This window comes from Channa argus, chromosome 2, assembly GCF_033026475.1.
Source record: "Channa argus isolate prfri chromosome 2, Channa argus male v1.0, whole genome shotgun sequence".
NCBI lineage: Eukaryota > Metazoa > Chordata > Actinopteri > Anabantiformes > Channidae > Channa > Channa argus.
Genome location: NC_090198.1, coordinates 12,574,890 through 12,632,162, shown reverse-complemented (window position 1 = coordinate 12,632,162; position 57,273 = coordinate 12,574,890). Strand labels below are relative to the sequence as shown.

The window sequence follows — 57,273 nt, the reverse complement described above, 5'->3', positions numbered from 1 at the left end:
GATACTAGAAGAGATGATGCTGGTGTCTGACCATAATACAGCAGATACGAGGTGTTGGGATGTTACTGTGGGGAATAGTTTCTCTAAAACTTTTCCCAAAACTGTGGCTGCTGCACCCTTAGTTTTTTTAACAGCACTTCCAAATGTGTATTCACAGATATTTTAATCTAAAAACACAGCAATAACAAATCACCTCTAAAAAGCATTAAAATCACAAGAAAACTGGCTTCAAGTAATGGGGGCTTATATAAATGTTCTATTGTTTAAGTCATGTAATACTGTCACAGGCCAAAAATGTGTATCACAAAGCCATTAACTGATATGTACACACATCCATGTAACATAACTAGTGGCGTCCTAGGTAAAGTTTTTTTAGAGATACGCACCAAGTTAAAGCATCTCCTTGTTCAGTAGAGATTATGACTAACTATTTTGATGGGATCCTTTTCACATTTATCCCCAACTGAAACGGTTCACCACGGTGCATAATTTAGACAAACGTTTGTTGTTTCATTGATTGCTCAAGGCTGCTGTTGCCACTTCACTTTCAGCAAGCGTAGCTGCATCTTACTGCTAAACTTGAACTTGAACAGAAGTTTAAAACACAGCTCTGTGTTACACTGGAGCTCACTGAGCACAGGTCCAACTAAGCTACACGAAACCCATGTGAGGTACCAGCAACTGATTTTATCACATGGGAGAAGATGTGTCTGATGGTTTGACAACATGCTCTGGGACATGTATACTGTATAGTCAATATAAGTAATGCAATTAAATTGTGGGAAGTCCTCACCCTGGTAAGTGATGATAACTGATAATGTGATGCAGCAATTGTGGTGAATTTATTCTTTCAAATTCACAATCACATTAGGTGAGAAAAGACTTTTCCTAATTGAAAACACAGACAGGTTCACACTTAGTTTACCGTCACTACAACTGAGTCTTACTGAGTCATTATCCTAAATGTTAAATGTACATCACATTGTAAGACTTTTGTCTATTGTCAAATAATCAGAAACCGTGTCTTTGGCATCAGAAATGAATGAAGAGTTGAAATTGCAATTACTATTATAAAGTGGTGCCTTCAGAAGAATTTACACAGTGAAAGATTTGAAATTTTGCAATGATCTAAGCTGTACGAATCTGTCCTTACACTGAACTTTATTACCTCGAAAACTCACTTGAACCAGGTCTGTGGCTAAATTAAACCTGAGCTACAGTTGCCTTAACGGGAGACCACAGCAGCAATTTACGGCATAGATTGTGACACAAGTTTAATCAAAACATTTCTAAACTTTTAACAGCAACCAAGCTAACGACAGAACAACAGCTTCTTCATGTTGGCCCTTCCAACTCTGTAACTGCAACCGAGAGAAATAATGGCAAACTATGAAAACAAAACCTAAATTGTAATTTATCAGAAGTTCAACAAGCTTTTGTCTTAAAAAAAAAAAAAAAAAAAAAAAAGCTGTAAATCTCCAGTCACACATCTGTGTAAACCATCTGAAAATGTTACTCATCAGCATCTTCAGTGACCAGGTGCAGAAAAGTGGTTTTTTTTTTCCCAGAGCAGCTTCTGTGTATTTAGGAAAAACCATTAATTCAGTAACAAACTCTCTCCCAACCTTAAATTCATTTCCAAACTTAAGAAAAACCATAGAAGATTTAAGATGCGTTTCTCAACCAGCAGCTCTTCATTACAACAGTCAGTGTGTTTGGTACAGAGATTATGAACGGTAACACTGATATTTGTTATGTTAACATACAGCGACATATTCCACTAGTGGAAGTAAAACATTGGTGGTAATGAAGATTGTCGTAAGGTTTTGTAAACCTAACTAACAAAATATAGTGTTTTATAATACATTTTAGATTAAAATTAAATTTAAATGTACTGTAGAGCACTACTGTGACAACACAGACATTTACTACAGTATATTCAGATACTGGACTAACATTAAAAGCAGCCTAAAAGTGGACTTACATTTAAATTCTGACTGCTGCTGGTTAACCTGCTGACTACTGTGTCAATTAACTGATTTATCACTTGTTTATTTATGTCATTTTTGGACTGAGTCATTTGGATCCCCCGACTCATAAAGCACAGAGACCTGGTCATTATTTACAACAAACACTAAAGCCATACTGCAGCGTTATTTCCACTTTTTGGTGCAAATGAGCAGTGGGTGGATAAAACACCCAGCGACCACAGGACACAAACAAAAACACATTACGATAAATAAAGCAAGTTCTGTTTAAATAGACTTCAAGTTAAAATATTGCTAATATTAGTCTTTATATACTGTGACTATATAATATACATGTTAACATTTTAAAAAATCCTCTACTGATGTGTATTAACAGTATATTTTTATAACGTTCACAGGATTTCCAAAGAAAACAGGTGAGCCTCACTAAACTACACTGAATAAAGTGGTGTCTAATGTTGAATGGTGTGAGTGGTGCTTCCATTATTAGTAGATTGAGACATAAACTCTTTAAAACTCCTTTTGTGTTCTTGTCAAGAGCTACATGATGCTGACCACAGTCAACTGTACCTTTGTAATCACTTTCAGACGCGACCATTTTGCATAATCACAGTTTCCCAACAGGTTTCCTGAGCTCGTTTTAAAGCAATGATGTGTTGAGAGCTACAGTGCATCTGGAAAGTATTCACAGCACTTAACTTTTTCCACATTTTGTTTTGTTCCTGCCTTATTCCAAAATGGATCAAATTCATAATTTTCCTTAAAATTCTATCCCATAATGAGAACTTGAAGGAAGTTTGTTTGAAATCTTTACAAATTTATACAAAGAAAAAGAAAATCACATGTACGTAAATATTCACCGCCTTTGCTTAATACTTTGTTGAAGCATCTTTAGTATCAATTACAGTTTCTTTAAGTATGATGCTACAAGCTTGGCACAATTAGTTTTGGGGAGTTTCTCCCATTCTTCTTTGCAGTACCTCTCAAGCACAAAAGCCATGAGGTCAAAGGAACTGAGTCCAGTGCTCAGAAACCGAATTATTGGAAGTTGTGCCAAGCTTGTAGGATCATACTCAAAAAGACTTGAGGCTGTAATTGGTGCTAAGGGTGCTTCAACAAAGTATTAAGCGATTTCAAACAAACTTCTCTCATGTTGTCATTATGGGGTATTGTTTGTAGAATTTTGAGGAAAATAATTCATTAGATCCATTTTGGAATAAGGCTGTAACATAACAAAATGTGGAAAAATTAGCTAAGCACTGGGAATACTTTCTGGGTGCGAAAGTGTGAGTTTACAAGTAAGGCTCTCCAAATGTCCTGCGACACTCCATGACGCCCGTACTGGGAGGACGGTCACAATTATGCGTCAGCTTCACCAGGCTTGGCATGAGGCGGTCATATGCTAACTTGTACTCACGATCAAAGGCATCTGAATGAAGAAGAGCAGGACATCAACATCATTACAATCTCAAACACTAGATGGAGTTTTTTCTTTGCCCAATTTTTACAGTTTCTATTCTTTAAAGCTGCTTTTACCAATATTGTTCCACTGTCAACAAGCTTAATGACTGCATACGATCATGAAAACATGTCACAAAGTGGAGCGGTGTGTCTAGCTGATGTTTCTTTTGTCTATGTGTTTTAACTTGCACAGAACAATGAAGGTCTATGGCACAGAAAAACAAGCTAATCCAGGCTACAGGCTGACAGCGAGCAAATGTGAGCAGAGAAGATTCATGGGTGATTTGAAAGACTGAAATTAGTAATGAAGAATTCTTCTCTCACCCACATTTAGTTACCTCCACCATGTCCAAAATAAACAAGATGAAATAAAAATGACCAATGTTCTGCCTGTTTCTGCACTGTAAATCAAAACAATGCAACTGCTAAAATCAGCTAGGTGAGATCAAAGACAACCCAGAAAAAGGTAAATCATATGAGTTTACCAGGGATTTAAATTACTGTGTTACAGTAGAACACCCTTAGTTTTCTAATTCAATCTAATCTAATATGTCGAAATGATTGATGAACTAGAATTAGGAATTAGGCATGATCGTCAATACCAGAAAATATTTGGTTAATGCAACCTCTGATGTGACAACATGAGATGTAATGCATAACTCACCAATATCAATGTTATCTTTTCCCAGAGCTACCAGGGATAAGAAGAGAATGTCTCTGTACAAGCTCCTAAAAAGAAAAGCAAAGATCCACAAATGAGTTAATGTTTGCATGATCGATAATGTTTCCACTTTTGTCATTGTAATTAGTCATACTATTACAAAAATGGAAAAATATGAGGAGGAAATTAAAATATACATCTAATGAAAATATTCAATGATATTAACTGTTCCATTTTAAAACCCTTTTCCACTATGTCTCACTATTATAAAACATTTGTAATAAACATTAGCTTTGTGTCCCTGCTAACCTTTGCCTTTTAACTCCAAGTGTCTGGCCTAGCAGCTGCAGCAGCTGAATCAGCGGCCGGCTGACGTCGTTCTTCTGAATACTCTTCACCACACTCTGCAACAACTCCTCACTGAAGGGCTTCTCCTCCTCCGGTACCAGCCGAGACAGAGGGTATCCCACATCTAACCAAACACATACATGCATACAGAGAGTGGATATAGTTGGACATAGTGGACTTGTCATATTAAGAAATAACAATAACATGATGAAAATGGTTTTATCATCATCTTAATAACATGTTTTTACTTAACTAAAGTACTTAGGGCTGGGTATCTGTACCGTTATAAAGCAGTACTTAATTTCATTTATGTGTTTTATGTGTTATGTATGTATAAACGCTTGGCATGGATTATTACCATGATGAATTATATCACTCAGTATTTAATCAACAACAATTATTGTTGATCCGAAAAAGTGATTTTTGGAAGTTCAGTAATTGTTCCCTTGCTTGTCTACATAAAACTGAAATGGCTTCAGTAGAAGTTTTAAAAAAATGTAATTTGTAGTTATTGCAACAGATTAGTAAGTCACTTGTCTCTAAATATCTAGTAGTTCAGAAAGACCCTACACACAACTTTTTTGACTATTTTTGGATTGCTGGTGTAAATCAGTCCTGGTGACTGAAAAGAAACAGTTTAAGGTATTCAGTAGCACATGATGTGTTTGGGTGCTCAGTACCCAGCCCTGTAAGCACTACTGCAGCACTTATTTTTACTTGTTGCTGTAAAATAAAATGTAATGTCCATGTTAACAAGTACAGGAACACAGCTGGCATTCATCAGAGATGTAAACCCATATTCAAATACAGAACAGGACTGTATTTGAGACAATCATGTTCCACGTCAACAGTTTTCACAACACAAAAACTAATCCTTTGCCAAAATCATCATCAGATTTCACACTGCACAGACTTTCAATCCCAACACCATGAGGGCATGAAAAGCAGAAGCTGACTTCCTACAGAAAACAAAACACTGAAATACTTTAAGCATAGCACACACAACACAAAAAGATGTAGATGCAGGCCTCAGACAGGGTAGTCAGAGCAAAAATGACAGGACTCATCTGTGGGAGGCTGCAGCAGAGATGAACACTCACTCTCTAACAACAGAGTACAATTAAGCCCTGAAAGACAAAGAGCAGACAGAGGCTGTTAGCACAAGGATAAGCCAACTCCCAGGAGGAGCTGGCTGCCTCTGTGCATCCTTGTCCATTAAACAATCAATTATAGAGACTGAGCGAAGCAGCAGCAGAGATGTTAGCACAAGAGTCTGTTCATTCACAGCCATCAAAATCCAGCTGCTGCTTAGCAGTTGTTATCATTATCTGAAATCATAACATCTCACAGATAATGCTGCAATAGATTTAACTTTAACTACCTTTTAATTTTCTTTTTTACTATATCTAAATGGTTGTGTGTTTGAGCTATTATATTTCACTTGTGAAACCTGATAAATATTTCAAATTTTATCATTTTAAGCTAACAATAACAACTAAAATATGTAAATGTCACCAAAAAGATTCATGTTTCCTTTCAAATTGTTTTGCAAATTTCAACTGAATTTCTGGAAAATTTGCAAAAGAGAAATTGCTAACTTACATTATGAGTAGGCAAGTAAAGATAAAAGAGATCGTCACAGATGGTCACATTCTCAAGCACCATTAAACCCTTACAGAAGGTGTGGGTGCAAAAGCATGAAGTAAGTAGCAAGTCCAATCTGTGAGTATACCATGGTATACTCATGGTGTATCAGCTTGTGGTGAGCTGATGTTTTACCCTCTTCCATTAAGTTTTAAGCGACATGCTTCATGTACAAGTCATGTACAAAAGTCAGTAACCCCTTATTTTAAAATGGGAAAAAGAGTAAAAAAAAGATTTTCTTTCTCATCGACATAATATTAAATGAACAATTACCGATTACAAATGTTTCATCATTAGAAATTACAGTTCATTTTTAATTTATCAAACTTAAGCATTTTTTAATGATTATTTATTTTCTATACACTCCTGTATTATTACTTCTAATGATTTACAAATATTTGAACTAGCTAAATGTACATCGTTAATGTACTAGGTTTAGGGTTAGGTTTGCATCCACCTATATGCAGTTTCAGTGTAACGTTTGCACAACTGCATGCTGTGATTGTTTTTTGGCCACATCTGCTTTGTCATTTTTCTTTTCATCAGTACACCAACTTTTCAATCTCAGCCAAGGGGCAAAACTTACTTGAGAGATTTCAACTATTTTTGACAGCTTTTACTGTTTTGAGATAACGCTCTACATAAATCACACATGCATAAAAAAACAGATCTCTTGTATTAGACTCTACATCTAGATCACTGTTCCCCAAGGTCTAAACAACAGACCCCCTTTTTTAAGAAACTTGTTGGTATGTCATCCTCAAAATAATATTCAAATTGTTATTGTACATATGGAATAAAATAAGTTAAATGTGTTAGCTGGTTATTATTTAGCATTTTCTAAAGTGTCATGCCCAAACAAAACAAAGCAAAACTAAATAAAGATAATAGACCAATGAAAACTTGACTTTTATTTTAATGTATATAGTATATCAGGGGAGACTCTAGCTTCCTGAGGTCCTCAAAAAATTTAAATATACACAAAACACTCCTAATATTTACTTTGCTTTCATTTTCTAATGTAAGAAACAGTTTCTTATTGTTCTACATGTCTTTTATTGAAATTAAAGTTTAATTCCACAGTTAAAGAAAAATCTGGTGATTATTACTCATATCTAAATAAAATCCCTGATGAATTGTTAACTAGTCTGTTCTGCAGGCACAGACAGAGCTGTGCCACTTACTGTATGTGTTCCAGAGGATGTAAAGAGGTTGAATTGGGTCCTGCTGCAGCTTGAGGTTGTCCCACAGAATCTGAATCAGCACATGTTTACTGTCTTCAGACATCCAATAGCGAGGGACCTGACAAGGACGAGAGAGTGGCACTAAAAGTCTTTGAGTGCTTTACAGAATGCCATTTCCAGTAATATCTGTGTCCCCCTTTACACTTATGATTTAATACACTACATAATGTATATAATGTACAATTAATACCATCTCTGCAGGGTTTATCAAGATAAACCTTCCATTTTAAGAAATATTTAATACCGCAGTGATAGCCATGGAATACAGTTTACCTGATTTTTAATACAAAAAACAAACAAACTGGATTTCAAATGGCCTAGAGTTTTCTTTAAAGTGCTTGTTTTTTTTCAAAAACCATTAAACACACCCTGGACTCAAATAATCAGCAGAAAAAGTCAAAAGCATTACCCATTAAATAATTATATATTTAAGGTTCATATCGGAATTTTACATGAGGACAGGCATCTATGATACTTGAAATTCTCATGACAATTTTTTGTGAAATCACATACATTGTTTATTCCTATTTTGTAAATAAAATTACAGGATATGACAGGCCTTTGTAAATGGAATTTGAGAATTTGTAGCACATAGCTAGGGAAGCTGAGAACTTTCTTGGGAACTATCTTGTGATAATTATCTCGTTATTTCAGGACTTGTTGTTCTGTGATATTGATATCATTTTAGCATCCATAGATAAAAACTACTGCCTTTTCCTTCAAACTTTGCGTCATAAAAATGTGATTGTGCTAAGGTTCATAGTTAACCCAGGCAATTAGATTTTCCAAATGATTGTCTTTATGTTTTATTATAGTGATTAGATTGCTGAGATAAACAGCACTATCCTCGTCTCTTTGCCTTTCATATTACTGTGGTGCTGAACGAGCAGCAGGTGCCAACTTGGAACATTGTGAACTCTAGGAACATGTCCATCCAATGGATGATTTACATTCGACTTCCGTACAAATTTCTTAGATTTTTCATGGAAAACTGGTAGAAAACTGAACATATCATCACAATTACTTTGATGATTACGTCCTTTAGTTTAAACACAAAATTCCAATTCGATGTAATCCAGAAAACTTATTTTACGGTACTTAACCAGGTAATGCATTATATCAATGAATGTCCTCACAAATAGAAAAGGACAAATTTATGAGTGTGTCTCTGACCTGCGAGTTTCTGTTGCAGTGTTTAGAGGTGAGGATGAGACCGGGGAGGTTGCTGGGCAGGTCCAGCCTTCTGAAATACCAGAGCAGGTTCCAGTAGATTATGGGATGATGGTCCACCATGTCAGCCTCTGTGATCACCGGGTCACCTTCATTGTCCAGCAGACTCTCAAGCTCCTTCCACAGCACCAGAGGGCTCAAGTAAGGCACTGTCACTGGTTCTGGGTTGTGGAGCCGCCACTCCATATTCAATGGATCCTGGGTGGGACATAAAAAAAATCGGGATAAGATTTTTCATAAAGAAAGTGAGGGGAAGCATTGACGTTAAGTGAGTCAAATGATCTGCTGGTGAGCTCTTCCTGTCCAATGTAGGCCATGTTCAGTTGTGCTTATGTCATATAAACTTGTTGTTAGATTATTTTCAGAGATGGATCATTTCTTTAACCCCATGAATGAAACTACTGAAATCCACACAGGTTTCTAGCTTTATGTTCTATTAATTAGATTACACAGATATAGCTTGTCAAAACAGGCAGGGAAACTAGCTTTTTATTGTATCACAGATACTGTGGTAGAGCTAACTACCAACTTGTAGGTTTGTCTATAGAAGGTATATAACCTGTCTAGAAAATCTGGCAAGCAGCTTATACGCCTAACGTATTGAACTGTGCTACATGAATAAAATATTCTAACATCAGTGATTTATGTTCAAACACACCGTGGATTCGTTGAGACGGCTGGGCAGACTGCCTGACATTGGCACGCAGCGGTTGGGTTGGGACGGTTTCTCCAATTGACCAAAGGCGCTAACGCTGCGGGACATAGGCGCTCTGGGAGAATGTGTCCCCTGCTGGCATGCTAAGGGGATGCTGATGCCCTGAGCCCTGGTCGGACGAGTTCTGAGAAAACCCAACAAAGACTGTCAGCTTCTTACACTTAAACCCAACTCAGCACCCAACATTTATCAAATCACAAGAAGCTAAAACTGAAAAAGTAATTTTTCATTTGTAAAACTAAGAATCAAGTTACAGTATGATCCAAAGTTTTATATTACATAAATAAAATTTAATACAGCATAATATACAGTAAATAACAGTATAATTATTTACTTGGATTCGGCCTACTATTGGAATTTACTGCCTATCAGTTTTCGGCCATTACGTAATATTATCAGTTTTTTAGTATACAAAGTTAAAAAGAAAAAACAAAAACAACTTGTTAAAACATTGCTTTTGCTGTCACCGCATCAAAGATTGATTTAAAATCTAACATTCAATATTTATAGTCAATGCATGAGCTGTAAGTGCCCACTGTAAGTTTTGGTAGTTTAATTTTCCTGTTCTGTCACATTGTGCACAAGTAGTGATGTACAACATGATTCTTCCTGAGTTCAGAATGATGATTAGTGGTGGTATTTAAATGTGTTTTATCTGGCAAGAAATTGTTTTGGTGATGATGTTGCCACCAAATATCCCATTTTATACTTCCATTAAAATGGTTTTAAATTAGATTTTCTAATTAAACAAGGCCTAACTAACATTCTGTTGGGCATTAACACCATATAAACAATTGAAGAATGTAGTAAAATTGGTGGGTGAATGAGAGTACCTCCTGCGTCCTAAGCTCTCCTGGACAGCAATCAGTGGGGAAGGAGGAGAGACAGCTGTTGTGGGACAGGGTGTGGACAAGGTGGATGTTCCCGTTTCCAAACCTGTAGAGGCAGAATATGATGAACTAACTGCCTCGTCCACTGATGGGCTGCCCTTTAGGAAGAGCCTGTGAAGATGGGATAGAACAAAGCACACAGAGAGAAGAAAAGGCTCCATTCAGCAAACTCTTAACATAAGAGATTATGTGGTAAGTTGGCAATGTGGACTAGAATGGAGTTATTATCCTCTTCACACTTCCACAACAAAAATGCATAAACAGAGAAATATTAAAATAACCAAAAAATACCTCTTTAAAAAGGTCTTTCCAAACCCTATCACACAATTGTATTTTTCCCAAGGTCTACCTGCCAGGGCCGCGCATGTCTCTGATCTCCACATTGAGAAAGGGCAGGAACGGGTTTCCACAGAATGGGCAGGTAGTGTTCAGGTTGGAGTCATCTGCTGTCCAGCCAGCCATGATTTCCTCGTCATACACCAGGCAGTCACATGTTTTACACCGAGAACAGCTGGAGATCAGCAACTAAAACAGATAACACATGCACTCAGATGTTGGAACTGTTACTGGCCAAGGTATCTGTACACACAGTGCTCAACAGTTTAACGCAACAATTACTTAAGCATACATTTTCACTGCAACACAGACACTTTAATAATATTTTTTTCATTTCTTAGGGTCATTTCATCATTTAGACTTAAAAGAGTTTGAGGGAACAATGAAATTCTCCACTGAAATTTTCTACTTCCATCATCTTGTAGTTTTACCTCCATGGCATAGTTGCTGAAGATGCTGGTGTTGCTGGTATAGTGTGAAGAACCAAGGTCTGAATTCTCTGGGAGAGGAAAGCCAGGGGGAGAGAGAACACATCCTGCAGGAGGATGACATAACAAAAGCAATCAGTATGTTAACTTACAGTACTGTATATATTTATTGATACTCTTTTGGGGAAAACATCAACACTTAAGACACGAACAGGATTTGTTCATTCAGTTTTGCAGTCATATATAATGATTATATAGTATGGCATATGTATAATGCTTTGTGGTTTTTGTCTTTTCAATGATTTTAACAGACTGTGTTTTACATTTTCTATCTTTCTGCCACTTTCTTTTGTCAATTCAGAAACAACAACAAAGACAAAATTTACATAACAAAATGAATAGTTACCAAATAAATCTAAATGTAACTGTATGAAATTCGCACTCACTCTCACTGGGAGACATTCTTACCAGGCAGCACAGATGTTGGTCTACCAAGGCCACAACCTGCAGTGGGGCTGTCTAGTCTGCTATGAAGGGGGCTATTTTTTGGGCTCGTGTGGGGCCCATTTGGGCTGTTCTTCTGTGGGGACAGTACAGAGCTCCACTGATCTCCACAGTCCTCCTCACCCAGCAGAGAGTAACAGTCTGATTCACCAACACCAAGGGAGGACACACTCAGATGATCACTGTGACTGTCCTGGAGGAGAGTCGGGCAGGTTCATCTTAAAACTACAGTTTTATTACAGAACAGATCAAGTACAGCACTGGCTAACAATTTAGACCTTAGAAACAGCCTGACTGAAACGGTGCTATGCTGGATGGAAGCTTTTACACACTGTCCAAAGGAAAAATACTGTCACTCAAAGGCCACAAGATGGCAACAGTGGACTAGTGACTTGATAACTTCAATACATTGATTGAAAGTGCTAAATTAGAATCACAGTGTACCTATTTAGGTTTAGGTATATCTCAGCTTTTGTTCTCTACTTTCACCTGCATTACCACACACTCATAAGTTAACTCAACAAGACTCTACCTTAGTGGGCGTAGTGTATGTAGCAAGACGGGAATACCAGCGGCTTGCTTTCTCTGCCACACCTTTCCCAGCAGAGACCACACTGGTCTTGAATACATCTAGAGTTGGTGTTAGCAGAGTGTCAAGAGTGAAAGAGGAGGAGGGTGAAGGCGAAGCCAGGCTCATCCTGTCTGAACTGTCTCTGTAAGGGCTGGGTCGAGGGCTAGGACTTGGGGTGGTGCTAGAACTGTGAGAGGGGGGTGACGACCACCGATTTTGGCGTGAGATCGGTTGAGTGGGCGAGGGTGAATGGTATGTACGAGAGCGTGGTACTCCAGCAGTCCTGAGTGGGGAGCTGTGGGGCAGACTTGCTCTGCGAGGAGCAGAGATTGAAGAAGGGTGGAGGAGGGTAGGGCTGGCTGTGTCCTGTAGGTCCAAACTGGGTGTGCGGCTGCTCAGTGGGCTGCCCATGTGGTTCATATAGAGCTCGATCTCCCTAGCCAGGTGCCTTTGGGCAGTTGGTGTGCTGACCTCATCTGCCTTTGAGTAACGATTCTGCCTTTGCTGTTCTGACTGTGCTGCCAGCAGGGATAGAGGGTCATAGCCCTTCTCAATGCCTGTGCGCTTGACCGCCCCTCTGGATATCACAGTGCTCATGCCACTGTAGCTGGCACTGCGTTCGACAGGTTTCTTATGAGATTTGTTGTTTTTGTGAGTGCTAACACCAGCCTCTGTGGCTGGCTTGTCTAAATCTAGATCCTCAAAATCAAAAATGGCCTCCGTATTACTTCTGTCCTCATCGCTGGAGTCCTGTCTTTCCATCTCTTCTTCCTCTTCCCTGTGATCACAACATTTGGAAGGGCCTGTTTCAGCACCCACACCCTGTAACCCACCCAAAGTAAGTGAACAAGGCCTCTTACTTTTACTAAAGTTGGCAGCACATAGAATTTTGGCATCTGCACCCAGGTGTCCCACGATCTTCTCTGGATCAGTTTCACCTTGGCTCATACCCAGGCCAAGAACAGTGGTGCCACTGCCACTACTGCCCACTGTTTCACCACTTAGGCGGCGCCCCCTCACACCCTGCCACTCAAGAACAGAGCCACTGATTGTGCTGCCAACTGCCTCCTCCAGAGCACTTTTATGTCTCCTGCTCAAACTGTTGGTCTGGACTTCACCAATCTCATCCAGAGAGGAAGTGAAAAGGAGGCCTGCAACAAGGCCTGAAAGAGAATGGAAGGAAATGTGCAAAGGCTTGAACTGACCGAGTAAAACATACAAAAAAAGATTAAAAACAACAGGCTTTTTGGTTAAAAGTCATGCCTATGTAAAGCCAAGAAAAATTCTGTTGCATGAGCTGACAAATTATCTCACAATCTTGAGAAAACCCTGTTCAACAGCAGTTGAACTTATGGGTACTGAATTAATTCAACAGCTATAACAAAAACTAACATTATTACAAAATTATCTAGAAGAATATTTTTTTGTGATGAGGAATGTTGAGACAGAAAAATAACAATCTAACTAATAACTAATGTATCACTTCAAGATTACTGACTGTCTTTATATTTTCTTCTTTACCTGTGCTTGCAGAGCTCTTGGATTTACAGGATGAATCCTCATATGGGCAGCTGCTTCGCACAATAACACGGTGTTTGAAATAGGAATGGACCTCCTCAGGAATGCAGTCTTTACTTCCCTTTGTGCTCTCTGTCTCTGATACTACAAACACAGAAATTACAATTTAAAATCATTTTACTGTTTGTATATGCACAACGTGAAACACGGTACTGTTATTAAAAAAGCCATTCAAGGACAAACACATGCATGTTTGAAATGCTTTGATGTTCATGAGAAACCTAAAGAATGAAACATCTCTAGTGAAGATAGAAAGATCAAGAGGAAATCCTTTGTGGCTAAAAGGTTGCCAAGCACATTTTTTTGAGGTTACAATAGGAATAAATATCAGGTGGTATCAGATCAAACACAACACTGACAGGAACTACAGTCGCTCTCCTTCTTAGTATCTTTGTCAGGGGCAGTGTCCTGGGCACTGGGGTCACCTCGCCGAACCTCCTCTTTGGACAGTGAATTATAACCCAAATCTGACTGCTCTCCTAGAGAACAAAAGAAAAAGACAGATGCCAATAAGAAGGAAGAAAGAGGACACTGATATTAAATCACAAAAATACAGAAATGTAAAACACAGATTACATTCTATGCACAGAGAGGATCAATAACAAGGCACACAAATGTTATCTCTGAATTTTTGCACTTCAAAAACAATGTACGTAAAACCTCTCCTGTTTAGATTTGAGATACGAGTACTTAAGTGTCACAGCAGCAAATGAACATGGCCAAAGAAAAGCTTTTTGATGTAAAATTATGATCTACTGTACGTTTGCACTGGAAGGGTAATTAAATAATTCATAAGAGAAAACAACATTCCTTTTGTTTACTGAATATTAGACTGCTAAACAAAGGATAAAAGAACCATCCTCAGGGCATGCAATGATTTACAGTTCCTGTAAAGAAACAAACTGCAGTTTTACAGCTGACAATGAAATTGATGGTTACACTTAAAGCTACAGATAAAAACTGCCAAAACTCCAGCCTGATTCTTCCATCTGTCTGTATAACTTCCCTACTTTACATCTCCAGGCAACCAGCTGTCTGAATATTTGTTCTCCTAATTCATCTTTTCCATGAACTTTTCCGGCCATTTCTAAATAAAGCGTAAGACTGCATGGCTTGGATGTGATACAATGTGGAGCAACTTACAACTGATGGCAGGTGACAAAATGCATGGCAGAAATATAATTTTAATACAGTGCACATTCTGTCCCTCCTGCTGTGCTGTGAGCTGTGTTTGTCTCTCAAGCTCTCTACATGCAAGACAATGTCTCCTGCAGAGGTGCCATCACAATGATTGAAATTATTTCCATAATCAAAAAGAATGTGCCTCTGGTAATTACTTGCCATAATTGACAATGACAAATCACTTCGTTGTGAAGGAAAGAAGAAAGAATGCAAAAGAGGGGTGAGCACCAGACTGTGCTGTATTGGATAGAGAAATGTCACAGTGGAAAGAATAAGGAAGCAAGGTCACATGCAGAGAGAAATTCTCTGCGTGACACGGAGAGGGGCTAAAGATGTCACAGAATGATAACGTTGCAGAGCAGATGAGATGAGAGAGAAATGGAACCAAAGACACAGGTTGAGAAAGTCGTTTACCTGGGTGGTGGGTGGCTTCTCTAAGCTCAGAACCCCCACAGTGTGAGTGGGCCACCGTGGCCTTGGCACCCACTCTGCAGCCCCCACAGCTGACTGCATGCAAGGGCAACACAGGCAGGACCAGAGTGAAGGGCAGGGTTACAGACACAGTGGAGCAGAGCAAAAACCAAAGCCAAAAAACAGGGAGAGGCATGAATGGACAACAATGATGAAAGGAAGGTGTAAAAAATAGACATAGAGGAGGTAGGGAAAAATCAGCACGTGGGACAAATGAGGAGGAGGAGGAGGATAAAAATGTAATTGAAAAAAAGTAAAAGATGTATGACAAAATGGCTGCCTGTTAAAAATGGAGTCAAGCAGCAGCCATGTTGAGTGTACCTGTGCTAGATCTATCATCAGTGGGGTCTACTTTGATGGAGTCAGTGGCGTAGGGACACTGCTCGGCCAGGTTAGTGTCAGCAGAGCTATCCAAACTGCAATGACTCACAGCATCCAGGTCGCTGCCATCTGCCCAAAGACAACATGGATTTAAAGAAGGCCAAATGCCAATTCCGCTCTGCAAGGGGTTAAGTGTTGTGTTTATTCTAATATATATTTTAATCTTTAAGTACTAACAAGTAAGTATAAAATCTGTTTAAAAGCATTGAAATTCTACGGTGGTTTCAATGAAAAAAAAATACCATCTATTTGATGTCTTACTTCTGTAATTGTAATTTAAAAAGGCTGAGGCTTAGGAAAGTTCTTATGTGAACTGGTTGCAGCCTGATCTTTTGGTCAGCCCACAGCAGGACAGGTGACAATGCACATATCTAAACTTTGTCTAATCAAATAAACATAGATAGTACATATTTACTTGGGATAAAAAGGGTTTTTCTATCAATCAACAGGTGATTTTAAACCAAAGAAAACAACCTAAACTTTTAATGTGCATTATTTTAACATCAATGTTAAATCTAACTTGCTTTTCTGAGGGATGGAAAATTACAAAATCAGTAAAATAAAGAACTGATAATGTCTTTGGCGGTAAACACTGCAACACACAGATGTGACGGCATGATAATCTGTCATTTATAATTATGTGATCAAAGGCATGATCAAAATTAAGAGAAATTCAACTGTCATTTGGGTCTCTCAGCAGTCTGTTTAGATGAGCAAGTTTTAAAGGAACCTTTATTTTAAATCACTTTTTTCAGGTGATGAATGTTCAACAACATAATTTTATAACAAATATCAAGCACTTCCTGAAAAAAATCAGGGGTTAACAAGCGGGATTACATGCACTGGGTGTGCAGATGTTCACTGGCATATAGAAAAGTAAACACCACACAGGTATTTCAAGGTTTTACCTTTTAATTATTCTGCAAACAACAAATTAAGTTTGCAAAACGAGGTGGTTTAAAAATTTCAATAATAATTCAATAGTTTGATAGTTAGACATTTTCTCAACATAGATCTATTTGTTTGACACTGTAGCAGGATCACATGTTGTTTATAATATTATCCTTGAATTTGTCCTTTAAGTTCTCAAGCTGCATCTATTCATTCATTAGCTATACTGGTAATGCTATGTCATGGGGGACTGGAGGTACCACATGACATAGCATTGGGGGTACCCTTGGGGGTTGTCAGTCTATCACAGGGCTGAGACACAACAATCATTCACACTCTTATTAACACCTATGATCATCCATGTCTTTGAAATGTGGGAGGAAACTGAAAAACCCAGAAAAACCCACATACTGTAGCCATGGAGGGAGGGATCATGCAAACTCAACAAACTTTCCCAGCAAAATCTTTTGCTGCGAGGCAACAGTGTTACCATTGTGCCATCATCTATTTAATTTAATTATTAAATAAATAGGTTAGACTAGTAATATTTTTTTTTACCTTTGGTTGTATTAGTTGCTGTCATACCAAGTGCAATTATAGTTAACAATGTCCAGACGCAACATGTAACTACTAAAAACACTAATAAAAGCAATATGAATATTAACATTATCATTAACAGCCCTGAGGTTGTGATACTACTGTGTGGTGTTCATAGTTGCTCTAGATCTGAATAAATCTTTTGATGTTATTCTCACTGTAAGCATCTGCTCTGCCTGTAATGCTGACCTTACTGCTTTATGCAATATATGATGCAAAGAAGGTCTCCCATCATACAGTAGATGGATACCTAATAATATTTCATTAAATTAATGCAACTACTATAAATCTCTCCTTAATATTTTTTTCTGATCACAGGTCAAGCTTTAGCAGACAAAAACATGCAATATAATATCTGCTGAAATGAAAATGTGTCAAGTTTATGGGATCATCATGGGTGCATGCATTAGATATTTAACTTAACAGCCATAGTTTAGTGTGAAAACAACAGCAATCCTGTCCTTAAACAGAGTGTTTTTGATCACAGTTACCTGAAAGTGGGCTTTGGGTGGGGGGAACATGCCGTCGTAGTGCCTGTTTGAACTGTGCAACACCCAAAATTACATTTCTAAGTTTCATCCATAGGAAGTATCCTCCTCTGGTGCTGGAGGGCCACGTGCTCTCTAACACTGCCTAAACACAGGTAAAAGACACAGAAAAGATGTGGGATGAGAAACAATACCCAAAAGAGAGGAGAGACTGAGATAAGACAAATTAAAGGAAAATGTTGCTGCTAAATTACCAAGTCTCTGACCAGTCTTGTTTTTGAGTCATGAGTCTTGTTACCAATTTGTGTGAGCCTTTTTGTTATAGAAGTTTTGTGTTTCTTATAGTTGTAACACAAAGGGCATTAAAAAAGGAAAAATATCTGATTCTACTGCATCAGTATGATGTTTTGAATTGTTCTGCACAACAACAACTCAGTTGTGCACAAGTAAAGACCATTTGAATTTCAGAACAAACAAAGTATACTGGTACGAATACATACTGTTCACATGCACACAATCTGCAACAGCTGCAGTGAATACCATTTTTGCAAATAGAGAAATGAGCCATCCATGTCCAACCTTCTATTTTTAGATGTAATAAGATCGTACAAGGTGTTGGATCACACCCGAGTAACCTTGTATCCAGATAACCTAATCCCACATCAGCAACTTTACTTTTGAGCCTGTCATCCTGGGTCTGATCACACACAAGACATTACAACCTTGGCAGGGCCAGGGGACTGGAAATGGCACCTAATTTTTTTATTATAATTTTTTTTATCTGAAACATTTTATCCATTACATAGCGGCATACAGTGGTGTAATGCAGTGGTGTTATAATGCAATACAGTAATGCAATAAAGTGGTGTTATATTTATGTGCAATAATTTATGCAGCTGTTGGGAATCATGAATAATCAGCATCCAGTCTGCACTCAATGTGCTTTATAATACATTCTACAGTTTCTCTGCTTTTTTAATCAAGGGCATGGCTTCACTTGTCATTTGACAAGTCATGAAGTCATTTCATTTGACATTAATCTACTTTATTTCATGTAAAGTAATCAAAGACACAGTAGTACTACTTCAGAATCTTTCCAAGTAATAGTACTAGTATGCTTGAGTACTATTAGCATGTACTAGTATGTACTAGTAATAGTACATACACAGCTTAATATTGACTTTATAAAAGCATATTTTTTAATAATATACTTATACTCACATTTGATACTAAACACAGTGACATACTGCACTTGTGTTCAAAAATCAGTCAAACTTGAAGAATAACCAGCAGGATATTCCATACACACCTAAGTTCAGAAATACCCCACATACAATAGAAGTACAATGTAGTATTTGGGAGTCTAACCTAACTTAAAATAGATCTTCTTTTTACCAAATAAGCAAGTGTAAATTGCATGTGTGATAGTGGTTATTGTTATTATAGTAGTAGTTTTTGTCAGCTTTATATTATTATTTCACGTTTAAAAGGGTACCTTGTTGTAATAGCCATAAGTGATGGCATTGGGGTGGACTCCAGCCTTCTTCATCTCAAAGAGGACCCTAACTGCTAGGACAGGTTGACCATACTGTCCACAGAGCTGCATCAGTACCCGGTAGCAGACCTGTATTTTATAGATGCATGACTGTTTTAGTAGAAAGTTAACAACCTCCAAAATCTACCTTGTTGAAGAAAAAGGTCAGGGTCATTTAGTGTGACCCTGACCTATAAGTTAAAATTAGCATATCTAGTTTCTGTTTGGCTGAACAGAATTAAGCTTAAAAAAAAAAAAAAAAAAAAAAAAAAAGTATAACATAATATCATGCATGTTTAAATAAATGCCAAGCAACTATTTTTTTGGAAATGGCTAACGTACCTCATCGGGGGCTTGCAGTTTCTTTGCCTGCATCTTCCTAAGAACGTCGTAAGCAGTGCGAAGTGCCCGCACCTTGGAGTGGCACACCTTTACATATGCTGGAAAACAGATGAACCATAGACCATAGCAATGACGAAGCAGGCACTTGGACCACAGTTGCGGGATGGATGAATACTTCTTAGCTATCTTCTGGGCCAATTTGATTTCCTTTGGGTGAAAGGAATAATAAAGAAAATGTGTTTTTAAAAAGCTTGACAATATGTTTTACTTGAGTGTGAAACACCAATCCAAATCATCAAAGCAGCTGTCACTTTAACTCTGGTCTAGAGTAAAATCTAGATTATTTCAACTCTTTCCTACTCTTTTCTACTCCATATTATCCCCACACCAGAGAACAATATCCTGACAACCCCTGCAGTAGAAATAACAATTGCATTTCCTTTCCATTTTTACACCTGTGAATTGTTTAAGGCAGTTCAGAACACTGAATTGTTAGTGCACAATTGGATTTATTTGGATGAATTTTATTTAATCAAAATAAAATTTTGTACAACCAAGACATTTGCTCTCATTTAAACATTGTTACAGCAGAGTTACTGAGTGTGTTGTTCAAACCTGCTTTGTGCGTCTAAACATGGGAGCAGGACTGGTGGGACAGCTGTGTCTGGCAGCAAGGCGGGAGGAAGGGGTCCTCAGGCCCTCCACTGGGTCAAACAGGTCAAGACATAACACTGGGAAACCGTCGTAGCTAAAGAATAGTGACAGAAGGCACACGGTTTTACTCAATACTAGTTTACATACGCTCTCCAGTAACTGACTGTCATGGCAATATTGAGCTTTAAATTATTTTTTGGAATGTTTTTTTAATTAAGGGCAATGTTCAACATGGGTTAAATGCTAGACTTTTTCTCATATTAACACAAACTCCAATATATATACATACATGGTCAAAGCTACACAGCCACTCAGGTTATGAAATGAGTGGTGCTTTACCTTGGCAAGTCCTATTCACTTCCAGTTAATGATCATGATTAACTACTGATGATGGCTTCTCTGTCCGAGCAGCTCAGTGCAAATCAGACTAAGAAGATAGTAGATTAACTCAAGAAAGGAATGACTCCTGGAGCCACTTCTAAACAACTACAGATCCTGAGATCCTTAATTCAAACAATTACTATAAACGCAACTTATTGGGAAGTTCAGACACTTTCCAAAGCCTGGAAGAAGACCCAAACAATTTCCCTCTGCTAATAAGACACTGGTTCAGATGGTCTGGAAAAAACTTACAAACCATCATGGCCATGAACTGGTGATTGTTGGAACACCATAGTCACATTCTACAGTTAAGGGAGTTTTACATCACCGCACACAGAAGGGCTGGCCCTGCTCCAAAACTGATACTTAAAAAAACTCAAAGTTCTTAGCTGACCACATGGAAAAACAGGAGGCCAACCAGCATTGAGTGCAAAGAATAACAAAACTTTTGTAAATTCTAACAAATGATTTTAAGGTTACACCAATCTTAAATATGGTTGCTTTGCTATAGCTGCTGGTCATTATGAATAATTTTTATTGTTTTTAAAATGACATCTTTGCATAAAATAACATGGCAGAGCAAACAACACCGGAGAATATAAATGGAACATATTCACATTTGTAAAGTTCAGCAGTAGTGTCCACATTTTGGTCTTAGTAAAGGAGATGGACATCTGCTGTCCCTTTTACAAGGATGAATTAATCAACTTTAAGATCAATTTAGTAGGGGGTAGGGGATGTTACTCATACTACCATTAGTAAATGTATAGCAAAGTAATGCAAAGTTGTCTGATAAATGGTCAATTAACTTAACTTATAATTCATGGTCAAGTCAAAACATTTAATAATTTGTGGTGTGAAAGAGTGCTTCCAGTGATCCAATGCAAAATGGCAAAGATCAAATATTAATTTATGACATTTTTTGTACCGTTTGAGAATAATTTTTTGTAAACCTGTACAGTAGAGGATATTCCTCCCCATCGGGCAAAAGAGGCAGCTCCGGAGGGGTGATGAAGACTGTGTGCTCACTCCGCTGGGATTCATCAGTCTCTATTAGCCTGGTCTCCTCTGACTTGTCACTGTCAATCTGCAGACCAAATGCACAAACAAAAACAGCTGGTAAAATGACCCTTAATTTATCATAGCTGATGGAAACAATGAGTATTATATCATACAGGAGAGACTTTACATTGTTTGCGTATTTGGATTTCTGACTGACACAGATTCACCTTTAATAAACTATTACTGAAGATTTTTAAAACATCTTTGTAACTATCACTATCATAGCAGAACGTGACAGAATGAGTCTGGGAGAGCTCAGGGAGGGTGCCACCAAGTGACCTAGATTTCTCGAGTGCATCCCTTTCTCCTTGTTTTTGCTTCTATGCAACCCTCCTCCATCATTATAAACACGCACGCACACACGCGCACGAGCACACACACGCACACACACACACACAGACACACACACACACCTGAAAACCTGTACAATTTAATTTTAAAAAATGTGCCTGTGGGAAAGAGCCAAGCATGTAAAAAATTAAAGTTTTTAATGGCTCAACTGCCGTGTGTCACTCAGACATTCTCACATACACCTTCTTTGGACAAAGTCAGGAGAACTGCAGGATTCCAGTGCATCTGTGAAAGAGGCTAAAGAGACTTAAAAACAAAAAGAAAAAGTGCTCCACTAAGAAAACAATGTATTTTAAACAAACACTGACAACAACAGTAGTAAACAATACTATGGCAATTATGGCAAAACCAAAACGTGTACAATAATTAATATAAAAGGGCCCAAAATTGTTTTCTGTGGCAGCGTACTGATAAGCTCATGCAGTTTCATGGCAGTGTTTATTTACATCCAGAATTGCAATAATGTCTCACCAAGATCTTGTACTGATGATGGGAGAGGCAGAACACTGCATAAAGTATCCAGCAGATCCAAAAGATTATCAATGGGGTTAAGGTCTGGAGTCTGTGGTAGCAAACCCAACCCACAGACTTACATCTTTTCCACAACCACAAAATATGACTTCCAACTTGATTGTTGAAATGGGAATCTACTCGTTGCAGCTCAGACATACTGACCACCTGCAGTAATTTTACAATGGTAGACTCTTACCTATTTGCTTAGTCAAAACTAGGTGGTAATTTTTCTGGCCCGGCAGTGTATTTTACTAAAGCAATGTCGGAGGAGCTAATAAACATTACGTTTTCTAACTAAGAAACTAACTAAGTGTCTGTTGGTTGGCTTCCCAAAGTCTTCTTTGATGCAGTCTAAAGCCTTTATGACTAAGAAAACAAAAATTATATCTTATTTGCCTAATACAGCCTATTAAATGCTAAAATAATGTTCTTTGATGGTTCTCTGAGCACAGGCTAAACCACAATGTTTGCAACATTGAGTTACACAGGCTTTCTGGGATAAACCCAAGAAAGCGTGAGTAGTTCTGAAGGGAGAAGATTCTGTCCCACTACAAATTGTTGCTGTATTAGCTGTTCAAGCACCTGCTTTAGCGACATATTTCCAAATGAATTTTTTTAATGAACTACCCAAAACTCAAAGCTGCATGGGGGCGGATGTAGCGTGGGGGCGGATGTAGCTCAGTTGGTAAGGCAGTCGTCCACGGAGCACAGGGTCAGTGGTTCAATCCCCAGCTGTGCAGTGCCTGTCCAAGCCCGCTAGAAATTGGGGAGGGTTGTGTCAGGAAGGGTGTCAGGTGTAAAAACTGTGCCAAATCAACATGCGGACAATGATCCGCTGTGGCGACCCTGAACTCACGGGATAAGCCGAAAGGACAAAAAAAAAACCAACTAAAACTCAAGCTTAATAATGGTATATTTATATCTGTATAAAACATCTGTGTAGTACACAAGTTAGCAATTATGAGCATTGGGAGAGACCCTAAGAAACGCTGCTTGAGAGAGCCAAGTAGCATGATTCTGTACGACTCCCACTAAAAAGAGACTGACCCACTGTGGATGCACTTCCTCTGGGAACACTATACATTATTAGGTGACATAAAAGGGCTGGGGAGGGGATGTCTGTCCAAATAAGCTAAAGAAGCTTTTAAATGCAATGAATCTTCTTAAGGCAACTAGTAAAATTTTAAACTCTTATTATGTCTGAACCTATGACTCTGTATTTGGTCCTAAATGCTAAAGGAAGCATATAAGCACATAAGGCAAACCCAGAATGGGACCATAGAAATCTGGAGTATGCCATAAAACACATTTTCAGATGAGAAATAAGAGAACCACTCCAGGGCAGATGTAGATACCAAGAGAGTATGTTGATTTTAATTCATGAGCGGTCTTAGCCTATATTATTCATTATATTCCATTCAGAAACATTAAAATGGCGAATTATCATATTTTAGTCTTGTACATCTATACAGGTACTTTACATAGCAAAGAAGTAGTAAATAAGACAAATAAAAGGTTATTTTCTTATTATTTTATAGTAAACATGACCACAGCTCTTGGCAGTGTGTTTGCATTTCATGAGGATGAGGAGTTTTTTAACAATGCTAATTAGAGGGTTTGTTCAAAACAAAAAATAATCACATGTGGACTGGGCCTTTCTCCTCGATTGTACAGGTAAGAATAATGATATTTTATATGTTAAATAAATTATCTATTCACCCTTTAAGTTGTAGTTTTGATTTACTAACAAACCCACAAATGTTTTTGTTTAGTTTTTCCTTTATTGCATTTTTACACAGTTAAATAATCTGTATGAATACTTTGTTTTATTATACATATACTAGATTTAATTAGTTTTCTTTTTCAATTACCTACTTTTTAACCTGCTAGCTGCTGTGTGTTTTTGTTCCAAGTGTGTGTTACAATAAGTGTGTGGGCTGGCAGAGCTTCAGTGCCACAGTGCTAAAATACAGAGGTCTAGCAACACAGGAAATGGAGGAAATGGAGGCTGTGGATGTTGACCACTGCCTCCACTTCCACTATGCCTCAATTACAGGCTCTCTCTCTCTCTCGTACACACACACAGACAAACATCATACAAGGAGAGCTAAGTCTATTTCAGAGTATTATTAGTGTCAAACTGTGTCATACTGTGTGGCTGTCTGAAACGCAAACACACAAAACTTAACCTTCAACAAACATATGATGAAACACATGGGCTCAAACATTCAAAAAAACACCTAGGGGAGCAGGGATGATACTCTTACAGTCTATCAAAGGTTCTTCAAATTGTCACACTAAAGAATAAGAACCTAGGGGACACACAAAAAACTTGCTTCAGAAATTACTGAAGAGCCAAAACGTGCTTACTCACTGGACTTATTCCAATATTTATTAATAGATTAACTCTATAAATGTGACAACATTTTGATTATAAGAAAGTAATTTAAATTACACACTGACAAGTGGATGGGAAAACCAACATGAACACTCAAACAGAAGCTGTAGGAGTAGCGAGGCATCAAATAGGAGAGAAATTCTGTTTTCTGTAGAACCTACTTCAATTTCAAGTAATTTTGTTTACTAGGACCATGCACATGTGGAAACAAAGTGTACACAAGGCAGGTAAGATACAACTAGTAGTAATAGACTTATTGTACCTTGCCTCCTTTGTCTGAACTCTGCTCTGAATTGTAGAGCTGTTCACAAATGGAGGCAAAAGGGGAAAGAGAAAAACAAAGAAATCAGAAGGCGAGAGAACCAAAGAAGGATTGGTTGAAGACAGGTGAAATAACAAGATAGAGAGGAACCTGCTAATACTACTAAAGCACCAAATTAAAAGAAAAGACCCATGGGACAGATTTTTATGCGAAAAATAATTTCCACAATATCAGAATTAAAATGTAGATATATAGCAGATTTTATGAATAACAAGCTCACTTTGTCCACACAGTCGTCAAAGAAGGCCAAGCTGGCATCTTTGTCGCTGACAAAAGAGCACTCCTCAATAAAGCGGATGAACATCTGGGTCTTGGTCATCAGTGAGTAGAACTTCTGGTGTGAACGGTCGCGGCTCTTCAAGAACCCTAAGAATATCAATGCATTATGTTAGTTTCAATATTTTACCTTTGTGAAAGTTACAAGATTTGAAGATTTTGAATATATAACAGCAAGTTTACTAAATAAAGTTTCTAAACCAATCTCCCTAAATAAAAAATGGTAATTATTGACAAGAACAATTTATAGACTACTACGAAAGAAGTATGATTTTGATGCAATTTTTCTATAATATTCTATCTATTTTTTTAAAAAGTTAAGTTTATTGTAACTTTAGTCTGTAGGACTAGTCAGTTAGCTGCAGTGCTAGCTGACTACCTCATTTACCTTCCACCTACAAACAGCAGTGAATTCTCTAACCCTAGCTTGATGTCAAACTCTACGCAAGCAGTTTGTGTTTGCTTTTACTCAGCAATGAACATGCGGGAAACCTCATGTATTAAACAAGGCCATCTCTTTTTCTGGGGGGGTAAGGGTTAGTTTGATGAGGCTGTCAAGCTTTAAATCACTGAAGCTGCATGGATGGTTTGAGTGTTTTGGCTACAGTGGGTCAGAGTAAACTATTGCAGGTACCTTGTAAGTCAAAAAGTGAGCTAGCATCTGTGGCTTTCTCAGAAGGTGCCTGGGTGATAGGTCGTAAGAAAGAACGATAGCCTTTCAAAATGGCTGCCATGAATCGGAGGAAAGCTTCCTGGATCTCCAGCTCAAGAGTGTGAAGGCTTATTCCACAGCTCAGCTCTGATGAATCACTCATGCTCAGCTCCAAAAGCCCATCAGGTTTGTACTGACCTGAGACAGAACAAAAATAAATGTAACTCTCACTACATATCATAAATCTTATAAAAATGTAGTGGTTAAACCATCATGTCAGGTTAATGCATTGATTGGATTATAATTAAATATTTTAAGAATAGCTCAAATATTAATTGTTCTCTTACTGTGTAATTAAAATAAATAAACTTGATTCTGAACTTGAACTTGATCTTAATTTCTAAAGGTCCATGAGGATTAAATGGGTTAAAAGGAAATTGTGCTAAATGGTATTTGTTGCTAAATAGAGAAGATCACAGTGAAGAGTGAATAGAGCACAACTGACAAAGACAGTGACAACAGAATTCCAAATTAAAGGTGAGGAATGAAAGAGAACACAATCTTTGAGGACATTGTCTAGCCACATTTTTAATCACACTAAAAGTCAGAAATTTGGTCTGACAAGTCAAATAAAGTCAGAACAGAATGAAGGATGAGATTGGCTCCCTTTAGCTTGCATTTTTACTCACCATTTAGCATTACAACCTTAAATTTAACTGGCAGTTAGCTAAATGGAAACAGCTGCTCATAGGGTACACACATACCCTCTGAGCATAAGAATACAACAACTGACACATTTTTACAACAATTAGTTCCACTAGCTCTTATATACCAGCTCAGTACTTACCATCAATTAACTGCTGGTAGAGATTGCTTAACACATTCATTAGGTTTTTACAGGCTTTCTTTGGAAGGATCTTCCATGTGAGGGCACGTTTATCTTCATTGCTGGATAGGGAGAGCATACAGTGAGCTCTGGAGAGGTTAAGAGACCGAAACCAACATGGACAGCGGTAAGTTCAGGTAGTACTTACTACCTTATTACTGTCTGGTTGTAAATGAGGCCGAAAATAATGTTAACCATTACTGGCTATGCATCAGAAAATTCAGCCTCTTGTGACACTAGAAGAATTGTCATTTCCAACTATGCTTTAGGAAAATTGTCTGGTATCTAAACTTAGAACTCATGATCTAGCTGTAATGTAGTCTGGAAAAAATAATTCAGCAAAGACAACATTGTTGTACTTTTAGCTGATTGTGCTGTGTGAATCACCACCCTTATAGATGAAATACTCAAAGTGTTGTCAATTGTGCTCACTGGAAAATGGTGTTTGTATCCAGGTCCACGCAGCTCACATCTGGTGGGGGGTCATAAAGGTCAAAGTAGCGAGAGTCTACTCCAACAATAAATGGGCAGGGAGCACTCAACACGTCAGCCAAAGCCAGGGGGCACAGAGGAATATAAGGGCATGCCCAGTGGAACGGGAAAATCATCTGAGAGGGATGACAAATGTGAAATTAAAAAAAGATGGGCTCTTCTGTACCCTTATAGTGAATTTGTGAAGTTGTAATTTTAACAGCCAACAGACATTTTATTCCATAGGGTTAAACACATTAATATTATACTGTTATACATCTTACAACTATCCCCCAATGAATGCAAGACATTCGCTGGCATTCCAGAAATTCCATTATAGAATGCATTTGTCATTATCAGAAATGTACTATATGTATCTATATTATAACTACATTTAAAAGAAAGGGGAAAAACTCTTTCATAAGAGCAAAGATGTGGACAGTGACATAAAGATGAGAAGCCAGATTGAGACGAGGTGTGGTCCCAGCTTAAAAGGATCTAAAACCAATCTGTACAGCTGAATGCAGTAACTCACAGACACCAGAGCTTCAGTGACGCTGGTCAGTACAGCTGGCCGTAAAGAGTGGACCAGAATCTTATGTTCTGTGACAGCAAACACAAGCAGGGTGACAGCATTTTCTGGTCCGAGGTTCTGAAGCAGCATAGAAAATCGACAGCCACTACAAAAAACACAGTGGATGATGTCCTATTAACTGGCTGTTGATGACACTCTGGATTTCAAAATACTCTTCAGACCACCAATACCAAAAGCAACATTATTAAGAATAGTTAGAGTAATTATTTTATACAGCACTTTGTTACTCGAGCTACACCAAAAAATGGTTCTAATGAGATGTTGGAATTCCCTGCATTCAACTGCCAAGTATATAAAAGAAACTCAACGTTGATAATATAGAAAAGATTTACAGTATTCAGGACTTGCATGCAGAAATTTTCTTTAACAAATGAAATACATTATATGAACTATACGGTTGCATACACTGCATCTGTGGGTCAATCAACAGCAAAATACATATTATATTATACACTAATACAAAAAAGAGTAGATTCACAAATCCCCAGAGTAATCTCAATAAAGCTGTTCTTACCTGAGTGGTAAAGGAGAAGACACGGGCTGGCTCAACATCAAGCTGTCATGAGGGGAAAGCTGTAGAAAAGCTGGAGAGTGAGAAAAAAAACATCCAAGCACAAAATCCCTGCACAACACAACATCACAACACAACAATAGCATCAACAATCGGTCTTCAGCGATTGTCGCCACCAAGTCTGCAAGAAATGTGGGGGTCATCACATTTCTTAGTTTCAACTTAGTTTTAAGTCAGTTGTGACAAGCACCATATGAAACAAACATTAGAGGAAACTTACCTGCACCAGAATGCGAGGTCTCTGAGAGGAAGGAAAGGGAACTTTGTGCATGAAATGAGAGATATGCCTGTAAAGAAGAAGAGTTCAGGCAATATTAGGCTAACAAACAGCACTGGTTGGCCACATTATCTGGCAATCCCTTCTTAGAGCTAAAAGTAAAAAAAAAAAAAAAAAAAAAACAGGAATCTTCTATCACATACTGAAAGTAAAACTACAGTTTTTTGTTGTTGTTTTTTTTTGCCCTTTCGGCTTATCCTGTGAGTTCAGGGTCGCCACAGCGGATCATTGTCCGCATGTTGATTTGGCACAGTTTTTACGCCGGATGCCCTTCCTGCGGCAACCCTCCCTAATTTCTACCGGGCTTGGACCGGCACTGCACCACTGGGGACTCAACCACTGACCCGGTGGTCTGTGGACAACTGCCTTACCCCCTGAGCTACAGCCACCAACAAAACTAAAACAACTGTATTCGTCTTAAGAGACAAATCTAGTAATGCAGTACATTAAGAGAGAAGAATATGAATTGCATGCAATACTAATACAAAACTAATAAAGCTAGGTAAAAATATAAAGTACCAAAATATAAACCAATTTTCAAGAATATCAAGGACTCACTTTTCAATGGGCAAGGCATGAGGACCAGAAATTGAGTAGCGATAGAGGAATGTTAGGAATTTGCGGAAAGCATCAAAGAAGGGCCAGTGGGAGAGCAGACAGATACACTTGTTGGTGTAGACAGAGTGGAGGTTGGTGGTGGTGGTGGTAGTATTATTGGTGACAGCTGCCATAGAGTTGGTGGAGGACAGTTTGTGTGGATCCAGGCTCAGGAGACCCAGCTGGGAGCATTGCTGATCTGTCAGACACTCCTGCGGGTAGGGCTCATAGAACTGAATGGCAGCACCATACACCTGATGCAGGGAACAGATTGGATAAACTGCTCGACATCTGCAGTTATTTCATTTCTATCTAAAAAAAGAGACATCACTGCAGTCTCATCATGCACATACACTCATTGGCTATTTCATTAGGTACACCTGTACAATCTAATCCAAACCAATCCAATACAGAAGCTCTGCAATGAATTCTACATTTACAGATTCTTCTGTGTTTTAAGATGGGTGAATACTGTCCCACTTTCTCTTCACATATGCAGAGTAGGATGTGGTTCTCCTTTCCCACTGTGTCAGCTGTGGTGATGGTAGTTACAATCTGATAATGTGGTTTAACAGTTACAGGCAGCTTTACTTATCTGATGCTGCTACTCAAATGTTGGATGAAAGGCAACAAAAGAAAGTAGAACAAAGGAGCTAATCTATCTATTCTTTATTGTACCTTTTCTCCCGAAGCACCAGTGAGGACAAAGGTAGAAAAAACAGGTAGGGAGTACTTGGTGTTAGCTGGCCAACACTCGATTGTAGCCCCCATTGGAAGGCAGAAGAGAGGTACAGACTCTGGCAGAGGAAATGACTCATAGTCCTCCTCTGGATATCTGCAGAATAAACCTAACAGGAAAAAAAAAAGAGAATTCAATTTAGAGAGCCACTAAGTTCAACTTCCCCACTGGTAAGTCAGTGGTTAACTACAAATGCTTGCGGATCCATAGTAATTATATGTTTTGGTTAATTAGTCAGTGTCTGCAGACATAAACAAACAAAATATTGATTTAATTTTATACTTTATAACTTTGTAGTACATCTAATACTTACTTAAGGTACTAGTTGTAAAGTTGTACTGACAAGCACCAAATGTGCAAAACGCAGTTTCAAGAAAACAGTAGAAAAAGTGACAACATGTAGTCGTAAGAAAAAGTGGCACTTTTTCTATTTTTTGGTTTTAGATTGGTCAATGTGGTCTAATCTTCACCAATGGCACAATAGTCTAACCTGATAAAATACAAAGTGTCATAATCTTTCAGGTCCTTTTTGAACACATCCAATAAACATACAAGATGGCTGTAGAAAAATTTAATGGCAACAGTTAAAACAAGATCTGTTTGTATAAAAGGTGTGTTTGTTTTTTCACTTACTTTGGAATGTACTGTGGATTTCCACTCATAACACATGACTACAGTACATTATACCCACCAGGTAATATACTATATGCACTGCTTCAGCTAATTGTGCTTCAATAATATTTGTCATTATAAAATGAAAACAGCCCCCAATTAATCAGACTTAGTTTGAATGAATTAGTTCTGGACTTAACTGCTGCACTTTTCTATACTAAATAAAGTCAGATTTTATAAAACACATTTGTTTCACAAACTTGCTTTTAAATAAACGCATGCTGTATTTTTGCTGACCCAAAATGTTAATAATTAATGTCATTTCTCTGAGCTGAGTCATCCAAGGCATTTGTGAGAAACTGATATGATTACACCATTCACAGTCTGCTGCCTATATACACAAGATCTGCCAGTACATCTTAGGATAGGTCAAACACAATGACCCCAAGCTAAAAGTGTGAAAATAATATTTCAGTATTTCTGGCTCTGTGACAATGTGAAATAAGTCTCATATTAACAATGAACGTATGTCAACCATTTATACCCCTTAAAACGGAAAAATATTGGCGTGCAGAGGTTTCTCTCATTACTCCAAATCTGAGGTATCAACATGCTTCAACAAGCCTGAAAAGCACAGCTGTAACAGAATGTCCTGCTGTAGCACATACTTCTCTGCAGAGACATATCGACAACAGCACAGTTGCACCTATTAAAGAAACAGGAACTATTTCTATTGCAATAACTATCATGTGAAAACTACATTTTTGCATTTTAACTGGTTCCATTTATTGTTGTGCAACTTTCCAAATAACCTTCATTTTAAAGTACTGAGGACAGACAGAGATGGGTCTGTGTGGGCCTGTAGTAATGGGATTTGGAAGGCTTACCCGCTTTGTAGGCTATTGTGTTGGTTTTGGTGACAGACTTCTTATAGCAAAGGTAGACAGAGGAGCCCCACTGATGAAGAGAAAAATAAGGCAAGTTAGTAGAAAATGCATAAATCAAAGTTCAACCAAATGTGGATCAGTATTGCAGTTAGTCCCTTCAAAATATAATAATTATGTTATTATATAATCAAATTATTTCAATTACAACCCTCATGTAATAACAAAATATTTTTTTAAAGTGTTCTCCACATTTTCTACTCCTTTAGCATAAATTACTGCATTAATGCAGCGTAGTATGGAGGCGATCAGCCTGGTGGACTGCTGAAGCATTACTGAAGATCAGGTTGCTTTAATAGCGGCCTTTAGTACGTCAGTCTGGTTGGATCGGGTGTATCTAATCTTCTTGTTGACAGTACTCCAGATTTTGTGTTGTGGTCAGGAGAGTAGGCTGGTCAAGAAAGTACAGTAAAATTATAGTTAATAAACTAATGGGCCTGATCTCCCAAGTAATTGATTCAGCTTTGCTTGACATTCTTAAGCCTGTACTCATCCAGCAAATTTTGCACTGATTCATTCATACTGCAGAACAGTTAAATGTACTTTTGACACTTTAAGTAGCGTGTGCTCATTTGCACCTCACAAAACCATTAATATGTAGAGAGAAGCATTAATATATGGGACAAACATTTTATTTTGTCAAAATTAGTCACTGTGCGAGAAGCCTATCTTTCGAAACTAAAATTTAAATTAAACTTTAGCAACCAGAAGCGAGACATGAAGTCTATTTCCATACTGTGGTTAAATATCAAAATTACCTTCACAGTAACCCTAACCACAAAAAAATGAGTGTAGCTAAAACACTTGTTTTATTGAAGCGTCTTAATCTTCTCTTTCATGCGCTACAAGTTAATTTATATTTACATGCTAACATAAACATTTCCTGATACAAAATTGGACACACACACACACACACACAGAGAGAGAGAGTATAGCTATATAACTACATTAACTATAAGAAATGTCAAACGTAGAACAAGCTTAAAAAAAAGCCAAAACTTCTATCATACCATATATTAGAATTTTACATGTACTGTATTCATTTGGGAGACACTTTTTATTTATTTTCATGAAATAAAAAAAGTGAGGTTAGAGTTAGGATATGGGCTGCAGTTGGTCTTTACTTGTAAATGTTAAGGTTAGGGGGAGGTGCTAGGTATTGCATTATGTCAGTCATTACAACGCCTACAAAGAAACATGTACAAACATGTGGTTAGGCATATAAGAGGGTGGAAGAGGGAGAGAAGCGGGTAAATAGTGGGCAAAGAGAAAACCAAACTCTGGAGAAGAAGCCATAAAGCTGAAGCATTTAAGGTTCCTGAGACAACACAGGAAGGTTTTACACTATTTCCCATGATTGGGTACACTAGCCAGTTTTGCGTGCCTCACTTAGGGGCTAAAACCTCTCCTAAAAAACAGAAAAAACAATTATCTCAGCGACATTATACTAGTGACCTGCCACACAATATATTTTTATGAAAGCATAAAAGACACACAGGAGTTCTACTGTAAAGTAGAGTTTTTTTTTTTTCATCACAGCTCCTGTCCTTTAACAAAAGAAAGCTTAATCTAAGTATGTTTGGTCAGAAGCACTCATGGAAACAAGGCTCAATGTCACCTTTTATTGCTGACTAGTTTCCAAAGCCTATTTTACTATTTCAAATACTCTGAAGTATATTTCAAGAATATCCTGACATGTTGAATTTCAAACTGATTGCTCAATATAAAATACAATAGGGTAACTTTAAAGAAAAGCAACCTCCAACTATGTTAATAACTTACATTCCAACACAGGCTATGAGTTAGTCCTAGTAATGTAAAAGTGAGAGGAATCGCCCTGTGCTCACTCTGTCACACTTCCTAAAAATGCAGAACATAAGGTTATCTTAAAGATGAACACCCAGGGTGGTCAAAACAGTTATTTTAACCAATATTAATGCACATTAAATTAATAATATACATTAGTCCTTGCTCTCCGCCTGACGGTGAGTAAAGATATTTCTTTTCATCCTCTAGGATGAAGCATCTTTATCCTTAATGAAGAATTACGCATTTTGGGGATGCCCTATGTTAAGCTCAGTTATCTAGTTCCTTCATTTTGAAGAACACCCTTTGAAAATGGCTAACTAATTTTTGTTTCTAATTCAAGTGTCTCTCACCATGCTGCTATTCAGATTCTTCTCCACCTTGCAGAAAGTGTGTGGAGGTGTCTCTCCCTTGCTAGGAATGATGATGCAGATGTCAGTGACAGCCAGGGCAGCATGTGGCTGAATCTCGGGGGCCCTCCGATAGGTGACATAAATGCGCTGGGAGGAGTTGCCGCTGATATTGGCTGGACGACCACTTGGTGTTGTCTGGATGATGTGGCAGCCATGTTTCAGTCTTTCCTTCCATTCATACAATACACTAGAGGCAGGAAGCAGAATACTTGTGTGATTATTATATAAAATTAATCGATAATATGTAGGTATGTTCTCTTCCAATTTTTCAGGGTTCACAGAAAGACACTGATTAAGCTAAATGTCTGCACCCCATGAGCTACAAAGCAACATTTAATGCAACCGGTAAAAGGCCTGTAAAAGATCTAGGAGCTTATAAAGTGACAATCAGATTTCTGTGTTTTCTGAGTGTGTGGTTATTGTAAAGTTTTTGACACATAGGTGATGAGTTAACATTCTTTTTTAGTGTAGTTTCAGAAGCATGGCTACCAGCAGACGGAGGATAAAGAGCGAATCACAGCTGTATACATGGGTTTAATTTAGATTACTTAGAATTCGTCAGTTTGCACTTTGACATCTGATAGATGTCGTAATTATTCAATATAATAAAAAATAAGAGTTAAAAACTAAAAAAGGGAAATACTTTTATAGGTGAACAGGTCTAGTGGAACACCAACTATGAAGAGCTGTAGCCACATTTAAAATGCAAACAGACACACAGCTCTTACTCTAATTATTGGGTAAAAAACGCCGTAGTGAGCCGTTTTTAGGATTAGCATAAACTAAATGTTTACTCCCATCTACTCACTGATCCCTACTTATCTGTGGGCTAGGCTTTAAACTGGAGCAAGCTTTTTCTAAAAGTTCCAACAGATGTTGCAGCCTAACACTGCTGCGTGATCCACATGTGAATATGTGCAGATGTGGGATGTATTCCATGTGGACTCTTAGCTTCATAGTCAGTCCCCACACCCCACCTCCCACAATGATGTAATGAAATAAGACCCACCTTGTTGCTCCCCCTAAACAACCTCTTTAGCAGCTTTGTTTAATGCTGTGTTGATCCGCTAGGTGGAGCCATAATTAGACTTAGGATATTGCAGAGTGTGTAATGGTCTGTACTTTCTGTCAAATCAAAAACCCTTAGTGTACCATACCAAAGACAGGAATTATAACTCTGTTTCTGTTAGGGATCTGCATTTTGAAAAATAAGAATACATGAATCCAGTTTCAGGTCTGTGTGTCTGTTTGAGAAATTAAAAAGTGGTAACCTGGTATTAAGAAATGGGGAGGGCTGATGGTGGCAGTGGAGACCTGCCATTGTTCTGCTTATCATTCATTTCAAGTTGTTGATATTGAACACAGCCAAATTAATGTTAATATAAACATTACCCATAGAAAATTATTAAGCAACAATTCACTATCTAATGAAACAGTGAGCAAAAATGCACGTAAATGATGGCTACAACTGCAGGGGTACACACACACAAAGATGCACACACACGTGCACACACACACCTTTGCTTCCCATTAGTCCTATGAGTGTCTGGAAAGTGCAGCTCCTCTTAGCTATCAGCACACAAAAGCTGCTGATGATGTCTGACCAGAGTGTCTATGTCAGAGCCTGATAAGCACAGCACTCTGTAGTGTCCGAGGCCAGTATTGCCCTCTTTTGCATTGTCACCCCCTACGTCAACCAGCCAAAGGTGTGAGAGGACTGACCAAACATTATTGAAAATAAACGAGATCACAACAAGAGCAAGGAAGACAGAAAGCAGTTACTGTGAGAAACTGCTGCATAGAAGCGGAGCTAAGCACTTAAAGCTGAGAGCATTTTAGCATTTCAGACCAGAATTCTTTGCACTTCTTAGACAGGAACTGTAGTTTTTACTCACAATGGGAAGGAACAGCATGATAGAGTTTGGTAAGAAGAAATCTAATAGCAACTGCAGTGCTTGCCGAACAACAGGTGGTAGTCACTAAAAATGGAAAGTAACGGCTACAGTAAAATATTACAATGCATACAGTACTTGTGCCCCTGTGCATTAAAACAGGCTCAGACTATATGCTCAAAAGTAATTATCAGTATAAATTACTGGATCAACTGAAAAATAATCTACAACTATTTTGATAACTGATTAACTTGTTTTAAAAAAAAATCCCATTCTAATATTCTCTGGCTCCAGCTTCTCCTTTTAAAGGATTTTTCCTTTCTCTTATGTGAAACTTAAAATGTTTAGATTTGGGGCTGATGGTTGGACCAAAAATGGCATCAGAAAGATATCGCCATGAACTTTTGAAATCTGTGGTATCAGCATCAGCATCACTTTTGGAATCTGTGGTATGCATTTTTTAAAAATTGTGTAACATAATATGCGCCTATTTTAATTCTGTTCTCTGTACTTAAGTATTATAAGTGTTTACACTTATAATACTTAAGTGTTTGTTAGAAACTATTTACGTTTTAATCAAATTTCTGAAAATTCAGCAAAGTAAAATAGGAATCACTGCATGTTTAGAACAGCCATCTTTTGTGAGTGTATCCCACAGAAGAAGACGCAGAAGCAGTTAGCCAAGTTGTAAAATTATCAGACTTTATCGCATCTCTGCTTTAAAACAGTTTGTTTTCTATTTTAACCAGATCATACATACTGCTTGGTGTTGTCTCTAAAAAGGGTATTTAGATTCACCATGTGAATATACTGATAAACTACAGCTGTAGTCATCATCACAATTAATTTGTGGTCGCAATACAATGCCACTGAAACAGCTGATAGAAACGATTTACACAGTAAAAGAACAGAATTGGTGTTGTAATTGTGATGATACAGAGACAAGAAAAGAAATTTTCCTGTTTGGCATATGCATAATTACAAAGGATTAACCTCCATACTTTTTGTGAAAAAGAGAAATTTAGATGAAGTCTTCTTTAGCACTAACCCGAGATCAGTGAGTGCTGGCTTGTCACAACCTCTCCTGTAGCAGAGTAAGATCTGGGGTGCCATAAGACCACCATTGTTAAGATCAGCCAAATGGCCACTTGGTGTTGTCTCTATGCATGTAAACCCTGGTGGCACCTCCTCGCCCATCGAGCGGATCACCACAGCCACATCAGTAATGGGTGCCTTAGGTTTGGCCGTCTTGTGGCAGACATCATCAAAGTGGATCTCTTGGTCCAATGGCTTTGAAGGGTCAGTCAGACCAGCCACAACAAAGTAGTCTGCTACACGAGGGCCTTTGTCCTCCATCATCTCCCATTCCCACCAATTGCCTGAAAAAGAACCAAGGGAAAGAGAAACAAACATATAGAGACGCAGAGAGGGAGAGAGAGGAAATTAATTTTCATTGTGGTAGCAGACACAAACGGTTATTGTATCCTTGCTATGGCAGTAAAATTAAAATATCTGACAATCATAAATATACTGAGAAGGCCAGTAGAAGCACAAAAAAATTGACCATCTTAGACTAGACTGATATCAGGTCAAATGACCAGTTCATGGTTCAGGGTTCTTGCTCAAGGACATGAAAGCACATGCTCTGAGGAGGACAGAACATTGTTGATGTTGAGAATTTTAAACCTTTATCGAATTCTAAAAAGTAATGCAGTCCAGTTAAAGTATGATCAGCTACACAGACTTGAGTGAGCATTTTAAACAAGGGGCCACTTAGGTTCTCATTCTTACTTCACATTCTGCCTAAATTACAGTCAGATCCCACACAAAAACCTACTTTTTGGAAACCACCTTATGACATCAGAGCCTATCAATTAAAAGGCAGTTTTTAAAAGGGACCTGACATACTGTAACTGCACAAAATCATCTATGATTACTGAAGAAGCATAGGTATAAAGCAGGTATATTGGCTGGCTGGAGTCAGCACTACAGTGATAACACCCAGTGATAATGTCACCCTGTGTTAAATACTACTGTTTCCAAAAAGTTGGCTGTGTAATATTTACAAAAAAACAAAATAAAATGATTAGCAAATCATTAAAAACCTGTATTTGATTAAAAATAGTACAATTATGTCACATCAAATGTGATAACTGAGAATTTTTATTGATTTTTGAAAAAAATATGTTTCACATTTTCAGTTTGATTCGTAGAATGGATGGCTGTTACTGTCCTGCCAACATAAAACAAATAACTAAAGTTTAGTGTTTTTATCACAGTTTTGTGGAAAAATCCTCTATATCCTACTAAGCCGTAGATTGCTGGGAAGGTGTGGCTTGCCTAAATAGACATAACCATTATATTGATGATTAAGAAGCAAGAATCTTAAGAAGAATCTTGACATAACATTCTTCTTTTCTCTTATTTTTTTTTTTGAGCAGATCTACATTTTGCATAATTCTTACAAGGCTCTAAGTGCAGAACAGAGAGATACTGAGAGTTTTAGTTTACAGAAGACATTTTCTTTCATTTGGAAGCCTCTGTGTATAGTGGTGTAGTCTCACTGTCCTAGTGACAAGATTCATTTCTCAACCTTACAACACCTGAGCCTTCTGGACACAAGTGTGTCTCTTCAGTTTTACAAGAAACTTCCTTCCACCTTCCTTGCTAGTATTCTCCCTCTTTTCCCAGGCAGTCAATACAAATCACACCGGGGTAGTGTCAGGATAAATCATGAGGTGTGAGAAATGTATTCCTGTACAGCAATCAAAAGGATGTGATGTAAGAAACAGTAGAAACATGATTAGGGTTTTTAAAAAAATAATTTTGCATACATGAAAAGGGCATAAATTCACATAAAAGAGCAATTTCATTGAAACCAGATTTTAAAAGTTGAATTTCTGCTCAGTTATATTCTTAAACATTCAACTGGATGGGATCTGTGATTCCAACCATATGCAGTAAGAGGGTGTGGAAGGAGGGGATTAATTAGTAGGGTGTGTTAGCTAGCTTAAATGTGCTGGCTCTGGGGTAAGGTGAACAAGCTGTCGACTCCAGTCTGTGTGGCGCTATGCTTTGAGACTCCAGTTGCAACACAAGTGGTACCTCCTTCATTCACCTCTGACCCTTATAAAAATCAAGAAGCAATCAATATGACTAAATATTTCTTTGTGTTGGCCAGTACCACTGAATGTCCTCAGTATGTACAATGGCATTTTTGGTCTTTGATCAAACACAGTGCTGAAAGCATGTCATGTCAAAGTAATACATGTGATTAATTTAAAAGCAGCAAAGTTTGTTCCATCTCAAAACCTGTATAACTACTGTTACGGAGGCTGAAAACAGCTGAAGAGATAAAATCCCATGTTTTCTTTATTCTAGTGCCAAGGTTTGATTAAATAATTCTAACTAAAGCTTTGCATTTATTAGTATACTTAAATGTTCTTGATAAGCTAAGCCTATATCCAAAAAAGAGTGATTATATTTTCTTAATTTAGTTGTCACATCCAGATTTTGACAGATAATTCAAAAATGCTTGTTCAATGTGTTCTGGCTCTAATACTCAGATTACAAATGCATCTTATAATTTCTTCACTGTGAGAAACTAAAGAAAAGATAGTCAAGGGACCGTGAACTAATCTTCCAGCCAAGTGATGTCTTCAGCTGAATATGGCAGAAGGAGCGAGGTGAGATAGGTAGACTCATATCCTAAATTTACTTGTTAAAACACATGTTGACTGGGTTACTTGTGAACAGTGCACGAAAAGAAAAAAAACACAAATACAAAATACAGAGTCAACTCTCCTTCCAAAATGAAAACAGGTCTGCTGTAGAACTGGTGCGAGAGGAACACCAAGTGCCGTCAGTCAAATAGTCAGTTTCAAACATTCTAATTTGAATAAATTATACCATTTCAGAATTTAGACTTTTGTTGTGCTGCTTCTGGTGGAGTGGCAAAGTCACTCAGTTTTGAGGAAAACAACAGCCTTAAGCCATGTTCATATTTACCTTCGCCTAGCATGAAATAGTCTCATCCCTTGGAATTCTGACCAAACCAACACTGTGTTGTGCTGTAAAATGTTTATTATGGTTCAAGCATCCCTGCATTGATTGAAGCAGAGCTTTTTTGTGTGTGTAATCATGGACTAAGCAAAATAGGAAATTATACAACTGAAGAACTCAGTGGTGGGCCAAACATACATTTTCCTATTTTCCCTACTGTATATGTGAACATGTGTCTGAAAAGGCTGAAGATCTGAAGGTATAATATAAGGTGAAAAATCGAAAATTTTGTGTTTAAGTTTGCGTGTGTTCAAGCACAAGATGATGGAATAGCATTATTTTACTTTACAGATACAATGAAATGCAGAAAATAGGGCATTAAGCAGTTTTTAAAAACATATTCAGTCTATGTGGACAAAAACATAACAAAACAGTCTTTTGAGTATCGTTTAATGGGATACACTGTGAGTCCAGTTAATACCCAAGTATAAATCTGTAACAACAGAAGACGTTTACAAAATATGTTGCAGTCCTACAGATGCAGAGCATTGGAGAGCTTGGCTGTGTCACCGCCCCATTAAACTGACTACAGAGCCATAAGATGGGCCAAGGAATGACACTCATCTTTGCCGTGTTGTCAGCCAGCTAATAATGTAGTGCAAACCAAAGCATTACTGCTGCAGTGCACATTACATGAAAATACAATATATACTGCATTCATGGGATAATCCAGGATTCCCACTGAAATCCACCTCTATTGTCTTCAACTTGATTTCTCTGCCTGCACCACATTTCAACAATGAAACAAATCCACCAAGTTTACAATGGAGACAAGTGACAGAATGAATAATGAATTTTAGGTTTCATGGTTCCTGCTTTCACTAAAAGAGGTGAGTCTTTTTGTTAAGGTGGTTGCGAGGATCAATGGGTCACACAACAAAATCTAATCCATTGAGAGACATTCTCAGACTACGTTGCATTGACAGAATAATGAATACAAGAAAACAATACATTTTTATAATTAATTTTAATAGCCATTTTAAAGCATGCAAGCAAGAGTTTAAGACTGTACAGAAGCAGTTGCCCTACAGATATACAACTTAGTAAAAGGTTTTTGCAGATAGCCTTGACTTCAGGGGCATCAAAGTGCTGACTATCCTACCAATGCGTAACACCAATCTATTTTGTATTCAGTCCATGGATTTTTATACACACATTATCACTGGATTCCCTCCTAGGAACTGCATCCAAAATATGCAGAGCTATGACTCACACCATGCCTGACACATAAAATGTGAATCTCAGTTTAAGTGTTCCTATCCAAATATCTTAATTTGCTGGCTGCCCTACTACTCCCCAGGCAGACTGACGTGGACAAGAAGCTTGACGTGTTGTTGCAGTAAACGCCCAGATAGAAGTTACCAATGATTCCTTCTAGCATAAAAACCTGTGAACACTTAACAGAGGATGTGCTCGGGCCACAAGCCTCTTTAAAGGTCACTTGGGCCCTTCACAGTGTTCTTAAAGCACTACAGAATATTTATGGCATGGGTTCCAGCCTTAGCCTTAGTAAAGCCAAAATTGCCATTTGACAATACAGTTCCCTAAAAGTACCTCAACTACCCCTAAAAAGGTACTTTATGCCATGACTCAGTTGAAATCAAAGATTGTTTGATTTCTACTGTATCTTAAACTCTACTGTAATCACACACAGAGCAGAATGTGGTGTGGGTTCAAGAGAAACATGACAAAAAGAACTGCTGGAAAAGCACCACAGGCCCAGAAACTTTAAACTTTGCCTTGTACCAGAGCTGTAGACAAAGCTTCCTAGCTACAATCGCTGACTTACTGTATAGCCACAGCAGGACATTAGGGAGGAGTTCGATCAAATGTCCAGGCTCAACAAGTCTTCAGTTGCTTCCACAAGGGTTTTGTTTAAACCCACATGACAGGGGAATGATTTCCAGCTGTCTCAAGCTAACAAAAACTGGGGCCAATGAAACCAAAAGGATTCTCATTCAAGGCTCCAACAGTCCAGTTGCTTTGCTGGACCCCAGCTGTATAGACATTCAGCACAGAGACAGCCACAGCAGGGCAGACACGTGGAGGAGGTGAAAAGGAATGAGCTCGAAAACATAAAACACAAGCCAGGAGGAAGCCTCACTAGCAAAGCATCTGCTTCTAGTTAGCCCAGAGGGGTGACTGTCTGGATCTTGTTCTTTTCAACACTATCAGGTCATGTAACATTGTGAAAGAAAGATGACCTCTGTGAGAAGAAATATAAATTCATGTTTTTCACTTTAGAACACTGACATCTGACTAGTTATTTAACCTCATCAGTTCTGAAATAGCTGCATTTAATAAATGTCTGTTTCCCAAAACAATAATCAAAGAGATCAAAAACAGGTACAAATATTATAAATCCACAGGAAATATGGCAATAAGTTTTAGACTTTGCCAGTCAATTCTGGGTATGAGTCAAGTCTGCATACTGCTAGAAATGTATCTGTTACCAGCCTCCTTGGCAGTTCTCACTGGCAGTATTATCAATTTAAATGCACAACAAATAGCAAAAAGAAATGAGATGCATAAACTCTCAACTTTTGTCAAAATTCTGTCAACTCTGGCTAGGATGCAATGGATAAAACACAACTGTTGTTAACTGGACAAAGACCAAGACAGACTCCAGTCATTGCCTGCCACAACCAACGCTTACAGTTCACCTGAAAAGTACAACCTCAGTGTAACTATATAGAGAAAAACTAACACAGATTTATTCATGTGTCATGGTAAATACATTTAAATCCAGCATAGGGGTATACGGGTTTAATATAAAGACAAGAAAATATGTTATGCAAATAGCTTTTAGATCAGCAATAAGTTTTCTACTGCATAATAAATCATACCAAATTAAAAAGTATAAAATACAGATGTGGGGTCAGTTTTCTACAAAACATAGCCATTAACAGAGTAGAAATATGCAATGGATAAGCACATTCTAAATCAGTTCTGTAACCTTTTATTATTAATAGAAAATAACAGCAGAAACTATTAACCTGGCAACACTGATGGGACTCGTCATAATGACATAAAAAGTTTTAAGCAACCAGAATCGGGATAAATTTAAAGAAAACAAGGATAACTGCTAAGACTCACAGATGACTTTACTTTATTTAAAATGAATGAGAAGGCCACAACATTAGAACCACCTCTTAGTACAATGCACTTCCGTTTGACTCCATTTTCTACTATGTCCTCGAAGGTTTTGAAGGAATGAAGGTTTTTCTTTAAAATTTCAATTAACAGTATCTGTCAACACAATAGCTAAATGGATGTTGATACAGACTACATTTACTGGTATAACAAGTAAAGGAAATTCTTTTTTGGTGTACCCATGTTAAAACACAAGCTATAAATTGTATTCTTTGTTTTTTTACTCTTAGAAACAGCACCTCTGATGTATCTGAGCTTTGTGAAATGCACAACAAGAAATGCTTTCAAATAAGCATTAAGGTTACAGCATGAGAAAATGTACTGATTTGTTTTCCACAAAGACAGCAATGGTTTAGCTACAGCAATGGTACCTACTCTATGTTGCCACCAGAAAAACTAAGTTCAAATTAAATCCTCAAACTGTCAAAGCAAGAGGATGCTTTGGATTGGCCAGTAAGGTTTTACACATCCTTTGCCTATGCATGAGCAATTTCATTATTGTAACAGATTAGAATGTAGAGAGGATTATTGGGTAAAAATGAAAATCTAATCATCGGAGTTAGCAAGTCTTCCCCTGCTGGCCTAACCTATACCAATTATGAATATACCAATAGTGAAGTACTGTAAGGTGCTTCAGTTTAAAAGCTGTGGTATTCTTAGTGCTTTAAAAAAAAAAAATTGTACAAGGTCTTGACCTAAATGTCAAATTATGATTTTAAATTCAACTCATGTTTAATGCATTCTTTCTTTCTTGGTATGAGTACAAAGCTTCTGTGTGTTTGCTATGGATAATTAAGCACAATTTATGGCAGATGAGGATGCAGCAGGATGAGACTTTACCTGCCTGCTACTAATGTCTTTAACATCGGATTACATCTAGGTGCTTATGGGCCATGAATAATTTAAAGTGTAGGACTAAGAACAATTATCACCACTATAATTTTGAAAAATTTGAGTGTTCAAGACATTTATACCTCATCTGTGTCACATAATAGATATTCCTCTATTTCAACAAATGTATCAATTCACATCAACTCAACACATTTTTTTTTTTTTGTTTGTTTTTATTCACATAAGAGGCCCTAATGCTTAATTACAATGCCACATCCAGTCTTTTTGTGTTGATGGGTCATATTTATTGTTGTAAGTTCCATGCAACAAGCTTTGATGTGAACACAGATGGGGTCCCAAACTGCCACGGTTGTCCAAATGTAACTAAGTGAAAGCCTTATATCTATAATTATAATAGCAGTAACATTATATTGTCTGACAGTCAAATCAAGTGATTTTCTCAAACACTGCATGGTTACACTATGCTTGTTACGGTTACAGGTGAACTGGATCTAGGACCACATACACAAATAGGGCAGAACACATTTGAAGAAATACTGATTTACTCTGTTAAGTTTGAACAAAGCAAATCAATACAAAATCTGATTTAGGTCAGATCATCTGTCATTCATCCCATACAATACATGTGACTAATTAGCTACTCACACTGAAGAAGGGTGGGTTGTTCCTATCGACTAGTCACTTGATACACTGGCTACGTCATAGCAACAGGCTTACTGGCATGTGAGCGACAGACAAATGGGAGTCAGTGTTTCGTGGACCAGAGTTTGATAGAGCAAGACAATACAAAAGCATAATGTCCCTGGATTCCAACACAAATAATGTGTTTTTTTCTCAGCTGCTGCAAATCTTTAAAAAAGGGGTTGCTAACAGGTGGATAAATTAGACTACAGAGGTTGTCACCATGCTGTAAGCAGAGATTCATCTAATCATTAGTCATTCTTTTTTGCCTTGTTGAGTTTAAACCTTGTGATGATTAGCTTTATCACTATAAGGAAAGCTTTTGTAGAAGAGGCAGAAACATTAAAGTCATGCAGCCCCTGTGTAGCTCTTTTACTGCAATAAAACTGCACATTTTATCATTGTATCAAACATTACTCAATTAACAAATTAAGTAGTACAAACTGGCTTAATTGTGCTTCAACAGTGTGTGTGCCACCAGTGATTATGGAACAGTACCCATAGACTTAAGTAAAACCACAGGAAATGTTACAAATGAAACAATTAAACCTTTTGCAGCAGGCTACCATATCAGCCTTCCACTCTCTAGCACAGAAACAGTATCTATATTATCTCCAGTTGCACGTTATGCAGAACTAGTGAAAATCCAGGATCTGAAATATTTTTTTTTGTTATCGCCATAATCCAAATGCCAGTTGAAAAACCACAATTGCAAAAATGCAGGCTTCTGGATTGGCCTGCCAAAAAAAAAAATTTAAAGTCATCCCTATGGTGAGGATGTAGATGACAACATGGCACCTGACAGACAGAGCAGTTTCTCTGACTGCTTGAAGAGTAAAGGGTGGAGGTTTTTGCTATTTAGGGACCTGCAATCTGCATAAATGCCACTATAGTATACGCCACTAAATTTTACATATGGCACCTTTGAAGCACATTTTCATTGTAGTAGCATAGAGGGCTAAAATACTACAAACTGTATTCTTGTCCACAGATACTAGTATATGAATTTGAATGAACATCTCAATCGGGCATTTTAGAGACTTTTTATTTTTGCATGCACTTGGGGTTTTTATATCTGTAGATGTTTTTAATTTGTATTACTCTGTTGTAATTTTATTCCAGTTCATTTTCTGGTTTTGGCTGATGAAATTAGATTCGACATATAAAGGTTACATCCAACCATGATGTTGCTCCTACAATGCTGATACCATCACAAATGGATTTAATGGATAAATGATACAGCTGTGCTTAACATGTCACTACCATCTCACATCTAATAATTTGGTAATCTGAGGTAAAAGAGCATTTTAGAATTTCTCATGGAAGTCTAGCATAACATCTTTTTTAGGATCTGGATGCTCCCCTGCCAACTGCTTTTAGCAATAGTGTCTTGGATGTCACATGAAGCCATTTTCTCAGGCTCAGATCTTTCATTAAAAGATTTTATAATCCAAGTCAATGAAATGCTATCAACTGCAAGCCAACATTCAGGCTGAAACATTACAAAATGGCTGTAAAAGAGGCTTCACCTAAGATTTTTCTATCCTGGTTCTGTGTACAGTATAAGTGCTAATGCAGAGACATGCAGTAAAAAATACCATGTTTACAGTAAACCAGACCTTACTAATCTGCTCTCCCTTAAGGCTGATGTTTTGCCTTCAAGTGAAGCAAAATGAAAGCAAACACTTTTCATTTGTAGCTTGTTAACTTTAGAGTTTGGCAGTTTTGTGATAACGTCTTAGTCTTAAGCCTCACTGACAAGGACAAACAAACATTTCAGTGAGGAATAATCTGCAACTTTTGTAAACCTAGCAGACCACACAACTGCAGTGGCAGCATCCTTCAATTACAGTATTTACCAGTAGGATCTGTGTCTATGGCAAGCCTTACATGGGTTCAGGAAGTATTCCAATTTCTTGACTCTTTACATGACCCATTATGCCAAAAATGAAAACATGTTTTTAAAATATTTAGTAGTCAAAAACTGAAATATTCTTTACAAAAGTATACAGAACACTTTGCTATGGCACTGAAGATCACCTGATAGGACATACTGTAGTTTAGAAAGTTTCCACAATTCACACTGCACTGCAGAAAACTAAGCAATGAAGTCCAACGACATCTATAATTTATAAGGAACTCTTATAGGAACTCTTTTGGTGTTCTGACAGCTCACTCTTTATATGAATAGATTTGTTCCTAGTGACAAATTCGAAACCTCTAACACCAGATGCCACCCACCAACTAAGATCACATCCTGCTTTTCTCCCTGCAGACAATACTCTGAGATTACAGCTAATTAGTGTTTGTGGAGGGTATACCCTGGGAACATGTAATCCTGCTTTCAGTTGTTCCTTATTCAAATCTAAACTATCTTCTCCTTTGGCTAGATTATACACAAAAAACACAGTTTTATGACCATCAAGCTCACACAAAACCCTGCTTTTGTCAAAAATGGTTTGACCACAAAATTAGCTCTGTTTCTAACAGATATCACCAAGCCACAAAACTAATACACTAAGTTCCTAATTTGTAATATATTTCATGTTCACTTGTTGGAGTCATGATAACATCAAACATAGTTACTGTAAATAATAAGTCTAGTCACTGTATTCTTAGTTTATTTAGCCTACCTTTAACAAAACAAACAGATTAAGTGTTTGTTTTTATGTGGCATATTTGGTGTTTAATAGCATGTGTCAACATATCTCAAGCACCAGTAATCAATATAAAAACATTGTATTGCAGTTTCATGTACAGTATAAGAAGTAAAGAATGTATTTACTAACTGAATAAAAACAACTGGCACTCTGGGACATTTTACACTGCATTAATAACCGATCCACCTTGACCCAAATAAGAAATGAGTGAAGAATGTATTTTAAATTGATGTCTAACATTTTTAAATTAGCTGATCACATTCCATATCATTCCATAGTGTGGCTCCCAGTGTCCATATCAACCAATGCAAGAGAGGGAAAAAACTAAAGGAAACATTTTATCATTGTATCAAACATTACTCAATTAACAAATTAAGTAGTACAAACTGGCTTAATTGTGCTTCAACAGTGTGTGTGCCACCAGTGATTATGGAACAGTACCCATAGACTTAAGTAAAACCACAGGAAATGTTACAAATGAAACAATTAAACCTTTTGCAGCAGGCTACCATATCAGCCTTCCACTCTCTAGCACAGAAACAGTATCTATATTATCTCCAGTTGCACGTTATGCAGAACTAGTGAAAATCCAGGATCTGAAATACAGCATTCATACCTCTTTAATGATTGCACATTTTAACAGCATTTACATTTTTTTTAAATGCCAATCATTACCAATGAGTTTATATACTATTACCGATTATGACAAACAATTGCTAATTAAACAAGTTGAAGTGTTGCAAGAAAAACATTGTATAGAAGCCCATTTGGAGGCAATTACAGCTTTGAGCATTTTTGAATAAGTCTCAACAAGTGTCTGATACCTAGATTTGGGAAGTTTATTCCATTTATCTTCAGAAAGCTCTCAAGCTCCATTAGATTGGATGGGAAGTCTATGTGGCCCTCATTTTCAGGTCTCTTCACAGATGTACTATAGGAGACAAGGTCTGGGTCAGCTCACATCACCTTTTTCTGTACAACTTGTAATTACATGTGCCATTTTCGAACTACTCTCATTCACAACACATGGTTTATAGGTTTGTATAATAAACCTATATATATATATATATATATATATATATATATATATATATATATATATAGGTTTATTATACTTTATTAAATGATGTCTGATAACAAGTTATAACTAGAGTACAAGATGTACAAGATGTCATATATACAGTGTTTTCCCCTCATGGACTGGTGACTAATCTAAACAGGCAATAAAAGGGATATTTTACACCAAATTCCATGACCTACCAATGCTGACTTAACATGCAGAATTAGCCGAAACGTTACCGAAGGAAGTCCGACTATTGTCAATGGTGCAGGTCAAACTGCAATGATTAGAGTGACGGGCGCTCCCAACAGCCAAACATCAATTTGATGTGTGTAACACCCCTCAGGTCTTGTGACTATAGAAGCAGCTTTTTCTCAAGGACTTTTCTGTATTTAGCTGAATTTATCTTTATTGCAAGTTTAGCCAGTCTCAGTATCCCTACTGCTGAGAAACACTCAACCCAGGATGATGTTGCTACCTTTATGCTCTGCCATAGTAATTGTATTATCAGGTGATGATTAGAGCCTAGTTTGCTAGATGTACTGCTTGAAGTTCTGTGCAAAAAAATTTAATTTGGATTATCAGACTACAGAATCTTTGGCCCAATCCTAATTCTCACCATTGGCCCTACCTATCAACCCTAACCCTTTGGTTTTGCATATTTAAGCATAGGGTAGTCAGTATGCCATAAAATACCCACACAACAGTAAGGGCTTGTACTCTTTATACCATAGATATACTATAGAGATGTGGACTTTTATTCCAGTTGACTCTAAAAACACTGTCAGGTCTCCTGCAGTTTGTTTTGGATTCCTATGTGGCCCTTGAGACATATTTTTTTATTCTCTCACTTCTTTGTAGTCTTAGTGTGAACTCAGCAGTTTGTACCGGTATATCTAACCACTTTTAAATATTTTTAGCTTTATGAAGGTTAATTACCAAGGGGGACAAATTTATTTTACTATAACTATGTTTTTGTTTACTCAATTGTTTTTACATTTCTGTTACTTGAATGCTCATTAACTATTGTGTTGCCTAAGAACTTTTGTTTTTACTTGTGTTGCCATTTGAATGCTAACTTTTCAATTTAACTATATATTCAAATCAATCCAATTTCTACAGGTTCACTCAAATCAAGTTTCAGGCTCGTCTGAAGAAAATATAAAACAGGATGCACCTGGTCACAATTTTGATAATACTGCCACAGCAACTATAAATTAAGATTTATTCTTTAGTCAGTTAGGACACTGTTCACTTATGTATCCTTTGATATTTTACTCACTGTCATACCATTGGTAAGATTCTTGTTTTTCTCTTATTTGTCTTGGAATTTCAGCAGAATTCCTCTGAACTTGAACAGACAAGATAACACAACAGCATCCTGTCCATCATGTGTACAATAACAGAATCCCACTATTAGAAATGCCATGTTATGAGGAGAGACAGGTTTTATAGGTTACCATGTGGTTTGCAGAGCTAAAGTTTTTAAATGACAGGCTTAAAAGTATGTCGGTCACATACATGATGTGACTGAACTTCCCCATGCTGTGCGACGCCACTAGATCATGCAAAGGAGATTTTGGGGGATGTAAATCTCCAGAATGCCTATAGCTCCAATAGCACCCATCACTGCTGCTCCTGTCTGATGGCAAGTGTCACAGAGCAGAGGTGATGGCTGTGATTGGGATAATGGACTACTTCAGTTGGAGTCGAGGTATCTTTTCCCTTATGCAGCACAGTTTTCTTATCCATCACTGGCAGAATTTCTTAGACAAATAATACCATGCAAATGTTTTATCCACTTTAGATGTTTAGATTCTTATCCATCATTGAGTTGTGGGAGTGTTGTCTGGCAAACCATAAATTAATTCTCCAATTTGACAATGACAACAGCAATGATACCAGCGATAATTAATAAAAATCAAGAAGGGGAAAGGACAAAAACTTTACTTATATAAAGTATGCGAATTGTTTATGTTATATTTGCCCAGCCACAAGAGTGGGCTATTCAAACAATACAAAATATAAAGCAATCATAAAAAACAATCCAACAACAAGGAGAACCTAATTTTACATGCTCACTTTACATTTAGTGTTTAAAAATTGTGCACATAATTTCATATGCACAATGTCCGTAAACACATTCCACACACGACTGCAATGCTCTATTAGTAAAAACTCATCCTCTGAATGAACTTTCTTGCTTTACACCACCAGCTTACAGTAGAGCTGCATTGAATGATTGTTTTCTTTACTGTATCAGCTGCTTATTACTCTCTTAGTGTATAAAATAGTGACACGTGTCCATTCCAGTTTCTCTGAGTCAACAATTATGACTTGTGATATGTTGTCTTGACCAACCAAAAATCCAAATATAGCCAAACCCCCTTACAATTAACGAATTCCACAAGTCTTCAGACTTGAAAGGCTGACTTTTAATTACTCCGTCGTCAAGATAAAAGCCCATTACTTTTCTACTATTCGATGCAGTTTAAAGAAAACGTATGAAAACCAAAGACAGCCTCATAAATGTGCTGGAAATCCTTAATATAACACATTGCAGGATTCTCCTCGCACCATTGTACCAGTGCCCGACAGGACGGTGGGCTTTTCTGAGTCCAAACTACACAGCCTCAAATATCCTGAAGCAACGGAGCGGCTATGGCGTTTGGGGGTATTTTTAGCGTTAAACGGCAGCACGCTGGAGGGTAAAACAGACGTGTGTCTCTGGGATGACCTGAGGTTGGACGTGGTGTAACCGACTTGTGTTTATTTAGCACAGGCGACTCAAATATTCACAGGCTGGCGCTGATCGCTAACAACCTGTGGCATGAACCGGCGAGGAAAGCATCGGGTCAAGTGTTTTGATCCCAGAAATGTCAAATACAGATGAAAAGACAAATCCAACGTAAACAAAGAGAGAGCACGAGTGAGGTGTCAGTGCCTAGCATGAGGGATTTCCAGCTTGTTCTAGCGTTAGCAGCGGGCAGCTGTTCGGTAAGTCCCCCAGCAGTCGGTCGGTCACTGTAACGGTTCATCATTCAGTACTTACCCCGCTTGTGAACGTCAATTTAGTCCTCACGCGCAACTTCGGCCGGTCTCGTTTTACCGGTGCTGCCTCATTACAGCGTTGTCAGTACCGAACAGGCAACGAAACATTTGCATGTCTTTTTGCTTTTTTTTTTCTTCCTCCCACTGTCTTCCCGTTAGCTGTCCAGCGGAGCGAGGCGTCTTCTGTCCGTCACCGTGGCGAGCCGGCTGTCCTCTCCGCCGCCATCTTGGTTGTGATGGGAATCCGCCGTCACCCACACTCACACGTTTCTGTCTGGGTGGTAGTTTAACATCACAGCCAGTCTGTACAAGAAGGATGGGAGACGGAAGTATCACTGCATTTGCTTAAAAATTAACACATTTCAAAGTATTGTATTTATAATAAATAACATTTTTTCCCCTTTCAAAATCAATCTATGATCGTCCCTACTAAACAACTCTGCTAAAGCATTTAGCTTGGATTGTGATCCAAAGAAGCCAAAAACCTATTAATTAAAAATAAAAGGTATAAATTCACCAGTCATGCTGTTCCTTTGGATTTATGTTATTGCTCTGTGGCTGGTTGGCTGTTGTCAGCCGTTGGTCCGTTGTGATTTTTCTTTCCCCAAATGAACCAAATGTTGCATGTTTTGCATCAAAATCTTGCATTGTTGTAGGTAATTATCATCGTTGTTAAATTACTTTCGAAACAGACTTCAGTTTTATTATCTTATCTTGTGGCTGACAGTCATTTTGCAGTGTGTTGCCTCAATCAAGTACAAGTCTAACGTGTAAAAGTATCAAATGTAATTTTGTATAAGAGTGAAGAGTTTGTGCGAAAAACATTTGTACACAAATTACTTATGGGGGATGGTAATAATTGTATATCGCGGTTCCAGGATTTTATCAATAACACTGTAAATAAATAAGCTTTCTAGTTGAATTTTACTCAAGTCTTAGAAATAAAAGAGTTCACCCACAGTTCTCCAGGACTCTAGAGTTGCACAAATATGTTTTGGTAATTTCTCTCCACAGTTAACATTATCACCACCTTCCTGCCATTGCTTAAATCCATTTGGATGCAAGTTGTGGAGGTCAGTGTATTTGGAAAGTTTAATATACATGGACTTATGCCATGGAGTTTGACAGAAAATTGACATCTGCAAAATTGACCATTGGACTAAAGGTTCTGTTTATTAATGCTAAACAGCCAATGTACAAACTGTACAGCTAACATGCACAGTACACATCCCATATCAGTCATGCATGTATCAGCTAGTTGTTCTGTTTTTTCCTTCCTAATCCAACTCCCTTTCTTGTTGTCATTGTAAATTAATTGAAATTGTGCTTTAAAAAACGTAATTAACATGGGTGTGTTTATGCATTTAAAATGTGCTTCCTGCTTCTTCGTATTTAACCTGAACACAGTAAAAGGCTAGCATTTCAGCATTTTTAGTAATGTCTAATAGACTGCTGACATCATGTTAATTATTCTGCAACTCCCACTATGAGTCGTTTGAATTTATAATGTGTGTCTTGGACGGAAATGCATTTGGGCACCTGTTCTAATTGGACAACATGTAATTATGAAAGACACAGATACTTCAATTTCAACTCAAGCAATCAAAGCATATAACCTGCCAAAATGTGTTCAAAGGTAAGAGAAATCAAATTAATCAATGCAACACATTTTTGTTACAAAAAAATTTACTTCGCAAAATGTAAAAACATGGAATTTTTAAGGTCATTAATACCCAAGCCAACATGAATGAGGACAGGTTGTAAAGGTGTAGGCAGCACCATCAGTTCTCCTGCTTTCCCTCGAGTTCATATTGAAATTGGTTTTACAGTAGCTTTTTATGTGTGTTCAATTCACATAGATTCAAGTTTTCAATTTTCCAACACTAACAAATGAATAAAAAAATCATTTAATTCAATTAGAGTGTGCTTCATTAAATGGACACATTTAAACCAGGTGAGAATATAAAATCCCACATCTGGTTGGAAAATCTATTAGGCTTTGTAGAATCCTCTCACTCCAAAATAAAAGTAAAAATATTAAAATTGCAAATAAAAAACAAAATTAGACCAGATAGAAAGAAGACTGAAATATAAAAATAAATATATGAATCAGAAGGCAGGCACGTTACTGAAAATGATAGAAATTACAATGATGATAATGATATTTTCTTGTTGGCTCTTGTGAACATGTGGGTGTGATAAAGATGTATTTTCTCATCAGATTTGACACTATCTGAACAAGTTAAGCAAGACAATCATTACTTTAAAGCTGGGTTCCCAAAATTATTAAAACTATTTCCCAGATTCCTAAGATTTGGATCAGGATTGTCCTCAGGTTGGTGGACTTGAACCAAAAGGGAGAAACTCAAGCAATCAAAGCATATAACCTGCCAAAATGTGTTCAAAGGTAAGGGAAATCAAATTAATCAATGCAACACATTTTTGTTACAAAAGAATTTACTTCGCAAAATGTAAAAACATGGAATTTTTAAGGTCATTAATACCCAAGCCAACATGAATGAGGACAGGTTGTAAAGGTGTAGGCAGCACCATCAGTTCTCCTGCTTTCCCTCAGTTCATATTGAAATTGTTTTTACAGTAGCTTCTTATGTGTGTTCAAATGAATAAGTGTGAGTAGAAAAACCAATGAATAGATGATGAAAGCTGACACATTTTGTTAACATCTTTTAAGTCCTGATCAATGCTAAATTGTTTCGTTAATTGTAAGTGACACCTCACTTACAGCCTGTTTGCCAGCAGCTGACTCTTCAGGATGAATAAATTCCGTTTCAACTTTAAATTTGCTTTGTGTAGAAGGGCAGAATATATGATGAAACTGGTTGAAACAGCTTGGCTGTAAGTAGGTGTGAGATTTGTTCTGTGTTGGTGAGGGTGGAGAGCTGACAACCTATTCCCACACAGTCATGCTAACTCATAAATCTTTTAAAGGTACATTTTCTTTTTTGTTCTCCAAAGGTATTTGTGCCAAAGGTTGCAGTTATATTTTCTCCATTTTTCTTCTTATTATTATTCAGAGTAAAGCACTAAAACAAAAGAGCATATGTGAGAAGTGTATTTGGAGGCTGTTTTTGGAAGCAGATTGCCTACACAACATCTGATGTTTACGCCCAGACTCATAGTTGAACTACATATTTTAAGTTGTTTTTCACAGACAGACCAAACTTAGTGGTTTCAAAGCAGCTGGCTGCAATCTTAGGCATCTCAAGGTACATAATGATTATGTTTTAGACTTTCTTACAAATATGTCTTGCATATCAAAAGGTCCTCAAATACATGGTGTACTGTAAGAAACCAGTGCATTTTATCCATAGTCTTTCACACTCCAACATGGATAATACAAATGTAATTGTTTGATCTCATGAAGCAATTTGTTCCATGTCATTTTAAATATTATTTACATAAAAAAAGAAGGCATTTTAGTTTAATTTAAGTTTAAATCTTTTAAACGTAAAAGGTTTAGTTATGTTATGAAAATTGTTTTCATTAAGCCTACTTTAACAATCTGGTTTAATGTCAAACATTGTAATCAAAAATAATTTTAATGATAATGTTAGATTTAATTCATGCAGAAACAAATTAATCAGTTAACTGCCTTTGTTATGTCACACTGCTGCCACCTGCTGTCAAGAGAAAACCAGCACAGTTCCCCCAGTGAACTCTTGGAAACAGTTTTGTGCAAAAAAAGCTTTTGAATTACACTTTCTGGCCACTTCATCAGGTAGGCCATGCCCGTACACGGTAACCAAATATAATTTCTCAGTTTTTAGTTTAAACTGTCAACCCCTTCTTAATATAATGGACTCCAACTCCTATAAAGGAGGACTCCACTACCAATGACAACCTTACTAATATTCACATAGTAGAATTAGAAACTTTCTGACAGTTTCCATCCATTAATCTATTATCTTAACCACTTCTCCTGTTCAGGGTCACGGGAGGCTGGATCCTATGCCAGCTGCCATTGGGCGAGAGGCGGGGTACAACCTGGACAGGTCACCAGGCTATCTCACGGCCAACACAGGGAGACATGCATGTCAGTGGATTGTGGGAGGAAATCGGCTGATGATTAAAATAATGACAAAAACTCTGTGCTTGTTTGCTTCTTTGTTTGTTTTTGTTTTTGGATGTGCTGCATTATTTAAAAACTTGGTGTTTACCCACACAAGCAAAGGGAGAAAATTGCATAAAGAAAGGCTGGTTTGTGGATTCGAACTGGGGACCCTATACTTGTGACGCGGCAGCGCTAATTACTCTATCTCTAAACTGCCTTTCTGATAGTTTCAACTTTTAAACTGAGAAAATTCAACCATGAAAAAGTAGAATTCATGACAGAGCTGCTGTATTAGATTGGATTAGATTGTAAAGGTGTTACTAATGAAGTGGTCAGTGAGTTCAGGATGTTCACCATTGACTGTGTAATAGGTGCAGATACATACACTACCAGTCCATTTTTGTTAACTTTTCAGGACATAAGTTGTACTTGTAGTAATGTAAAATACTTTTAACACCACCAGGTGGTATTAATGTTGTGGTTGGTGGTAAAATAAAACTAGGTGGGTCATTTGTACAAGCAGGAATATCTAACAACATAAACATATTGCCATGGGGTGAAATACTGTAGTGAAAATAGGAGAACCAACTAGTTTATATTTACATAGAACTTTGCCAGGAGGTGGTTGGGGTGGACGGATGGGTCAACAAAGAAAAGGATTTTCCCACAGAAGACCAGAGGTTTCTCATTTTACATAACACAAAGTGACTCAATACATACAGAAACAGTAACAGAAAAAAATAGCCTTATGGGTACGACTAAAATAAGTTAAACCACATTTTAAACATACCTTTCCATAATTAAACAGTTAAAATTAGGCCAAATGACAACTTGTCAGCCCCTAGGGTACATTCAACCATGGTTCATGGCTGTGTGCGTTATTGTGTCACTGAGGTCCACGCTTCAGCTGTAAGACAAGCTGTACAGACACTGAGTTACTGGAATTTCTTTTTTCTGCTATTGATTTTCAGCAGGTTTGCCAATGTTTACATGACTAGCAAGAGACATCTAAGCTTCTTCAAATGATGCCCTCCCCAGCTCTCTCCCCAGTGCATTAGAGGTCAGGAGACAGGCAGGATGTGAGCTGGATGATAAGCTGCAGAGAGACAGAAATGTTGTCCATGATTCTCTAGTGGTCAGTTCATCACTGTCCAACATCCTCCATGCAGGAGCCTCTCCTTCATGCTATTGGAACCTCTTCGAGCAGTGGCCTTTATGAATTAGTGCAACCAAATTACTTAGTATTTAATAATGGGTATAGGATATGATGTCATGCTTGTAGAGAGAGCTCCCAAAAGCACACAATTAAATTCACAGTTAATCAATAGTAGGCCTATGGTCTCCAGCAAAACTGCAAAACATGCAGCTACTCCTTTGCACTGTACCTTCTAATGATAGTTGCCCAAAGGACAACAATGAAAGACTTTGCCAAACCACCACTTCTCCACCACTTCTCCACTGCACACAAGTCACACTGTCACACAAATTTGTTATTGAGGGTCATCTTTGCTGACACCCCGTTTATTAATTATCATCATGTTTTGGCTTTCTACTAGAGTGCCCCAGACAGTACATTCAGATCAGTGACACCAAGAAGTATTTACATGTGTAATACATAACTGGGTTACTCCAAAAACTAGATCATAACCAGGATACTAATGCACTTATGCCCCAGATGGCAGTGCAGTTTGGTGAGACTATATCAGCCCCCCTGAATTTGTCTTCCATATGGACATAAACTAGTATGCTTCAGGGAGTGGCAAACTCAGACTGTCTAAGGTGATGG

At 37.6% G+C, this 57,273-nt stretch overlaps 1 protein-coding gene across 18 annotated transcripts; it reads right to left on the bottom strand.

Annotated features, from left to right (window-relative positions):
* Positions 1-2,104: 2,104 nt before the first annotated feature.
* LOC137115855 (C-myc promoter-binding protein-like) lies at positions 2,105-51,672 on the bottom strand. Of its 18 annotated transcripts, none has more exons than XM_067495519.1 (35): positions 51,417-51,672; positions 36,945-37,275; positions 33,945-34,191; positions 31,729-31,798; positions 30,169-30,338; positions 29,452-29,744; positions 28,837-28,903; positions 28,560-28,618; positions 27,986-28,130; positions 27,412-27,587; positions 26,941-27,068; positions 26,076-26,291; positions 25,386-25,531; positions 25,106-25,144; positions 21,473-21,606; positions 20,100-20,232; positions 19,485-19,691; positions 19,104-19,232; positions 17,612-17,753; positions 15,573-15,701; positions 15,195-15,287; positions 13,958-14,077; positions 13,542-13,682; positions 11,982-13,183; positions 11,414-11,642; positions 10,949-11,052; positions 10,531-10,706; positions 10,125-10,292; positions 9,235-9,415; positions 8,520-8,774; positions 7,287-7,404; positions 5,559-5,585; positions 4,420-4,582; positions 4,114-4,178; positions 2,105-3,417 (listed from the first exon to the last, which is right to left on the bottom strand). In XM_067495519.1, the coding sequence occupies exons 2-35, from the start codon at positions 37,253-37,255 to the stop codon at positions 3,281-3,283; spliced, it is 6,120 nt and encodes a 2,039-aa protein (XP_067351620.1). In that variant the 5' UTR covers positions 37,256-37,275; positions 51,417-51,672; the 3' UTR covers positions 2,105-3,280. The 18 variants fall into 18 exon arrangements, with proteins under 18 accessions (XP_067351620.1, XP_067351621.1, XP_067351622.1 ...); XM_067495520.1 differs by having other exon boundaries at positions 26,941-27,041; positions 51,417-51,671; XM_067495521.1 differs by lacking the exon at positions 5,559-5,585 and having other exon boundaries at positions 51,417-51,671.
* Between the last annotated feature and the right edge of the window lie 5,601 nt (positions 51,673-57,273).

Excerpts from the sequence above, each read along its gene's own strand:
- LOC137115855 (XM_067495519.1), bottom strand. The coding sequence starts at position 37,255 with ATGATGGAGGACAAAGGCCCTCGTGTAGCAGACTACTTTGTTGTGGCT. Across the intron at positions 31,799-33,944 it reads AGAATCTGAATAGCAGCATG|TGGGGCTCCTCTGTCTACCT; the intron begins GTGAGAGACACT and ends TCTCTTCATCAG. Across the intron at positions 27,588-27,985 it reads TCACTGAAGCTCTGGTGTCT|ATGATTTTCCCGTTCCACTG; the intron begins GTGAGTTACTGC and ends CATCCCTCTCAG.